The sequence below is a fragment of the Phacochoerus africanus genome, chromosome X (assembly GCF_016906955.1).
Source record: "Phacochoerus africanus isolate WHEZ1 chromosome X, ROS_Pafr_v1, whole genome shotgun sequence".
Lineage (NCBI taxonomy): Eukaryota > Metazoa > Chordata > Mammalia > Artiodactyla > Suidae > Phacochoerus > Phacochoerus africanus.
Window position 1 is genome coordinate 98,571,860 of NC_062560.1, and position 72,089 is coordinate 98,643,948.

General features: G+C 36.9%; 1 protein-coding gene across 1 annotated transcript; it reads right to left on the bottom strand.

Annotated features, from left to right (window-relative positions):
• Positions 1 to 22,876: 22,876 nt before the first annotated feature.
• Positions 22,877 to 58,393, bottom strand: IL13RA2 (interleukin 13 receptor subunit alpha 2). The gene is made up of 10 exons (XM_047765790.1): positions 58,196 to 58,393; positions 36,776 to 36,902; positions 34,942 to 35,093; positions 33,218 to 33,371; positions 32,570 to 32,690; positions 29,185 to 29,369; positions 28,111 to 28,256; positions 26,564 to 26,708; positions 23,690 to 23,805; positions 22,877 to 23,020 (listed from the first exon to the last, which is right to left on the bottom strand). Exons 2-10 carry the CDS (start codon positions 36,867 to 36,869, stop codon positions 22,970 to 22,972), a joined length of 1,164 nt encoding a protein of 387 aa, XP_047621746.1. The 5' UTR covers positions 36,870 to 36,902; positions 58,196 to 58,393; the 3' UTR covers positions 22,877 to 22,969.
• Between the last annotated feature and the right edge of the window lie 13,696 nt (positions 58,394 to 72,089).

Consider the following 72,089-nt stretch of genomic DNA (forward strand, 5'->3'; position numbering starts at 1 on the left):
AAGCACCAGCATATCTGGTGTCTGATAGGGCATGCTTCCTGATTTGCAGATGACCTTCTTTTTTTTTAATTACTCAATGAATTTTATTACATTTATAGTTGTACTATGATCATCACAACCCAATTTTATAGCATTTCCATCCCAAACCCACAGCACATCCCCCCACCCCCCAACCTGTCTCCTTTGGAAACCATAAGTTTTTCAAAGTCCGTGAGTCAGTATCTCTTCTGCAAAGAAGTTCATTGTGTCCTTTTTTTTAGACTCCACATGTAGATGATAGCATATGATGTTGGCGTCTTGTCTGACTGACTTTACTTAGCATAATTTCTAGGTCCATCCATGTTGCTGCAAATGCCATTATAAGAAATAAAAGGAATAAAATTTTCCTTTTAATGGCTGAGTAATATTCCATTATGTATAGGTACCACATCTTGATCCACTCCTCTGTTAATGGACATTTAGGTTGTTTCCATGTCTTGGCAATTGAAAATAGTGCTGCAATGAACATTGGAGTACATGTGTCTTTGTGCGTCATGGTTTTCTCTGGATAGATGCCCAGGAGTGGGATTGCTGGATCAAATGGTAATTCTATGTTTAGTTTTCTGAGGCATCTCCATACTGTTTTCCACAATGGTTGCTTCAAATTACATTCTCACCAACAGTGTGATAGGGTTCCCTTTTCTCTACAACCTCTCCAGCATTTATTGTTTATAGACTTTATGATGATGGCCATTCTTCCCAGTGTAAGGTGGTACCTCATAGTGGCTTTGATTTGCATTTCTCTAATAATTAATGATACAGATGACCTTCTTGTTGTTATAGTCTGGCATGGCAGAGAAAAGAGGCAAGCTCTCTCACATCTCTCTTTATAAGGGCACTAATCCCATCATGAGGGCTCCACCTTCATGATCTAAATATCTCCCAAAGGCCCCCACCTCCTAATACCATCACATTGTGGATTAGGGTTTCAATGTATGAATTTTGGGACGTAAACATTTTAGTCCGTAGCATTGGCCCATATAAAAATATGGCCTGTGCCTTTTGTCACAGGTGTAGCAACACAAGATCTGAGCTGCATCTGCAACCTACACTACAGCTCATGGCAACGCCGGATCCCTAACCCACTGAGTGAGGCCAAGGATAAAACCTGCATGCTCATGGGTCCTAGTCAGGTTCTTTAACTGCTGAGCCACCAAGGGAACTCCCATACCATGTTCTCAATAGCTGAACTAACCAACCTCAGACAGGATAACACATACCTTAGCAACATGCAATTTTCCAGTGACATTTTCTGTTTTTTAAACATTGAAGTTGCGTTAAGTAGTAGAACAATTCTTGCTCTGGAAAGTCACTTTTCAAACTGATAATGAAAATAGCTTGCAGACATCTTTTAATTTAGCACAAAAAAATACAAATATGTGCTTCAGCTCTTCTTTCTTAGCTAGTTTCATGTTTTAAGCAGCGTTTCACCTTAAATTTTTTTTTGACTTCATTATTTTGAAATTCTAATTGCATCCAGTAAAGTTGGGTTGCAGTTCAAGCTCCTTTGAAATTAGTAGCTCAAGAAATTGTTTAATATAAGACATTTTAAAAAAAACTATAAGAATTTTTTATATTCCTTAAATGATAGAAAATAGCATAAGCTAATTTTTTGCTTAGTGAAGAGAGGAAATGAGAAGACATTTCATTCATGCCACTATGTCTTCCTTTATAGACCAAGGTTTTTACTCTTTTTGGCCACTCCAAGAACATTTACTGAGTACCTATTCATTTACTCTAGGGTAGTATATTGGATATGGCTCTACATTTGAGCACTGGCTTCTATTCTCCTTCACAAGTGACTTACTAGGTAAACTTTCCAAATCATTTAACTTTGTTTTGTCCCAATTATTAATTGCTATGTTATCTAGAAGTTTCTAAGAAGAACTTCAATCATTCAGCCCACTCTCCTGACTCCCTCACATGTTTAACTCTGAAAATGAGTACTGGTTAAGATGGCCAAGGCCCAGAATATTTCAAAGCCTTCTACAAAAGATTGAAGCTATCTGTATGAAGAGGACATAACATTCAAATTATTCCATTCTGGAATGTTCTCCATACAACCAATACCTTGTTTGAAAGGAGACACAATTTGCTTAACCACCACCCAAAATATTAATTAAAAAAAATAATGAACCTCAACTAAACCTCACGTCTTAATCAAAAGTTAACTTAAAGTGTATCATAGATTTAAATGCAAAACTGTAAAACTTTTAGAAGGCAAAATAAGAGAAAATATTCAGCACTAAGAGTTTGGTAAGACATTCTGAGACATGATGCCACATGCACAATCCATAAAAGGAAAAATTGATAAATTGTATCTCATTAAAATTAAACCAAAATATTCTTCTCTGAGAAAGACCCTGTGAAGGAGATGAAAAGACAAGCTACAGGGAGTTCCCATCGTGGCGCAGTGGTTGGCGAATCCGACTAGGAACCATGAGGTTGCGGGTTTGATCCCTGGCCTTGCTCATTGGGTTAAGGATCTGGCGTTGCCGTGAGCTGTGCTGTAGGTCGCAGACGCGGCTCGGATCCTGCGTTGCTGTGGCTCTGGCGTAGGCCGGTGGCTGAAGCTCCGATTCGATCCCTAGCCTGGGAACCTCCCATGTGCCGCGGGAGCGGCCCAAGAAATAGCAAAAAGACAAAAAAAAAAAAAAGAAAAGAAAAGACAAGCTACAGACTGGGAGAAAATATTTGCAAACTCCACATCCAAAAAAAGTTATCATGTCTAGAATATACAGTTGATCCTTGAACAATGTGGAGGTTTGGGGCACCAAATCTCTGCCCAGTTGTAAATCTGCCCATAACTTATAGTTCACCCTCCATATCCATGGTTCCTCCATATCCACAGTTCTGTATCCACAGATTCAACCAAATACAAATGTATTTACTATTAAAAAAATCCATATATAAATGGATTTGCACAGTTCAAACTTGTGGTGTTCAAGGGTCAACTGTACAAAGAACTATCAAGACACAGCAGTAAGAAAACAACCAAGTTAGAAAATAGGCAAAAGACGTAAAGAGACATTCACCAAAGAGGTTATAAAGATGGCCGGTAAGCACATGAAAAAATGTTCAATGTCACTGTTATTAGGGAGATGTAAATTGAAACCACAGTGATATAGCACTACATACTTATCAAAATGGCTAAAATAAAAAATAGTGATAACACTAAATTCTGGAGAGGGTACAGAGAAACCATAATGCTCATACATTACTGGCAGGAGTGAAAAACAGTATGGGCACTCCAGAAAAGTTTGGTAGTTTATTATAAAACTAAACATGTACTTAGTGTATGATCCAGCAATTGCACTCTTGAACATTAATTACAGAAAAATGAAAACTTATGTTCATATAAAAAATTATATATGAATATTCATAGCATCTTTATTCATAATAACTAAAGACTGGAATTATCCCAAATACCCTTCAATGGGTAAGTCAATAAAACAACTGTAGGGAGTTCCCATTGTGGCTCAGCAGAAACCAATCTGACTAGTATCCATGAGGATGCAGGTTCGATCCCTGGCCTCACTCAATGGGTTAAGGATCCAGACTTGCCGCGAGCTGTGGTATAGGCTGGAGATGCGGCTCGGATCTGGCATTGCTGTGGCTGTGGCGTAAGCCAGCAGCTGCAATTCTGATTCAACCACCAGCCTGGGAACCTCCATATGTCTCAGGTGCAGCCCTAAAAAAAAAAAAAAAATCTGTAGTATATCTATACTATGGAATTCTACTCAGCAATAAAAAAAGAACAAATTACTTATATATATAGCCTGGATGATCTCAAAGAAATTATGCTGAGTGGAAAAAGACAATCCCAAAATGTTATATATGATGTGATTCTACTTATGTAACATTCTCAAAATGAGAATATTATGCAGATGGAGAATAGGTCAGTGGTTCACCAGCGTATGAGGATTTGAGGGGATGAACAGAGGAGAGAAGGATGTGGCTAAAAATGGATAACACAGTGGATTTTTGTGGTGATAAAACAGTTCTGAATGTTGATAAAATTGCATAGAACTACACGCATACATACACACACGCAAGTACATGTCAAACTGCTGAAATAAGCTATGTAGATTATACCAATATTGGCTTTCTGGTTTTATAATTGTACAATGGGTATACAGTATGTTACCACTGAAGGAAACTGGATGAAGAGTTCATGGGACCTCTTGACACATCATTTTGCAACTTTCCGTGAATCTATCACTATTTCAAAATGGCTGTTCTTTTTGTTTTTTTTCTTTTTACAGCCACACCTGTGGCACATGGAATTTCCCAGGCTAGGGCTCGAATCAGAGCTGCAGATGCCAGCCTACTCCACAGCCACTGGCAACACCTATCCTAGCCTCATCTGTGACCTATGCCACAGCTTGAAGCAAGACGGGATCCTTAACCCACTGAGCAAGGCCAGGGATCGAACCCACAGCCTCACAGAGACTACAATAGGAACTCCTCAAAATGGTTGTTCTTAGAAGAATGTCCAAACATATGAATGACATAGCAACAAGGTTGATGTCATTTTGGTTCCAAAATATCAGCATTTCCCTATTCCAGGTACTTTGTATTTGCTTTTTTTTTTTTTTTTAACTTTTAAACATATTTTTATTTTTTATGATTTTTATTTTTTCCATTTAATTGGTTTACAGTGTTCTGTCAATTTCTACTGTACAGCAAAGCGACCCAGTCATACACACACACACCATATATATATTTCTTTTTCTCACATTATCCTTCATCATGTTCCATCATAAGTGACTAGATATAATTCCCTGTGCTATACAGCAGGATCTCATTTCTTATCCACTCCAAATGCAATAGTTTGCATCCATTAACCCCAGACTCCCAGTCCATCTCATTCCTTCCCCCTCCCCCTTGGCAACCACAAGTCTGTTCTCCAAGTCCATGAGTTTCTTTTCTGTGGAAAGATTAATTTGTGCCGTATATTTGCTATTCTCACTGCTTAGTACCTTTTCCCTGCCATTCTTTCCATTGCTCACTCCTTTTCATTTTTCAAATTTCATCAGAGAGACCTTTCCTGAGCACTCTATCCAAAATACTACTAAACACAACGTTGTAAATCAACTATACTCCAATAAAATTAAATTTAAAAATTACTGCTGGGGTACCCGTCGTGGCGCAGTGGTTAACGAACCCGACTAGGAACCATGAGGTTGCAGGTTCAGTCCCTGCCCTTGCTCAGTGGGTTAACGATACGGCGTTGCCGTGAGCTGTGGTGTAGGTCACAGACGCAGCTCGGATCCCGCGTTGCTGTGGCTCTGGCGTAGGCTGGCGGCTACAGCTCCGATTAGACCCCTAGCCTGGGAACCTCCATATGCCGCAGGAACGGCCCAAAGAAATAGCAAAAAGACAAAAAAAAAAAAAAAAATTACTGCTAAACACAATCAACCACATACACAATTTCATAGCACACTGTTTCCTCCAAAATGCTCATCATAATCTACAACTTATTTCTTCAATTATTTAGGTTTCTCTCATTAGACTGCAAACTCCACTGAGTAAGGTCCTGGTTATTTTTGGTCACTTTGTATCCCCAGAAATTAACACATTGAAGGCACTAATTAAATGTTGTTGACAAAGGGAATGAATAAATTGTACCAGCCCAGCTTGGTGCTAGGGATGCACAAAGCCTAATTTACTAATATATAGCTCTCCTTCACACAAAGTGTCTTCTCTGCTCTCTCAAGGAGATACCATAGCACTGGTGTAGGGCTAACTAGTATTTGGGAATACAAAAATCCCAGCCAAGGTTTTAATTGTTTTTTGTGTGTTTTCATCTCATTATAATTAATCCTACATACCTTATAGGTTTGTTGTAAGAAAAAGTAGAGATATGTTTACAAACATAGAGTGAAATTCGTAAAAAGCCCCAACAGTGCCCAGCAGCACCACCATCATTGTTATCACAGGGTTGTTTTAGCAATACACAGAATAGCCTGATATAGTCAGTTTTATGGGGACTCTGAATCTTTATGCCAAATACACACAAACAGCAGTCAGTAGTTACATATTATAACAATGCCTGGTATCAGGGAACAACAACTTAGTGAACAAACAGACCTGGAATTTGCTTTATTATCTGAAGCAAATTTTATAATTGAACACTAAATCATGGAGAGAAACCACATTTCAAGGCCATAGCAAAGGAAGAATAACGTTAAGTATTTGCTTTTATTAGGCTTTTGAAGAGCCAGCCAAGTGCATTCTTATAGCAAGCCTAGATAGATAGGGTTATCCCAAGGATTGAGACTTGATTTGCAATTTATATGATCTTCCATTTCTCATTTTTATGTCCCCCTTACCTCCATCTATAACTCTCAGACACTCAGTGTCCTCACACTTCTTTCTGGCTGCCTATGATCCCAAGTAGTGTCGAATGGTGTCTCAAACTTTCTCTATCGTTCTGGAATAAATAAAAAGAGCTTGAAGTAATATAAAGAATAATGGAATAGGAATTCAGAAATCTGAGTCTAGTTCCTTTCTTTCCCTGACTAGGTGAACTTGGACTTATTTATTTATAATTCCAGAGTCTCAGCTTTCCCACCTGTAATATATAAGTATTGGGCTGGAACTGAATTGCTAAAAAGTCTTTAAACTCTCATACTTGTGCATGTGTGTGATTCTAAAAAAAATTTTGCTTTGTTTTATTCCAACATGACCCTTCTCTCTGCTATGTGATAATATCTAATACTAGGTAATTTATCAGATAAATTGATACCTATCAACATACTGCTGGCTATTGTGTTACTCCTTCCAGAGAACAGAATGTGTTAACACAATGAAAACACGTGTCTCTTTAATGAGGCTTTCATCTTGAAGAAAAGAAAAAAGGATAAGGATTTCACAGGTTTTGATGTTTTGGTAGGAAAGAGACGTTTGGCAAGATGGCCTTGCCTCTCATGAAGTAAACATGTATTTATGGATTAGAAGGGACAGCAATGGTCTAGATCTAATATGTGTAGCAACACCTCAAAATATCATGAGCATATAAAAACCAATAGTCCCTATTACTCTTATATAATACAAATGATTTAATTGCCCAGCTCATATTGTTATCATTGTAATATAAAAACAAGGATAGTTGCCTTATTTCTTGACACTCTGGTCCAAGGTTTCCATGGGGACAAGCAATCCCTGTGCCCTGCTGTGCAGCAGGTACCCTGCCTGAATACCTAGGAAGATTTATAGATTAGAACTACTGATTTCTACTTTTGTGTAGTTGGATGAAGCTGTTAGTGAAGTTATACTTTAAGCTACCATTAGTCACCAGTATCTTTATATTCATTAGTTTGTTAAGAAGTGAAGTATTTTTTTCAAAGTCACTCAGCAAACAAAATGTACAGTCAAGGTATACTAATTCCTCTTTATATCACTCCATTCACATGTATAAGATCTACACACTACCTCCTAAATATTCAGAAATACCCAATCTGGTGTCCCACCATAGCTTATACTTACCATCCAACAGTTGAATTTCCCTTTCTCTCAGTAAAAAACACTCAGCTAGGGAAAGAAGAAAATAAATCAATAATCAATGGTCTTGGATAGTCTCCTGGGGAGATAGGGGGCAGCAGTGGCTCTCTCTTGGGATATAAAAGCTGGTGGCAGACATATTGGGGAGTAATCATCAGCATAAACTGTCCTGAAGGCTGCCATTATGGGACCAAGGCCTATCCCCACCCAACAGGCTGTAGGCTGCAGTGAGGGGATGCCTCAAGCCAAACAAACAACAGGGAAGGAATACAGCCCCATCCATCAGGAGACAGATTCCCTAAAGACCTCCTGAACCCACAGCCACCTCTAGACATGCCTACTGACATGGTCCTGCCCACCAAAGGGCCAAGATCCAGCTCACCCACCAGTAGGAAGGCACCAGCCCCTCCTACCAGCAGGCCTGCACAAGCCCCTAGACCAGCCTCACCAATTAGGAAAAAGGCACCAGAAGTAAGAAAACTAAGATCCAACAGCCTGTGGAACTGAGTCCCCAAATGTAGGCCAGAACCTGCACTGGGACCAGATCATCCCTGGCCCCTGGACAACAAGTGCTACTGTGACACATAGGACATCCCCTCCAGAGGGCCACTTCTCCAAGTTGAGTTATGTTTCTCAACTTCTCCAAGGTTGAGAAACATAACTAACCTTCCACATACATAGAAATACAAATAGAAACTCAGATTAAATGAGATAACAGAGGAATATGTTCTGGACAAAGCAACAAGACAAAACCCCAGAAGAATAACTAAGTAACATGGAGATAGGCAGTCTACCCAAGAAAGAGTTTAGAGTAATGATCATAAAGATGATCCAGGAACTCGAGAAAAGAATGGATGCAGAGAGCAAGAAGCTACAAGAAGTTTTAACAAAGAGTTAGAAAATATAAATAACAACCAAACAGATTTAAAGAATACAATACTGGAAATAAAAATGCACTAGAAGGGGAGTTCCCATCGTGGCTAAGGGATAACGAACCTGGCTAGGATCCATGAGGATACAGGTTCAATCCCTGGCCTCAATCAGTGGGTTAAGGATCTGGTGTTGCTGTGAGCTATGGTGTAGGTCACAGAAGCGGCTTGGATCCCAAGTTGCTGTGGCTGTAGCATAGGTCAGCAGCTACAGCTCCGATTTGACCCCTAGCCTGGGAACTTCCACATGTTGAGGGTCCAGCCCTAAAAATACCAAACAAACAAACAAACAAACAAAAACCCCACAAAAACAAACACTAGAAGGAATTAATAGCAAATTAAATGAGGCAGAAGAACAGATAAGTGAGCTGGAATAAAGAATGGTGAAAATCACTGTCATGGAACAGAATAAAGAAAAAGGAATGAAAAGAAATGAGACAATGACAAATACATCAACATTCATATTATAGGGGTCTCAAAAGGATAAGAGGGACAGAAAAGGCTTGAGAAAATAGTTGAACAGATAATAAGTGAAAACTCCCCTAACATGGAAAAGGAAATAGTCACCCAGGTCTAGGAAGCACAAAGAGTCCTATAGATGATTAACCCAAGGAGGAACACACTGAGACACTATAATCAAATTGACAGAAATTAAAGATGAAAAGAAAATATTAAAGCAACAAGGGAAAATTAACAAATAACATACAACAGAATCTCCAAAATATTATCAGCTGATTTTTTCAGTAGAAACTCTGCAAGCCAGAAATGAGTGGCATGATATATTTAAGATGATGAAAGGGGAGTTCCTGATGTGGCTCAGCAGTAATGAACCCAAATCTGAATGGGAGCCTTGCTGGGTAGAGTATTTTGGTTGTAGGTTTTTTTTTTCTTTCATCAGTAATGAACCCAACTAGTATCCATGAGGATGTGGGTTCAATCCCTGTCATTGCTCAGTGCATTAAGGATCTGGCATTGCCATGAGATGTGGTGTAGGTCACAGACATGGCTCGGATCTGGCCTTGCTGTGACTGTGGTACAGCTCCAATTTGACCCCTGGCCTGGGAACATCCATATGCCATAGGTGCAACACTAAAAAGACCCCCCCCCAAAAAAAAAGATGATGAAAGAAAAAAACCTACAACCAAGAATACTCTACCCAGCAAGACTTCCATTCAGAGTTGAGGGCAAAATTAAAAGCTTTACATGACAAGCAAAACCTAAAAGAATTCAGCACCCCTAAACCAACTTTACAACAAACGCTCAAAGAACTCCAGGCAGAAAAGAAAAGGCCACAACTAGAAACAAGAAAATTATTAATTAGGAAAGCTCACTGATAAAGGCAAACGTACAATAAAGCTTTGAAATCATACATACAAAGAAAACGTCTAAACCAGTAATTGTGAAAGGAGGAAAGACAAATGCAGGATATTTGAAATGCATTTGAAATTAAGAGATTAGCAACTTAAAAAATATATATATATATATACACACACATACATACACACTGCTGTAACAAAATCTCATGGTAACCACAAAGTAACTTGAAATAACCATATATATATATGCATTGCTATATCAAAACCTCATGGTAACCACAAACCAAAAAATCTATCATAAATATACACACAAAAAAGAAAAAGGAAACCAAACACAACATTAAAGATTGTCATCAAATTACAAGAGAAAAGAAAGAAAAAGTACCTACAAAAAAAAATCCAAAACAATTAACAAAAGGGCAATAAAAACATGCATACTGATAATTACCTTAAATGTAGATAGATTAAGTACCCCACCCAAAAGACACAGGTTGGCTGAATAAATACAAAAACAAGACCATATGTATGCTGTCTACAAGAGGCTCAGTTTAGATCTAGGGACACATACAGATTGAAAGTGAGGGGGTGGAGAAAGGTATTCCATGAGAAGGAATATCAAAAAAAACTTGGAGTAGTAATACTCATATAAGACAAAATAGACTTTAAAATAAAGATTGTTACAAGAGACAAAGGACACTACATAATGATCAAGGGATCAATCCAAGAAGATAGAACCACTATAAATATATATGTACCCAACGTAGAAGCACCTCAATATAAAAGGCAAATGTTATCAGACACAAAAGGAGCAATTAACAGTAAAACAGGAGTTCCCATTGTGGCTCAGTGTTTAGTGAACCAGACTAGCATCCATGAGGATATGGGTTTGATCCCTGGCCTCGCTCAGTGGGTTAAGGATCTGGCGTTGTCATGAACTGTGGTGTAGGTCGCAGACAGGGCTTGGATCCTGCGTTGCTGAGGTTCTAGCATAGGCCGGTAGCTACAGCTATGATTGGACCCCTAGCCTGGGAACCTCCATATGCTGCGGGTACGGCCCTAAAACACACACACACACAAAACCCACAAACAAACAGTAAAACAATAATAGTGGGGGACTTTAACACCCCAGTTACATCAATGGACAGATCATCCAGACATAAAATCAATATGGAAAATGGGCCTTAAATGACATATTAAATCAGATTACTTAATCGATAATTCAAGAGCATTACATTCAGAAGCAACAGAATATACATGCTTTTCAAGTGTACATTGAATATTCTCTGGGATAGAACACATATTGTGCCACAAAGTAAGCTTCAGTAAATTTAAGAAAGCTGAAAGTATATCAAGCATTTTCTCTGACCCTAACACTATGAGGTTAGAAATAAACTAGAAAAAAAAAATGTGCAAAAAACACAAACGTATGGAGGCTAAACAGTATGATACTAAATAACTAATAGATCACTGAATAAATCAAAGAGGAAATAAAAAAATACTTAGAGATAAATGGCAATGAAAACACAATGATCCAAAACCTATGGGATGCAGCAAAAGCAGTTCTAAGAGGGAATTTCATAGCAATACAATCTTACCTCAAGAAATAAGAAAAATCTCTAATAAACAATCTAAATTTATATCTAAAGCAACTACAGAAAGGCGAACAAACAAAACCTGAAGTTAGCTGAAGGAAAGAAATCATAAACATCAGAGCAGAAATAAATGAAATAAAGAATAGATGCAAACTATAGACATTGGAATGGATAAGCAATGGGATCCTGCTGTATAGCACTGGGAACTATGTCTGGTCACTTGTGATAGAGCAAGATAATGTGAGAAAAAAGAATGTATACATGTATGTGTGACTGGGTCACCTTGCAGTGCAGCAGAAAATTCACAGAATACTGTAAATAAGCTATAATGGAAAAATAAAAATCATTATTACAAAAAAGAAAACAATAGAAAAGATCAATGAAACTAAAAGCTGGTTCTTTGAAAATTGATAAACCTTTAGCCAGACTCATTGAGAAAAAAGGGAGAGGACTCAAATAAGTAAAAATTAGAAATGAAAAAGAAGTCATTTCTGACAACATAGAAATACCAAAGACCATAACAGACTACTACAAGCAGCTATATGTCAATAAAATGGACAACCTAGAAAAAACTGACGTATTTATAGAAGGGTCCAATCTTCCAAGACTGAACCAGGAAGCAATAGAAAACATAAATATACGGAGTTCCTATCATGGCACAGTGGTTAACAAATCCGACTAGGAACCATGAGGTTATGGGTTCGATCCCTGGCCTCGCTCATTGGGTTGAGGATCCGGCGTTGCTGTGAGCTGTGGGGTAGGTTGCAGACAAGGCTTGGATCTAGTGTTGCTGTGGCTCTGGCGTAGGCTGGAGGCTAGAGCTCCGATTAAACCCCTAGCCTGGGAACCTCCATATGCCTCAGGAACAGCCCTAGAAAAGGCAAAAAGACAAAAAAAAAAAAAAAAGGAGAGAAAACATAAATATAAATGGACCAATAACCAGTACTGAAATTGAATCTGTGATTTGAAAACTCCCTCAAACAAAAGTTAAGGATCAGACGTCTTCAAAGGGAAAATCTAACAAATGTTTAGAGACGTTAACACTTATCCTTTTGAAACTCTTCCAAAATCCACGCAGCTATCATCAATTAATACATGGCAAAGGAGGCAAGAATATACAATGGAAAAAAGATAGTCTCTTCAATAAATGGTGCTGGGAAAACTGGAGAGCTACATGTAAAATAATGAAATTAGAACATTTTTAATACCATACACAAAAATAAACTCAAACTGCATTAAAGACATAAATGTAAGACTGGACACTATAAAACTCCCAGAGGAAAACATAGGCAGAACACAATTTGACATAAATCTCAGCAATACCTTTTTGAAACCATCTCCCAGAGTAACGGAAGTAAAAACAAAAATAAACAGGAGTCCCCGTAATGGCTCAGTGGAAATAAATCCGACTAGGAACCATGAGGTTGCAGGTTTGATCCCTGGCCTCGTTCAGTGGGTTATGGATCTGGCATTGCTGTGGCTCTGGTGTGGGCCGGCAGCTACAGCTCAGATTCAACCCCTAGCCTGGGAACCTCCACATGCCATGGATGCAGCCCTAGAAAAGACAAAAACAAAATAAAACAAACAAACAAAAAACACCAAAACGCCCCACAAATAACCCAATTAAAAAAATGAGAATAAGATCTAAATAGATATTTCTCCAAAGACATATTGATGGCCAAAAATCACATGAAAAGAAGCTCAACATCACTTATTATTAGAGAAACGCAAATCAAAACTACAATGAAGAAGCACCTCATCCAAGTCAGAATGGCCATCATCAAAAAGTCTACTAATAATAAATGCTGGGTGGGGAGGGAGTGGGATGGATGGGGTGCTTAGGGTTAATAGATGCAGACTATTGCCTTTGGAATGGATTAGCAATAAGATCCTGCTCCGTAGCACTGGGAACTATGTCTGGTCACTTATGATGGAGCATGATAATGTGAGAAAAAAAGAATGTATACAAGTATGTGTAACTGGGTCACCATGCTGTACAGTAGGAAATTGACAGAACACTGTAAACCAGCTATAATGGAAAAAAATAAAAATCACTATATAAAAAAATAATAAAATAAATGTTGTAGAGGGTGTGGAGAAAAAGGAAAACCCCTATACTGTTGGTGGGAATGTAAAGTGGTATAATCACTATGGAGAAAAGCATGGAGTTTCCTTAAAAAACTAAAATAGAACTACCATACGATCCAACAATCCTACTACTGGGCAATATACCAGGAGAAAACCATAATTCAAAAAGATACATGACCCCAGTATTCATAGCAGCACTATCACAACAGCCAAGATGTGGAAGCAACCCAAGTGTCCATCATCAGATGAATGGATAAAGAAGGTGTGCTATATTTATACAGTGGAATATTATTCAGCAATAAAAATGAATGAAATAATGCCATTTGCAGCAATGGTGGACCTAGAGATTATCACACTAAGTGAAGTAAGCCATATAAGAAAAGACAAATACATATGATATTATTTATAAATGGAATCTAAAAAGTATACAAATGAATTTATATACAAAACATAAATAGACCCACAGACATAGAAAACAAACCTACGGTTACCAAAGAGGAAAGAGGGGGAGGGATAAATTAGGGGTTTGGGATTAACACATACACATTACTATATCTAAAATAGATAACTACTTTGGCATTTGGAGTGGATGGGCAATGAGATCCTGCTGTATAGCACAGGGAACTATACATCTATTCGCTTGTGATGGAACACGATGGAGGATCATGTGAGAAAAAGAATGTATACATATATGTATGACTGGGTCACTTTGTACAGCAGAAATTGACAGAACATTGTAATCAATCATAATGAAAAATTAAAAAATAAAAAATGAAATAGCACAAAAAATAAATAAATAAAATAGATAATTAACAAGGACCTGCTATATAGCACAGGGAACTATATTCAAGATTTTGTAATAACCTATAAGGGAAAAGATTCTGAAAAAGATAGATATATACGTCTGTATAACAGAATCACTTTGCTATACTCCTGAAACTAATGCAACATTGTAAATGAACTATACTGCAATATAAAAAAAAAAGTCTGTAAGACTAAAAGAGCAAAATATAAAAGCACTATACTGTAGTTGATGATGTTCTTTCCTATGGGGGTACAGATCAACAATCCTGATACTGTTATACATGTATATTTGAATTGAAAAATTAAATATATGGCAGATGCTAGGAGAGTTTTCTCACTATTGGAGATAAGCAAAGCAATTCTTGTGGTAATGTACTATTGTTGGATACATCAGTATTAATTCATATTTATCTTTTATATGATATGGAAATATTTATAGATATCTTTATATGGACTATTATGAGTATGCTATGATTATGAGAGATGAGTATACACACAAATATTTCTTTGCTCTGCCAGCCAAAAGGGCCTACAAGAAATGACACTCAAGAGATCTTAAAGCAAACAGAAGTAGAAATAAGCACAGATCTTGGTTCCTAATACCATTTTCCATAAAAGGAACCAGATTCTTCAGAGAAATTACTCACTCAGAGAGGGAATACAGATTAGACAGGAGGATCTTATCAGTCAAAAAGTAAGGAAGTGCTAAAAATTTAAAAAGCCCCTCAATGATGGGCTCATGTCAAGGAAGACAGGAAAGAACTCCCAATGGTCAAAGCTATAATGATAGAAGCAGCATGATAAATAAAGTAATATTGGATTATACTGAAAGTATAAAATAAATATCTATGAGTCCATACTGACATAAGTTAATTATTGAGTAAATTTTTAAAATGTGAGAGAATAGACCAATTGCCGACGCAGAATTCCACATAATTTATGTAGTTATTTCTCCTCACAGGGAGGTGAAGTATAACTCCCTATTCCTTGAGAGTGAGCTACACATAGTGACTTCATTCCAAAAAAGTGTAATTTTCAGTGCAATAACCTGACAAACACTACTTTAGCTAGGCGGTCAAGGTCAACATTAACAAGGACAAGCCATGTTGATGGTACTCTTTTTTTTTTTTTTTTTTGTCTTTTCTAGGGCCGCACCTGCAGCATATGGAGGTTCCCAGGTTAGGGGTCAAATCAGAGCTGTAGCTGCCGGCCTACACCACAGCCACAGCAATGCCAGATCCGAGCCACATCTGTGACCTACACCACAGCTCACAGCAACACTGGATCCTTAACCCACTGAGCGAGCCCAGAGATTGAACCCGCAACCTCATGGTTCCTAGTCGGGTTCATTAACCACTGCGCCACGATGGGAACTCCTGATAGTACTCTTGATATTATGTGATGAAAAGGGCACTTTACCTCTGTGGTCAACCTCCTCAAAAATCCATAGTCTCAGGCTAATTTGAGAAAAATAATTAGGCAAATACCAGTTGAGGGACATTTTATAAAATGCCTGACTACTACTCAAAACTCTCAAGGTCATAAAAAATGAGGAAAATCTGAGAAATTGTCACAGCCAAGAAAATCCTAAGGAGACATGTCTACTAAATGTGGGATCTGGGATGGGTTCCTTGGATAGAAAAAGGACACTAGGTAAAAATTAAGGAAATCTTAATAGAAAAAAAAATCTTGGAAATAAAGTAGGGACTTTAGTTAATACGTGTGAAATATGGGAAATCTGTACCATCTTTCCTTTTTTTAGTAAATCTAAAACTGTTCTGAGATTTTTTTTTTAAGTTTGTTGTTAACAAGTAGAGTGATGGAGATAATATTAGCATTATTGCTGATGACATAATTGTATATCTGGAGACTCCAAGAGAAAATTATTATATACAGTGGGTCTTTCCTGTCCATGGACTTCACATCTGAGGAGTCAAGCAACTGTGGATTAAAAATATTTTTTAAAAAAGGAGTTCCTGTCTTGGCTCATTGGAAATGAACCTGACTAGCAACCATGAGGACACAGGTTTGATCCCTGGCCTCACTCAGTGGATTAAGGATCCAGCATTGCCATTGAGCTGTGGTATAGGTGGCAGACATGGCTCGGATCTGACGTTGCTGTGGCTGGGCTACAGCTTGGATTTGACCCCTTGCCTGGGAACCTCCATATGCCATGGGTGAACTTCACAATAAATGATAGTGATAGGTCATAATTCGTTGAATAAAATAAGAAACTATTAATCAGATATAAATTAATAATTATAAACTGTGGAGTTCCTGTCGTGGTGCAGTGGTTAACGAATCCAACTAGGAACTATGAGGTTGCGGGTTCGGTCCCTGCCCTTGCTCAGTGGGTTAACGATCCGGCATTGCCGTGAGCTATGGTGTAGGTTCCGGACAAGGCTCGGATCCCGCGTTGCTGTGGCTCTGGTGTAGGCCGGTGGCTACAGCTCCGATTTGACCGCTAGCCTGGGAACCTCCATATGCCGCAGGAGCGGCCCAAGAAATAGCAAAAAGACAATATATATATATATATATATATAAACTCTGATGAGGAATAAAATATTTTTATACTTTAAAATTTAAAAAATACTTATTAATTACAAGGTGGGGGAAGAGTAACTTTATACTGAAGAACCTTGATAGTAACCACTTTAATCAAGTGATGCAAGTGAAAATCATCAATAATGGTACATACCGAAATCATGTACCAACTGATGGAATGTAGTGGTATGAACACAGCATCATTTCTGAAATCTTCCTGTCACTGATGCATAACATGAAATTAATCATGAGGAAATATTGGGTGAGCCAAAATTGAGGAGAATTTTATAACTGGCCTCTAGTTTTGGCATCTGAGCAATACTGGTCTTGTAGAACAAGTTGGGAAATGTTCCTTCCCCTTCTACATTTAGAATGAATTTATGGAGAATTGGCATGAATTCTTATTTAAATATTTGAAAGAATTCACCAGTGAGGCTATGCGGGGCTAGATTTGGTTGTTGTTTTTTTTTTTTTTTTTTTTTGAGAGGGGTGAGGGAAGAAGTTTAAAAATTACTAATTCTATCTCTTTACTATTTATATTTTTTATTTCTCCTTGAGTCAAATTTGATCATTTGTGTCTTTCTGGAAATTTGTCCATTTCATCTAAATTTTCTGTTCTGTGGCATGGTATTTCTTTATAATTATTTTTATTTCTCCAAAGTTGGTAGTAATTTCTCTGTTTTCATTCCTAATTTTAGTAATTTGAGCCTTCTACCTCCTTTTGATCAATATAGCTAAAGTATCAATTTATTGTTCTTTTCAAATAACCAACTTTTAATTTGTTGATCATATGCTGTTTTTCTATTCCCTATTTCCTCTATTTTGATCTAATATTTATTGTTTACTAAGTCTGCTTATTTTGAGTTTAGTTTACTCTTCTTTTTCCAGTGTTTTAAGTATAAGGTTAGGGTATTAACCTTTTCCTTCTTTTTTAATATACCAATTTATAACTATAAATTTACTGTTAAGCACTGCTTTGGTTGCATCCCATAACTTCAGTATGGTATGTTTTTGTTTTCATTCTTCTCAAAGTACAGTTGACCTTTAAAAAGCATGAGTGTGAACTGTGCAGTTTCATGTAAGATTTTTTTCAATATTAAATACTACAGTACTGCACCATTTGCAGTTGGTTGAATTCACAGAGGCAGAACCACAAATGTGGAAGAACCATGTATGTAAAAGGCCAATTGTAAATTATACATGAATTTGCAACTGCAGGAAAGGTTGGTGCTCCTAACTACCACATTGTTCAAGGCTCAACTGCATTTTCTACCTTCTGTTATGATTCTTTCTTTGACCATTTGATTACTTAAGTGTATGCTGTATAAGTTCCACATATTTGTCTCTTTCTCAACTTTTTTTTTTTTTGGTTGTGCCTTTTTTTTTTAATTATGTTTGCTCACCAGCAAACTCTGCATTTTTTTTTTTTTACAGCACCCTTAGACTTGAATTTCTTCAGTCTCTATCCCAAATAGTCTGTCTTTTAGGGAGAGCTACAGAACTCTCTGTTCTTATGGCCTGACACTCACCCTATGAAGAACGTCTGTGCTACTGCTCCAAAGATGGGGGCAGGAATTTTTATTCTTGCAGGGCCACCCCTTTCAAGAAGGCCCTAGGCCGAGGAGAATGAGAGGATGGGGCATCACTGGTCTTCTCGGTTTGTCCTTCCCAGAATGGAAACTCTACCCTATAGGGAAGTTGGAGTGAAGATTATTGGAGCCTGGTATTCTCAGTTTACTATACCTGAGGTAGAGTTTCTGTCCCATGAATGGGAGCTGGGTAGAGGAAAGAAGCCTCAGATATCTCTTGCCTGGAAAAGAGCTGCAACGAAGCTGGGAAGGATAAAGAATGCTGGTAACCAACCCCTCCTGGAGAGAAATCATTGTCTTAAACTGAAATCTGGAAAAAGAGCAAGTCCCATGTTATTAGCTACACCCAACTGGAACAGAGTTTCCACTGCACTGAGCAGGGAAAGGTGGGAGTTGGGAAATAATTCATGGTTCAAATGCCACAGATTCTAGCTGATCTTACCAAAATTTACTAGATTTTCTTGAATAAATATTTCCCCTTTTGCTGCAGGCTTTAAGAGAAATTTCTAGATACTTTAAATACTTGGTTTTTTAAAAATAATTTTTCCAGTTATGGTTGTTCTGCTGATAAAGAGGATCCACAGAGTTCCTCATGCCACCATTCTAGAAGCGTTTTTTTCAAATAACATTTTTTAGAGTGAAAGAATCGAGCACTATTCTGAGTATGGGAATAATAATCAATTCCCATTCCAGCTTTAACACTTCAAATGTACTATGTAAACTGTTTTTCCTCATCTATAACATGGACACCTTATATAGCTCTCAGACTGTGGTGAGGATTGAAAGACTACTGAAACAGCGTTATATAAAGCACCTAGCATAGAAGTTGACTCAATAAATGTCACTTCTTTCTCCTTCAAATAAATGACTGTCTCAGCCTGGATAGCTATTTTAGTGACTATCACAGTGCCTAGAATATGGTATGTGTGCAATAAATTGAACTGGATTGAAGGATGGATATATGAATGGATACCTGGGTAGGTGGTAAATCATTTCTAAGGTTCTAATTATTGATTTATCAATATAAAAAGCCAGGGTGATATTCAGAATACTTTAATGGTACATCCCGAGCAGACTAATCAGAACTGATGCTGGTTATCAGAAGTGATCACATAATTAACAGAGCATAGTAAAGAATAAAATATGGGGCCCGTTCTTAAAAAATGATTAAGAATTTCAAGATGGTGATAGCTTATCATTAAATCATGTTTGAAGCCCTTCCAAGCATCCAAGAAAAAGGCCCTGTGTAATTGCAGAGAACATATACTCATGAAGCCATCCTCTTTCATTTTTGCCCTAGATTAGGTGGGATCCCAGGGAAGTCCTGCTGTGAAAGGTGTTATTCCTTAGCTTCTGGGAGGGTTTAAGGGAAGGGGCTCAAAGTAAGGGGCTAGAGCAGCCCTAGGTGACAGAAGATAGATTGATACAAGGGGGACCATGGCACCTACTCAAACTTCAAAGTTTCTGCACAGCAAAGGAAACCCTAAACAAAATGAAAAGACAACCCACAGAATGGGAGAAAATCTTTGCAAGTGAATCCACTGACAAGGGATTAATCTCCAAAATTTATAAACACCTTCTGCAGCTCCATACCAAAAAAAAAAACAAACAACCCCATCCAAAAATGGGCAGAAGATCTAAACAGACAGTTCTCCAAAGAAGACATATGGACGGCCAAAAAACACATGAAAAGATGTTCAACATCACTCATGATTAGAGAAATGCAAATCGAAACCACTCTGAGGTACCACCTTACACCAGCCAGAATGGCCATCACCAAAAAGTCTACAAACAATAAGTACTGGAGAGGGTGTAGAGAAAAAGGAACACTAGTACACTGTTGGTGGGATTGTAAATTGGTGCAACCACTGTGGAAAACAGTATGGAGATGCCTCAGAAAACTAAAAATAGAACTATCATTTGATCCAGCAATCCCACGCCTGGGCATCTATCCAGAGAAAACCACGACGCACAAAGACACACGTACTCCGATGTTCATTGCAGCACTATTTTCAATAGCCAAGACATGGAAACAACCTAAATGTCCATTGACAGAGGAGTGGATCCAGAAGATGTGGTACATATACACAATGGAATATTACTCAGCCATTAAAAGGAATGAAATACCGGCATTTTTAGCAACATGGATGGACCTAGAAATTATCATGCTACGTGAAGTCAGCCATACAATGAGACACCAACATCCAATGCTTTCACTGACATGTGGAATCTGAAAAAAGGACAGGCTGAACTTCTTTGCAGAACAGATGCTGACTCACAGACATTGAAAAACTTATGGTCTCTGGAGGAGACAGTTTGGGGGGTGGGGGGATGTGCTTGGGCTGTGGGATAGAAATCCTGTGAAATCAGATTGTTATGATCATTATACAACTACAGATGTGATAAATTCATTTGAGCAATAAAAAAAAAGAGGGGGACCATGGCTTAAGGCACTGTGTATGTACTAAGCACTTGGTAAATATTCAACACCATAAAACACTCATAATGCAAAAAAAAAAAAGATTTCAAAAAATTCAATTTCAGAAAACTTGGGAGTCATATTACTTAAAGGTTAGTAAACCTATATAGCTAGCAGACCAAGATTTCCAGGAGTTCTTTTGCAAGGTCCAACTCTGTCCAGATTTGGTGCCACATGGTTGTCAGAACCAGTTTACTGATTCTGATAAGGATTTCTAAGTTTATGGTAGAGATGGGGTTGCCTGCTATTTCCCTGCCTAGCCTTGAACTCTTCACTCCACATTCCTACTTCCTCCCCCAAACCCGCACTACACTAAGAACAATTTTAGCAAGCCTTGGCTTGAGAGCAGTTTGCCTAACATATGTCTTAATTCATATTATGGGGGTTTTAATGTTGAACAAGGATAGGTCTACTTAAGCAAATGGTGGTGCATCCTATTGTTGATTACAAGTGATAGCAGAGGATGGTATTGTGGTTTACATCTCAGTTTTAGCTCTTTTACCCATTTTAAAGATAGATGATCAGTGCCAATAATAGTCAAAGCTATAGTTACCCTGCCCATGGACATCCCTCGCCATTATATTATTCTAGTGTTTTTCATTCTAGAATACTGCAACATATCAGTGTTTTTTCTAATTGAATGTGCAAATGAATCACCTGGGGATGTTGTTAAAATGCAGATTGCTAACTGAGTAGGTCTGGGTTAGGGCCAGAGAGTCTACATTTCTTCTAATAAGCTACCAGGTAATCCCCATTCTATTGGCCTATAGACCACAGAGTAGAACCACTGTGAATAATATTAAATAGATATTTTTCCAAATTAAAACATAGCTCTTGATTATAATCTGTAGGTCATTATTCTCTAAATTTTAAGGTAATTGTCTATACCTAGCTTGCGAAGTCAACTCTAATTAGTCTGAAGATTGCGTGTACTTTTAGAAGGCTTCTTGCTGATTTCAGAGGCTTGTGCGTTTTGGTCTCTGAACTAATTTTTTTAAAAAATCACACCATCAGAAATTAGGAAATGCTACCTGCCAACAAATATAGGACACTCTCAAGCTTGTATTTAGTAGTTTGTGACATCTGAATATTTCAAATATGATGTCTGGTCATTTCATTATTTTCAGCCTTTTAAGCACTGCATTCTTCCCACCTTCTCTTGGAATGAGAAGCACATATTTAGACTATGAATGTATTTAAAACTTCTTGTTGCTTATTAATCCTCTCCCCACGTTATTTTTAAAGCCAAACAATCTTATTCATGGTGAATACTTTCATCCTGAATTCAATTTAAAAAAAAAAAACTAGAATCTCATCTTCCAAGATTTGATAATATTTCTATGGCTTAATGCAAGTTGCAAAATCACATTGTTTTATTAACATCACAGATTAGACTCTGCTCTACCCCTTGACTTATCTACATAATGCATTCTCATCACCGACTGAGGAATGTTAAAGAGAAAAACCACAAGCCCAAAATGACATAACTTTTGCTAAGCCCATGATGTCAAACCTAGGTTTAACAACTACCCTAATTGCAGTTTTGACCTTTACCGGAAATGCAATCTTAATCAATGGGTCTGAATTTTCTAGACAGCACCAGTGAGATCAACTGCCGCATGGGCCCTTTACATAACTTCCAGAGGAAGAAGAGGCAATCTGCATGATAAAATCCCTTGCCTTGCCTTTCCACCTCAAAAAAGAAGATGACTTGGCCTAAAAATAATCCTTTCTTTTTTTCTTTTAATAGGTCCTTGTTGCATCCTTCTTCCTATAAAAAACTTCTATTTCATACAACCTCTTGGAACACTCTTCTAGTTGCTAGATGGGATGCTGCCTGATTCATGAATTGCCTAATAAAACCAATTAGATCTTCACATTTAATTGGCTGAACTCTTTAACAAGAAAAAAAATCTGTTAATAAAATTCAGAAAATGTACTACTAGTTGAAGGTTTGAATAATCTAAAGCCTATTTAAATACAACAATGCTTTTAAAATAAGATTTATTCAACATTTAGAAAAAAATTCTGTTTGGTTAGAACTCATATTTGAGATTTGGCTGTAAGACTGGTATTTATTGAGTCAACAGAGTGTATCCTGATGAGAAAAGGCTTCTTTTTTTGTATGAAAAATCTGAAATTAAGAAAGAGCTCCATTATTAACAGTCATTAATAACACAAATTATTTCACTTAGATTAATAACTCAGAAATAGAACAAAAAAGCATTCAGCAGAGAAATAAAGCAAAACATTTCATATACATTCACATTTATCTTTATCTTTAAGACTTGACATTAAGATATTTTCCTCCAAGTCACACTTCTTCCTTAAAGCCCACCAACCCATAGTGATATGTCCATCTTCCAAAATTCTATAGCATTATCAGTACAACTCAAATAGCAACCAGCTAAAATCAGCAGGTTATATTTTTCATACAGATTCAATCTCCTCCTAGGCACCATGTTCTTAAATTTTTGTGATATTTTGCCTATGGTATGCTAGTAATATATTTCAGTCTATGTCTATGTTAAGTCACTCTTTCCTTTCCCCAGTTCTGCTTTTTCTCTGGTAATTCTCATATTTTTTCCTAATCTAGAGGTAGTGTTTCATGTTCTAAAAAATTATTCTTACATTTCATCAAAAGTAAATCCACCCCAAAATGTAGTATTTTAGGGTTAATTTTTTAAAGTACTGTACTTTCTGAAGACATCATCAATTGAAGACACAGTATATAGGCAAAATTATAAAATGTAGGTCCATCAGTTCTAAATGCAACTATCCACTGTAATACTCAATAACTTACCATTTTCAGCAATTTTTTTTGCTTATACAAAAGCAGACAAGTTATTAACAAAACAAGCAATGACACAAAAGCAAATGGTATCAAGAAAAATACTAAGGTTTCCTTCCATATGTCACCTAGGATTAAAAATCACAAAAAAAAAAGGGAAGGGTTAGATGTTTACAATTATTTTAAAAATGGAATTATTTTATAAATAAACTAGTAAATGGTGAAGAACTGAGTTAAACTGGCAACTTCTGCCATACTTGCCAGTACATAGATACCATAGCGATGTTTGAATGTAGTATCCCTTTCATTTGTGCACTTTTTTTGTAGAACAACTACTTTATTGAACTCTGACAGCTCTTCATTTTGCTTAGGAAAAAACTCCCTAAAACCCAATTCTTATTTTCTTACATGATTTTGTTTAAAACTTGACCCTGTGAATTTTTCATAATGATAAAATAAAATATTAGCCAAGTAATTAGATAAACATGCCATATGTATCTCTTAACTCTCAACAAGTCAAATGTTTATATCATACAATGCTATAGTGAGTGAAAGCTGGTCTTCAATAAAAGTTTCTGCACAAATAATGGAGCTAGTCTTTTTTTTTTTTTTTTTGTCTTTTGAGGGCCACACCCACAGCATATGGAGGTTCCCAGGCTAGGGGTCAAATCAGAGCTGTTGCCGCAGGCTTACGCCACAGCCATAGCAACACCAGATCCGAGTCGCATCTGCAACCTACACCACAACGGGAACTCTAAAGGATGTATTTTTTGAGAATGTGGCTAAAAACTCACCATATGTACTTTAAACCATGCATTGACTAATAAGAAGATGTAATTCAGGGCATGAATTTCTCAATGTCAGTTCCACAGAGTCTCTCTATACTTCTTATAGTAGTGATAAAAATGAAAAACGTAGAACAGTTAAGTGGTCTTTTTCATTCCATATATCTCTTGGTTAATTGAATTCACCCTCTCTCTGCCTATTTTTTCTCCATAGCCCTTAGTGATTATATGATATATTTGGCTTTTTTGTTTATTGCCTATCTTTACTTAACTTGGGAATAAAATATAAATTCCATGAGGACAAGGATTTTTTACTGCTGTATCTCCAATGCCTGAAAAGTCTGACACATCAAATAAATATTTGATGTATGAAAGAGAACAATGATACCAATATATTAATAGGGAGATAATAGAGATAATAGTCAAATAGGGATTCTGCTATGATGGAACAATACAAAAGGAGATGAATGATTGATAGAAATGTCATCATATGTCTATTTCTGTATGTGTATTTATATATCTTTTTGTGAAAGAGCAATGATGACTTAATTTCCTTTAATTTCAAACAATTACCAATAATTTCTATTGATAAAGTTAGTATACTGTGAAGTACAATATTTTTCCTCATTCTCAAGGTTTTTAGTGTATATTGGTATTTAATTTAAATATGCCTTATCATAAGTCACTTTAATCAGTGTTGAAAGTGAATGCAATGCCCATTTTACTAATGATGACATATTAATTAGAAAAATATTCATTAGGCACACCAGACACTCGAAAACAAGTGCATGATACCTATCCCTGCTTTAAGATTTCTGTTCTCTTCAAAATTGAAAGCATAGGGAAATATTGATTAAAATAGGCTTCCCTCCAAAAGAAAAAGCATATTCTCTTTACTGACAGAAAAACAAGAATGTTGATAATAGAACTAAAACAAGACTGTTAAACTAGTTAAAACTGAACATTAGATTTTTCATAAATCTATATTATACTGAGGTGCTTGCTAATTTATCTTCTCTGTTTATAGACTACATGCAAGAGCATTTTTACCTCCATAATTACACCACACTGAGAGAAAATTAATTTTGCAAATAGCTCCAGTTATTTAATTACTGTTCTTTTGTTGATATATTGTCTTCAATAACTATATCAACATATTTTATGATTGTTCCTTCTTTCTAACATTATATAAATGGATTATTTTATTCTTTTTCTCTTTTAACGGCTGCACCTGCAGCATATGAAAGTTACCCGGCTAGGGGTCGAATCGGAGCTACAGGTCCCAGCCTATGCCACAGCTGCGTTAACACCAGATATGAGCCACATCTCGCAGCTGCGACCTGTGCTACAGCTTGCAGTAACACTGGTTCCTTAAACCACTGAGCAAGGCCAGGGATCGAACCCACATCCTCACAGAGACAAAGTCAGGCCTTAACTTCCTGAGCCACAACAGGAACTCCTTTTTTTATTTGATTGCTTTAAATCTCAATGGGGAAGAGGCACAGACTATAAAAAATTTGAATAATGAGCACACAGCTTTTTAAAACTATATAAAGAATGCACATAATAAGGTCAAGGGTCTGATAAAACATACATATATGCTTGTAAGTAAAACTTCAGAGTAAATGTGTGACTACAATTGGAAATAATACAGATTTAGGTAGCATCTCATTAGTATATAAGCGTAAGAATAGTGGCACCATACTTGGGAGCAAAGACTATCATTAGAAGTAACCCACCAGTAAAAACAGGTAAGATTAGCTTGTCAAATGAAAGTAGGAAGAATCAAACAGAATCTATAAAATCTTGCAATGTGGAAAAGACACAGCCTAATTAATGTTATAGACATCTATAAAAAATAGGGAATATAGCCAATATTCTATAATAACTATAAATGGAGTATAAATTTTAAAATTGTGAATCACTATATTGTACACCTGTAACTTATATAATATTGTACATCGACTGTACTTTAATAAAAAAATAATGAAGAGTTGACCCAATGATCTTGATAAGCAGTGTCACTGAACTGTGGCATCTAGTTAAGCACTTTCTTCCTCAGTGCTAGATATATTCTAGTTACTATTCTTTCATCTCATACCTTTCCAGCATTGTTCATCACTCCATTCACTCCATATTCCATCATCTGAGCAATAAATATTCACTTTGCTTCTTACTGAAAAACATAATCGGTGGCTTTCATTTGATGTTCTTGTGATGTATATTTCGTTTTCATCTGTGGTAGTCTGAAAGCCAAGAAAAAAGTAAGATATTGTTATTTGATCTAAATGCAGCTAGCCAGATCCCATATGATGTATGGTTTTCAAAGTGGATTTTGTTACATGAAATATATGCATCAGATGACTAGAAAGGTATATACCAAAATTCTAAAAGCGATCATCTCTCTGCATGGTAGAGTTTTCATTTTTTTCTTCCTTCTCTATATTTAAAATTTTTTTTCTATAGTGAGAAATAGATCACTAGTAGTAGGTAAAGGGCCTGTGTGACAAGGCAAAATTTCTAGGTAGTTTTGGTGTTTATGACACCTAGTATTTGGATTAGTGTCAAATTTCTCAGATTCCATAAGCTGGAAAATCCTGTATATACTGAGTTGGAAAGAGGAATCATCATATGAAGTTGCTTCTATGGAAACTATAGAGTTCATACACACAAAGTTTCTTTCCTTTATTCTTGTTTTAGTTAACCATCATAAAACTAGTGTAATAGTGCTCATGGCTTGGCATGAAACTACCCCTTCTGATATGAAACTATACAAGGTTGGACAATCTCAGAAGAAAAAAAAATCACGGAAGTGATTACTTCAACTTTGCATTTCAAATTGCTGAATAGTGTTTGCAAATTAATGGCTTTTCTTTTGTTTTAACTTTTCTTTGGAACCAGCATAATGCAGTGTATGTTAAAGAGGACTGGGAATAAGATAAGGATTCTAGTTCTAGCTATGTTATTTGACTGTAAGTCTATTCACTTCCTTGGTACTTGTAAATCAATTCAACTTCCAGATTTCTCATCTGTATGTGAAATGAACTGATTAGAATTAATGGCTCACCTACTTGTCTCCACCACTCCCTATATTGGAAGCCAATGAATAAAAATCAACATATAACAGTGTGGGGCTAAAGGTATTACCACACTGTTGGTGCTGAGGGGTAATCAATCTTGCAACCATTGTTTACTTCCCCAGCTAGTCCCTCATTTCTGCTACAAGCAGTTCTCTAGCAGCCCTGCCAGACTCTACTCTGATTTTGACCTGGTGGTTGTTCCTCAAGAATTGCTTTTTATGTTCATTTGTGGTTTTTATTTTGTTTTCTTTTTACCTGAGGCCTCTTCACAATCCATGTTATGCATGTGCTTGACAACTTTAATTTTTTGACACAATACTGGAAATAAGTGACTAGATTATCTTTAAGGGCCTATGTAGTTTTCAAATTGGTATGATTAATTGCATATATTTTAGACTGAAAGCATCTTTCTTTCATCCACTAGATTATTTGGTTTTTTGGAAATTAAACTAAGGTACATGTCATAATCTATTCTTCATGTGGATAGCAATCATTTTGGCTCTTGTGTTTGCTATTTTGTTTAAAGGGCTATGTTTACAATTTTCCTAAATAAACACAATGTCTGTACCACCCAAGTAGTATCATCTTCTGTGAACTCAATTTCATAAATAAAACACTGTGATGGAATAGGTCCTCTGGGGATGCTCCATTTCAGGTTAACTTCCTCTGAATTCTTCACAGTAAGACTAAGGTAGTCTGGTGGCAAAGGTTTAACTGAAAAGCAAAAGGAAACAATTTCAACATGGAGATTACTGAAGTTTAGCAGTAGCCCTTATCAAAAGCTACAGACACCTACTAACAGAAGCCTCCAGGACAAATTAGGTGGCTCAAGACTATTGCCTGTAACATGAATTAAAATCAAAGCTGCTTGCCAGCCAAGGTTACTTTATTAAGAAACTTCGTTACTTTGGAAACTAAATTTTTGATAAGTTACATATTGAAAAATATTTAAATCCAAGAGAAAAGATAGATCCAAATCATAACAGTTGTTTTTCTATTTTATATAGCATTAGAAACAACTACCACAACAATTACTACTGCTACTTTTATTAATAGCTAATTCTTATTTAGAGCTTATGATGTGTCAGGCACTGAAACAGGAATGTTATAAACTCATTCATGTCTCACAATAAACCTATGAAGTAATTTTCCCATTATCTTCATTCTACTGATAAGGAAACTAAAACATGTTGAAAGTTAACTTGTGCAAAATCATACAGCTAGAAAGTGGTAAATTCAAGATTCAGACTCAGGTATGGCTGACTCTAGAATCTGTCACTCTCATAACTGTTAGAACTGAGAACACAGACTCAGACACTATCCAACCATTTGACTATTGAGGGAATAAGTGACTCCAAAATTTCTCCACCAGTAACACTAGACAAAAATATTTTATAGAAGACGAATTCTGAAGCCGGAAAACAAATTGTGGGTTGTAAGTGAAAATGATACTTAATCCTCATTCAATTCCTTATCTTCCATACATTTAGATTTAATCAGTGCTTCCTCATACTCTTTTGGCCCCCATTTTTCAGGCATTGCAATTCTGTAGTTATCACTTTATCTCTATTTCTTTTCTTCCACATAGTTGGTTACAAATGACCTAAACTAGAAATATTTTGAAGTTGTTTGTTTACCTCACCTATATTTTGAAGCTGAAAAATAAAATAGCTGGGTCGAATAGATTGGGATTCTGATGATCCATTAACACAGATGTAGAAATCTTTATAGTCTGATGACTCCAAGTAGGGAAATCTGCATCCAGTATTTTTTCCATTAGTCTTGATATAATCAGCACACTGTAATGCATGGTCCAAGCCCTCATACCTGTAAAAAGAAGTGTTAAAAGAATTGTGTTTACCAATATCTTCTAGTAACATGGTGCTCAATTTTCAATTATTTTAAGATAACAGGTAAATAGAACATCATTTGATAACATGCGATATTTATTGAACACCAACTGTGTGCCAGATCTTATGATAAATGCTATAGATACAACAGTAAGGAAAGCAGACATAGGCTGTGATGTCATAGGGCTTACAATCCCATGTGAGTCTTGACAAAATCTCAGATATAAAGCAAAAATTCTTACTCATATGCTTAGGTTACGTTGCCTCACCAACAGGATTTGTGAATCAAAAAATAAGCCTCTTATTAAGAAAACACAGGGTTTATATTGATAATCCTGAATGATACTGCTTTTTTTTTTATATTGTACTGGAGAAATTATTACAACAAAATAGATTTAAAAGTAGACTTATAAAATACTGTTATATTTAATAAAATGGAATGAAAATCCTCTGAGGATATAATACACATCAAGAGATAGACCTCAGAAAAGCAAACAGAGGCTCTAAAAGAAAAAGAGGAGCTCTTTAACAAGTAAATATCTAATTTCCCATTCTCCTAGACAAGAAATGTTGCCCTAACATCAAAAATTAACCTCTTTCCAGTAAAAAAAAAAAGCTAATGGGAATTAGGGGGGATTTCCCTACAGACTTCCAAAGGACCAAATGTGTGATTTGGTTTATTTTCCTGAAGAATAGCTTGCAATGCAAAATGAGACATTATCTCTACCAGCAGCCAAAATTCCTTTTGAAATGAGGCCAATCTAGCAGCTGATAAGGTGCTGGTACAAATATTTGGACTCTACTGAGCCAAGTATTTACTTTAGGCCAAGTTTGCAGAACTGTAGTCTCCGGTTTAGTTCACCTGATTAGAGTTTGAGAGACTCGCATTCTAGGCTTGACTTTACACAGATTTACTTTATGCCAGTGGAAAGCCTCACGTACCCTTATTTTCCAGTCTCTAAAATGTTAATATTTATCCCTCACTACTTTACTAAGGTGAGGATAAAGTTAATGTTAAACATGAGCTACAACGTATAAGAGGGCAAGGACTTTGTTTTATTCATCCTTTTATTCTTTTTATCTAGAACACTGCCTGGCATTTAATAATTGCTTAATATTTGTTGAATTAATCAACAAATAAGTTAGACCTTAGAATTGATTCATCCAATTCCAGATGAAGAAACTGACAGAGTTCCTGTTGTGGCTCAGTGGGTTAAGAACCCTACCAGTATTCATGAGGAAGTTCGACCCCTGGCCTTGCTCGGTGGGTAAGGGATCTGGGATTGCTGCAAGCTGTGGTATAGGTCACAGATGCGGTTCAGATTTGGCATTGCTGTCGCTGTGGTGTAGGCCAGCAGCTGCAGCTCTGATTCAACCTCTAGCCCAGGAACTTCTATATGCCGTGGGTGTAGCCCTAAAAAGAAAAAAAGAAAGAAAAAAAAAAAAAAAGAAACTGAGACCCCCAAACAGGAAATTGCTTACCCAAAACCACTAAATTAAGTAATCTCATAACATGAATTAGAACCCAGTACTCAGGATTGTTAATAGCTTATTCCTTATTGCTTATATATTATGATTTTCTAAAGAAAAACACCATAATTTGGGCCCGAGATTCACAATGAATAAGGCTTTGTCCTCTTTTGTTTTTTCTGTTATTTAAAAATGCATAAGTTCTGATACCTATCAACTTACAAATTCTACCATCACTTAGTTCATTCATATAATGAATATTTAGTTATAATCTACTATGGGCATAGCACAGCTGAGTTAGTCAAGAGAAGTATAAGAATAGTCTGTGCCCACCAACCTCTTAAAAGCTTAAGAGAGGAGACAAAGTATACATACGTATGACAAAAATTTAAGGGTCATCTGGACAAAAAGTAATTAAGAGCTATAATAAGTGATAGGTCAGAGGAAAAACTGAACAGAAGCTAATGTTATCAGTAAAGAGTTAATGAAGTTGAATACCAGATGGGTCTTGAAGCATAGATGAGAGTTAGTGTAAGAGAGAGCCAGATGGTATTCTAGATTTCAATGCACACAAAGGCATAAAAGATCATAACATGGATGAGAAAAAAATGCAGAGATGGGTCTAAATGAAACAGAACATTCACTTTGATGACAGTAAAATGAAATGTTGGAAAGGCAGTGAGACAGAGAATGGCAGTCTAGATTTTATCCTGGAGGCAATGAGTAGCCACTGGAGAGTTTTGTTTCATTTTTATTTATTTATTTATTTATTTGGTCTTTTTGCCTTTTCTAGGGCCGATCCCGCAGCATATGGAGGTTCCCAGGCTAGGGGTCGAATCGGAGCTGTAGCCACTGGCCTACGCCAGAGCCACAGCAATGCAGGATCCAAGCCGCGTCTGCAACCTACACCACAGCGCACGGCAACGCTGGATCGTTAACCCACTGAGCAAGGCCAGGGATCGAACCCACAACCTCATGGTTCCTAGTCGGATTCGTTAACCACTGTGCCATGACGGGAACTCCCACTAGAGGGTTTTGAACAAAAAAAAAAATGGCATAGTGAAACAACAAAATAAGAAGATAAATATGGCAAGAGTGTACAGAATGAATAGGAAGGGCAGAGACTAGAAGCAGAGGGACCATCATTTGGGAGGCTATGGAAATCATCCAGATGTAGAATGAGGTGAGCCCAAAGAAGAGTTCTTACAGTGGAAATGGGAAGTAAAGAATAGATGTGAGACCTTGCAATAGATGTGTGTCATTGTTGATTATGGTGATCAATGTTAGCATGAAAACAATTGAGGAATGAAGGAGACAGAAGATTCAAGATAGTTCTAAGATTAAAAGCCTCAGTGACAGTTAACAAAGATAGGGAAGTCAGAAAAAGGATCCAGTTTTAATAGCTACATGCTTTTTTAAAAGGCAAGAATATGAAATATGCCAAAACTTTTTAGGTTATAACTCCATCTATCTAAAAGATAGAAAATTCAATCCAGTACAGAAACAATTATTGCATTCCTTATATTACCCATAGAATGTCTTTTACTAGCTACAAGCTAGACCTACTTACTCCCTTTGAAAACCCTAAATAATTGTAAATAATCATCACAAATATAATGAATTTAACGAAAATATAGTTACTCCTACTGTGGATTAATTATGATAGATATCTTCCCAATATGGAATTCTTATTATAAAAATACTTACCAGTAAAACAAGTTGTAATTGGAATCAAAATGGACAGCCATGCCAGGTTTCCAAGAGCAGAATAAATACTGCCAGTTGTAATATACACAATCCATATCCTGAATTTTAGTTTCCAGATTTCCTAAGAAATGAACACATTGTGAATGCTTGAAAGACATGGTGATGAATCATTTGGGAAATCATTATGCAATTTTATTTCATTTCCTTTGACCTCTCCATTTCATTTAGCAATCAACATAATCAGGAATATTCCAAAAGGAAGTTGTTGGAAATCACTTCACTTTAAGTAGGACATGCAAAATCAAAAACTTTTGAGGGCTCATTTACTGGTACTAGTGTAAGCATATGCAAAAGTACTAAATTAATAATTCTAGGATGCTCTGAGCAGTTGCATAAATATTCACATGCATATTTGCTAATATGAGCCCCAAACTGGGAACTATATTAACCCAATAAGCTGTAGATTGTGGCAAATGCGTTTGCTGATTTAAAGAATTCAAAAAGGGCATTAACTCTCTTAAGAAGGATTCTATTTTGTATCACATTCTCAATTGACATACAATCAGGTGTGTAAGGGTCAAGGGACTTACTTCCCATATAGATTGTTCTGACAGTATTAAATATGAAAAGAGAGCTTTTTTTTTTAACCTTGTGGTAACGTCCAATAAGTAGTTTCTGACCATGAACTTTGAACTTCTGATCCATTAGTGCATTGCCCTGGCAGAAGTGTATGTATTTTTGCTTCAACACCTTTGTTAAGATCAAACCCATCTTTGTAATGTAGATTCTTAGTAATGATCGTCTGTTTGATAAAAAGAGACAAAGTCAAGCTTAGAAACAATGGCATCATGAGCCACATTAACAAGGCTAAGAAGTCATTAATACCCTAGAGAGTTCCCAACATCTAATAAATTCCTGACTTTTTTTTCTTTCTTTCAAAACTGTACCTGTGGCAATATGGAGGTTCGCTAGCAGGCTAGGGGCCAAATCAGAGCTGAAGGTGCCGGCCTACACCACAGCCATGTGGGATCTGAGCTGTGTCTGTGACCTACACCACAGCTCACAGGCAACACACTGGAGTCTTAACCCACTGAGCGAGGCCAGGGATTGAACCTGCATCCTCACAGATACTAATCGGGTTCATTACTGCTGAGCCACAATGGGAACTCCTGATAATTTTTTGATAAAATGTCTCAGAGATATTTCTGGCAGAGTTCACTTCTACATATTGTATCATTTGAAGAGATCATTTGAATCTTAACATCTCATTAAAAAAAAAAAAAATTTTTTTTCAAGACCAAAAAGGCTCTGTGGCAGGAACTTGAGCTATAACCAATTTGAAATCAAGAAATAACTTTCACATACCATATGCATATTACATGACAAATAATATATCACCTTTCAAACATATGAACTCTCCTGGATTCATAAAATCTTAGAGGTACCTGGAGAAAGCCAGACAAAGTATGACCTCTTGAAGGGCTAAAATCATGTATCATTTATCCTTCTATTCCTGATACCTAGCTAGCAGAGTGCCTGGCACAAAAAGTTGCTCAATGAATGTTTTATTTGAATTGTCCCTTGAAACCATGTAGCTGAATTAGGAAGGTAACAGCCTGCCTTGTACAATAGAAATCTTTGAATGAACATGCTTGTTGACTATGTAAACAGTTAATAATTCAAAAAACTTTCACTGAGCACTACAATATATACAAAGAACCATGGTCTGTAGGGAGAGTACAAAGATAAATAAGGCTTGACTCCTACAGAGAAAAAGCTCATATAGTCATTAGCATATATAACAGTTATATATAGAGGTATAGAGGTAACTTTAGAACATGATAAAATGTGTAAGTACTCTTCAAGTGCACATTCCATGGGACCAAGTTTTCTTTTCTTCTGTACTTTCAAAGGTATTCTTTTTTTTTTGTCTTTTTGCTATTTTGGGGGCTGCTCCCATGGCACATGGAGGTTCCCAGGCTAGGGGTCTAATAGGAGCTGTAGCCACCAGCCTCTGCCAGAGCCACAGCACCATGGGATCCGAGCCACGTCTGCAACCTACACCACAGTTCACAGCAACAGAGGATCCTTAACCCACTGAGCAAGGCCAGGGACCGAACCCGCGACCTCATGGTTCCTAGTCGGATTCATTCGTTAACCACTGCGCCACGACGGGAACTCCCAAAGGTATTCTTAATACTGGGTGCAGTGAAAACAGATGTAGCAGGATGCACAGGAGATAGCAGCAGGCATGCAGCCTGTTATACCTTAATAATTGCTATTGAGATATGGGAATAAAAGTGGATACTGACAGCAGGAATCACAAGAAAACTTACAATCACTCTAATATCTTAAGTGCATGCTTTACATACCTTCCAGCTTTCACTATCAATGTTTCGGTATTTTAATTCATACTCTACTGTGCATTCCTTAAAATTATCCAGAGACAGTGGAGGTTGCCACTGCAAATAGAGATAACCTAAATATCCAGGGTCCACTATTTCAAAATCTTGAGGAGGATTAACTGAAATAAAATCAATAAAATATTTTTACTTTTTTCCTGTATCTTATGACAAGGAGAGCTAAATCTAGATTACTTCCATATGCCCATCAACTGATGAATGGATAAATAAACTGTAATATATTCATACAATTGAATATTATCCAGCCATAAGAATGAAATATTGATACATACTACAACATGAATGAACCTTGAAAACATTAAGCTAAGTGAAAGAAGCTAGTCACAAAAGATCACATATTATATGATTCTATTTATATGAAATATCAAATGGGAGAATGTGATGTGACTGCTGAATGGATCTGAGGTTTCTTTTGTTGGTAATGTAAATATTCTGAAATTTGATAGTTGTGGCCATTACACAACTTTGTGAATACACTAAAAACCACTGAACAGTATACTTTAAAAGGGTAAGTTTTATGTTTTATAAATTATATCTCAATAAAGCTGTTTTTAAAAATCTAGATTACTGCTACACAGTTGCCCTTCTTTAAGAAATCGCATATGCAAAGTATAACTTAGTCTACTAGGTACTAAGTTTTCATGGAAATAAGAAACTCAACATGGAGTTATCTCAGTGATCATACCCACCAAAATTTGGTCTAGGATGGGAATACTTTTTACAGAAATATCTCTAATAGCACGAATCAGTCAGTATTAAGCCAGTGTTTTCCATATGAATATAATATCATGGCACACACAAAAATGGGTTAGAAAATATATAATATGACTACTGTGACTAAGTGCCTTAAGAATTACAAGAACAGGCAGATCTTTTGGTCCATTTAGGAAAACTGAATCCTTTAGTTAATTGAAGTTCAGAGTATAGCAAACTAGAGCCACTCTTTGGAAGCACTCAAGAAAAAGTGGTAGGCAGCTGAGTATAGCAACATCAGGACACAGCCAGTTTTATTCTGTGGAAAGGAGCAGTGGGAGGCAATGACTCCCTCATCTGGCAATTTAAAAAGCAACAAAAACAAATCATTCTATGAACTTTCTTATTAGCAAATCTAGTAGTATTATAGTACTGCCCTCATGTTGCCTTTCTGCTAATAATTTCTTCTCATTTATGCCCTGTTGTTCATTTTAAAAAACTTCACTTCGTATTACTTATTGAGGTGAGAAAAAGCATCTATAGAATGCAATGGTGGCACAATGATTTGAAATGGGACTCCCGTGAACTAATAAAGACGGTCTCTATTGAGGATGAAATAATAATTCTATTGTTTCAACTCTTATGATTAAAAATCTTTGTAAAATTCATTGTTCTAATTATTTTCTTCAATGAGAAAAGAACATTAGATATGATTTAATAATTCTGTAATATTTTTAAATTTTATTTTAAATCTCTGTATTTTAAAAATTTATCTAATTGTCTCAAAAGTTAAGGATAATAATTAAAAGTTTTCAGGTAGTTGGGTACCAGGTTTCAGATAATTAACCTCTTCATTAGAAAAGACTATATACAAAAAGGCATGGAAATTGTCTTTTAGTTCAACTTTTATCCCACAAAATATTTGCTATCATCAGTTACCTTATACATGAAGTTGACGAGTAAGAACATATCTTTTGTGTGTGGATTTCTTGAAATATTTTCAATAACAATCCATCAATAACAATGCATTTTCATAGAGCAGATTGAAAAGACAGTATCTAATTTTAAAACCACTCCATTGTTGGTTTACCTTTTATCTCGGCATTTGAAGACAAAGCAGAGCCAAATGCTGTGCAAATAAGAAGAGTATATAGACATCTGATAGTCACATGAATAAAAGCCATTTCTCTAAGATTTAATACCTTGAAGTTTCCACTCTAAGAAGGAAAAATATAACATTTTAACTTTGTCATACTTTTTCAAAAAGGACTAAATGTGATTAAAAATACATCAGGTATGCACACCATTGTATATGGAATGGATGGTCATCAGGGACCTGTTACATAGCACAGAAAACTCTGCTCAATATTCCTTGATAACTTATAAGGTAAAAAAAATCTGAAAAAGGATAGATATGTGTATACATATAACTAAATCACTTTGTGATACCGCAGAAATTAACACAACATTATAAATCAACTATACTTCAATAAAACTTTAAAAAAGGAAAAAAAAATACATTAGGGACTTCTCTGTGTGCTTTCTACCAAGAATTGGGAAAACTGCCCCTTTGCATCATTGAAACAGAAAAAAAAAATCAAGTTTGAAACCAAAATAATTGGAAGGCAGGATTTTAGTTTCATCCTTCTCATAAGAGCAAAACCAAACCAAACCAAAACAAACATATTCCTTCGCTCCTTACTGCCCTCCCCCACACACATACTCTTCTACCTATCACATGCTGTGGCCAGGATATGATGCCTTCAAATAGCCTTCAGCCTGAAGACTGAGCCAGACCCACCTGACTGTTCATATTGGGTCACAGGGGAATTATGATATCATTAATCTCCATAGCAATCCTCTCCCCTAGCAACACAGAAGACACACGAATACAGATACTCTTTTCTGAGATAAAAAGTGTATGGAAGTTATCTGAACTAAGAAAGCTCAGAATCTACATCAAAGCCTCAGATAACTCAGAACTTTTACTTTATAAATATTAAATCAACATCATCTACTCCCTTATCTGTTCTACTCTTCCCTGTATCTCCTATATCAGTAAATGGCACCATCATCTTCCCAGCTGCCCAAACCAGAAACTTGAGAGTCTTCTTCAACTCTTCCATCTTCCATTCAATGTCTCCATTATCACCACCCCTTCCTAAGTTGAGGACCTCATCATCAGGGATCTCCTTATCCAGTATTTCCTGTCTCTAAACCATTCTTCACACTACATATAATAAGAATGACCTTTTCAAAGAGCAAATCTGAATTTATCACTTCTTTTTTATTTTTATTATTATTATTTTTTTTGTCTTTTTTTTTTGCTATTTCTTGGGCCGCTCCCTCGGCATATGGAGGTTCCCAGGCTAGGGGTCGAATCGGAGCTGTAGCCACTGGCCTACGCCAGAGCCACAGCAACGCGGGATCCGAGCCACGTCTGCAACCTACACCACAGCTCACGGCAACGCCGGATCCCTAACCCACTGAGCAAGGGCAGGGACGGAACCCGCAACCTCATGGTTCCTAGTCAGATTCATTAAGCACTGCGCCACAACGGGAACTCCATCACTTCTTTTTTAAAACAGCATTTCACTGCCACAAAATATAATTTTATCAGCTTTTTTATTATTGAAAAATACTGGTTTTATGATAGAAACTAAAAGGATTCATGTTTCCACATAGCTATTAAATAAAAAAATACTTTCCTTTCAATGAAAAATCACTACTTCCAGTTCTGTAACTTCTCTTTGAGTTTATATTCCTAAAACCAACAATTTCACAGGAAGTTAAAGATTATAGTTCACTTATCCCAACATCAAGGACTACCTTTCTTTTCTCCTATATACGTTAATTAATCAAGACAGGTCCCCTCTACCTGCCCCACCCTCTTTATCTTACCTGGTCCATTTGTAATGTTCTCATGTTAGCAGGCTTCAATTATTACATAATAGAATCCTGGGATCAAACTGTTAGAATCAGCAAATATATTGAAGGCAGTTTACATATTGTGAAGTAAAACTCAGACTTAAGATAACACAGCAAGTTAGCAACAGAGCTGGAAGTAGGGCAGAGATATGATTCCCAGTCTAGTGCACTTCCACCTGACTATGCTGGATCCCACAGGTTTGACTCAGAAATATGAAAGTTTTTCCTCTGGGACTCCAGCATTTAAGTCTTCCTTCAATTAGCTAGCCAGGCTGAATCAACACTATCCTACTTCTTTTTCTATGTGACAATGAATCATTAAAGGGATACCATTTCTCTTACTGAGGTTCAGTGATTCTCTTTGCTCAATTCCTCCCTCCCCATCACCAGCCCATGCTGCCTTCTAAGGCATCTATAAATAGTATGTAGGTTTAGTCAACAGAAGGCCACATTTCTGCCATAGACCTGCTCTTATAGATTGAGTTGAACACACTGTTTACTTTTGGATCCAAGGCAATATTCTGACAAAGAGAAATCCTTTCATATTACCTATAAGGACTAAGACAACCAGGCTTCCCTTAATACTTTCTCAGAGAGATTTTAAACTTCTCCCTCCCCATCCATCTGTCCTTAGATATTTCATAGCCCTGCCTCATTCACAGTGCAAATGCTAAGAAAAGAGTTAAAAATACTTTGCTTCTCTTCTATTTATAGGCTACTGAAATTTGACCTAAGCTATCAAACAACACTTCCCGGACCAGCCAAACACATTTAAGAAAAGGTAGGAAATGGAATAGCTGTCTTCCTGAGTCATTTATCTGTAAATCCATGAAAAGAGTTCCTGGATTACAGAGTATCCCACTGAGACTTATCCAAATTAACATGAAGACAATTCTTTCTTTGGCTTTTGGGTTATAGATCATCACTTGTGCAATGAGGTGCTTTATAAACCATATGGTTACCAGAATGACAGAGTTTTTCACAAGAAGGAAGGGGACCTGAAGACAAAGGGAAGATAGGGGATGAAAATGCACAGACACAAATTTTGAAACAGTTTCTAATATACTCCCTTCCCACAGCTCACAGTTAACAACCACTCATCTGGCCTTAACTGCCTATTTTTAAAAATGAGGAAATACCCAGAGAGGAAAGTGAGTTGTCCTGGCTCATACAACTTATTGGTGGCAGAGCTAGGACTGAAAACCAGCTCTCTCCAGCCCTTTCCACTCTCTAGCAAAAAAACCTTATCAGATGGCTACCCTTGAACTTTCCTCAACCTACTGTCACCAAACAATCAACCCTACCACAGTTTTATCATTATGACATTTCTGGCAGAGTAGTAACTCCATAAACTTTCACTGCACACCTTTCTTTTTTTTTTTTTTGCCAAATACTGTTTCAGCTAAATTTTGTCTAAGATACAAGGTGTACGTGATGAATCATAATAGCTATAATAATGATAATACCTCCTACAATTTATTCAATACTTCCAGTATCCCAGGCACTGGCTTGTGCTAAGCGCTTTACATACCCAAAGTGCTAAGCACTTTGCATAATCTCATATAATACTCACAGTCAGCCTTAGAAGTATATACTATTTTTATTCCCATTTTAAAGACCAGAAACTGGAATAAGGAGAAATTAAACAACTTCTTGCAAGTCACCGCAGGCCATAAATGGTGAAGCTTGGATTTAAACCCAGACAATTCAGTACCAGAGCCCTTGATGATAACCACTACACAAGCATTTCCATGCCTAAAATCAATGTACAAAGTAGCTTCCTGTTTCTACCTACTCAGTTTCACATAACACTGTTGCTAGGACAGTTTCCCACAAAGAATCTCCTTTGGAATGGCAAGCCTAAAGCTATTTCCTGTTTTCAGCCTCACTTCCCCAACCCCTTCAAAGCCATGCTACATAATCCCTTCATTCTAAGAATTGGCTGGGATAATCCTTGCACTACTGGAGAAACTCCAGGTACTTACCAATAATATTGTTTCTCAAGAAATGGATTATCATAGGCAATTATCACAGCCCCTCTTTTTTCCTCCTCTCCAATTTAGAGACAGTAACTGAATCTCTAATACTTCCCTTCCTGTCTGATAATTAAGCACACTGAAAACATAAAGTATTCTGAAATAGCCAGTGAGCCAGGATACAGATTCAACAAGTCATGAGATAGGGGAGGCTATAGGTGGGGCTAAAAGTCACCTAAAGCAAATTTAGAATCACAGCACAGTGTTGTAAAAGCTGACTAATTAATCTTTGACTAAACCAATAGATATATAGCTGAGGAGCTTGTTATACTGCAGGCACAATAGTATAAATATCAACCTGGATTTCAGCCCTACTTCAACCACTAATGTGCTTGGAGGCAAATTATAACTCAATTTCCATCTATAAAAATGAAGATAATGGCCCAGCCAGGCAGTTTTGTGCTTAAGATTAAATGAGATAATGTATGTGAAAGTGAAAGAGAATAGTAAATTGCTCTATATACTTGAGAGGGGTTTGCTTCTGAGCGCCCTGTCATTAAGCAAAAACATGAAAACATCTAGCTCCAAACTACACATTTGCTCCTAGTAATTCAGAAAAATTGCCCTGTACGCAGTTGATAACTAGGCAGTTATTATTAACCTCTAACTTCCACCACCTTTGTTGACCCATTAACTGCCTTTACTGATTTTTGTTTTAGTAATAATAATTTATTGCATTTATTTAGCTTTTTATAGTTTACAGAGAATTCATTAAATCAACAAATCTTCAGATCTAAAAGGTTGGTACTTCATATTTACAATCAGTAAATATGAGAAATGATGTGACTTGCACAAGATCACACTGCTGGCAAAATCCAAACTGAAAGGAAAGGTAAAAGAAGTAAGGAACAGAAATATTTGTAAGGCTAATAATGCAGTCACTTATATAATATGATTTTGTAGAAAAGTTTCTTTTCTACCTTGACAAAGTAAACCAAAAGAATCTTCCAAAATATCTAAATGGCCATAAGCCCTTGTTTTGTTTGTAAAGGTAGTGACAAACTTGCAAAGAAATATAATTATCTATTAGAAAATGATGAATGGAGTTTTGCAATGTCACTAAAGTGGCTTCTAAAAACACCGCCTAGGGGAGTTCCCATCGTGGCTCAGTGGAAACAAATCTGACTAGCATTCATGAGGACGCAGGTTGGATCCCCACCCCCGCTCAGTGGGTTAAGGATGTGGTGTTGCCGTGAGCTGCGGTGTAGGTCACAGATTCGGCTCAGTTGCTGTGGCTGTGGTGTAGGTTAGCAGCTATAGCTCTGATTCAATCCCTAGGCTGGGAACCTCCACATGCCGTGGGTGCAGCCCTAAAAAGACCAAAAAAATAATAATAAAAAAATAAAAACACCACCTAAAAGAAGTATGGCCATGTTATTTCTGTTGCCATTGGATAGAGAAAACACCAGTGTTATAAAATTTGAGATTTTTCTCCCCATATTGTTTAAAATATCTAAAAATATCAGCCAAAGCAATTAGAATAGGGCTAAGAAAAAAAGAAAATGGGAAAGCAGAAGACAACTAATGCTTGAGAAGAGAGAAACAGAAAAGTAGATGCAAAGTCTTAAATGTTGTCTGTGGGTGAAATGATAAACATATGTGATTTTACATGAGAAAGCATGACTAGGAGATCTGGGCTCTAGTGCCAACTTTGGCAGAGCATTTAGAAAATAATAATAGGAGTTCCTGTCGTGTCTCAGTAGTCAACGAACCTGACTAGCATCCATGAGGACGCAGGTTCAAGCCCTGGCCTTGTTCAGTGGGTTAAGGATCTGGCATTGCCGTGAGCTGTGGTGTAAGTCACAGACGTGGCTCGGATCCCGTGTTGCTGTGGCTGTGGTGTAGGCTGGCGGCTAAGCTCCAACTGGACCCCTGGCCTGGGAAACTCCAGATGCCATGGGTGTGGCCCTAAAAAGACAAAAAAATAATAATAATAGGTACTACAGTTTGTAAGTTTTTACCAGGTGTCAAACTCTGTGCCTGATGTGTGATGTCGATTAGCTCACTTAAGTCTCACAAACATCGACAGTTTCTATCATTATCATCTCAATATTATAAATGATTTGTTTGAGACTCAGAATGGTTAAGTAAATTACTCAAGGTCACACAACTTAAGCAAAAAATATGTGTATATCTGATTCTAAAGCCTATCCTCCTTTTAACATATAATACTGTATTTCCATCTCAGTTTAGTTAAGCTCAATTTTCTTTCATGTAAATTATCCCTGGGATATCATTCTGTTTCATCCCTTAATCTACTGTGCATCCATCCATGGTTTCAGGATGTGACTCAAAAGCACCAGCTTCTTGAATAACTGATCTCTTTTCAAGGAAGCCATCCAACATGTACAAATGTCTATTCATAGCTCTAGAGTACAGCCACAACTCAGCCTGACAATTAGCACCTCTGGAACCTTCCAGATATTGAGGCCTGACAACATGCTGAGGTCAATACACAGCTCAATCATAGTACAATCAGTCTATGAACTGTTGGTGAGTCAAATCTAATTTAGATAATAAGTAGCAAATAACATTTCTTGCAGGAGTAGTTTATAAAGAATGCTAAAGATGACTTTGTGTACTTTCAAACATAAAAGGCTTTTGAATCAGATTCATCATGCTTGCCACTAGCTAAGAGTAAGTTATTTTCTATAAAAATACACAAAGAAGTTAGACACATGCTGAATGATGAAAATCAGTGTAGACAAACGAAGTACAGGTAGGATCTCTTTTTAACAAATACCACTTTAACATTGTTATATATAACATGATTATATTTGCATCCCTGCCAACAGGGAAATGTGCTCAATACATCTTGTAAAACCTAAGTAGTCATCTTATTCCGTAATTCTTTTTATAGACGGTTTCCTGTCGGACATCCTGAGTTCATCCAGCTAACAAGTTTCCCAAAGCATTGTCAAAGCTGCAGAACTCAGTTTTGAGCTACCATAGTAACTGACAGGTTTACAGTGTTAATTTATGAAGCAGTTTACACATTTCAGAATCTGTCCCTAATCTGGGCAAATCAGAGTTTTTAGTTTTATAATTCCACCCAATAAACCACCAAAAGGCTTTTACGACCCTTTAAAAAGGCCTCCAGGTGATCGATTTCTTAAAATAGGTCAAATTGCAATTATTAACTACACCTTACATTCTATTCAAATGAAGTCGCAGAGGAAGAGCAATGCAATATCCTGAAAGGCACCACTGCTCCGGAACTAGCAAAACAATCTTTGCTCAAAACTCCTCTCCTCACTCCCAGATGCTCCCAAATACTTGTTAGCAAGCAAGCAGTGTGTACCCAAAACATTCACTTCACATAACAACTTTTGAAGTAAATAACCGTGTGCCCCACCCCCTTTATGTTATGTAAAAACAGAATAGAAAATGTGCAATAGCAGATTTTATATTGCTTCAAGGTTATTCTGCCAGTATGCTCTTTCATGTTCATAAGGTATAAACTGTAAATACATGAAAATATGGTGTCATGTAATATACAGTGCCAGCAGTTATGGAAAAGGATGCTAACAAAAACAAATCAATGTTTCTATCATGTATTCATTATTCAACAAATATTTCTGTAATCTTACTACATGCCAGGCACTGTTCCAGCCACTGGAGAAACAGCAGTGGACAAGACAAAGAACCTGCTTTCCTGAAACTAATATTCTAGAGTGGGAAACAGACAAAAAACATCAGATAATTATAAACTTCATAAAGAAAAATAAAACAGGATAATACGAAACAGAGTAATGAGAGTTCATTTTAGATAGGTTTGTCAGGGAATGCCTCCCTGAAAAAGTAACATTAAGGATTTCAATGAAGTGATGAACCAGTGAAGACACAGGGAAAGAAACTTCCAGATAGAAGGAATAGCATATTCAAAGCCCTGGGGTGGGAATCCTCTTAGTTCTAGGAATAACAAGTCCAGTAGGATAGGAAACAGAAAAGGTTGGATGATCTCAGAAAGATAGACCAAAGATGGACAATGATACTGAATCTCACATCTATTTTTAGTAAAATGGGAAGGAATTGGATAGTTGTGAGTAGACTGACATGATGTAACTTACATTTGAAAAGGCTACTTACTCTATGTGGAAGGAAAAGGTCAAAGCAATAATACAGGCTAGAGCTGATGGTGACTTGGACCAAGTTGACAGCTGCGGCCATGCTGATAGGATATTTTACTGATGGATTGAGTGTGGAGTACTAGAGGATAATGACTGTTTTTGTCATGGGCAACTGAGTAATTGTTCATGAAACCTGGGGATGAACAAGAGTTCAGTTTTATCTTATTTTTTTTTGTCTTTTTGTCTTTTTAGGGCCACATGGATGGCACATGGAGGTTCCCAGGCCAGGGGTCTAATCAGAGCTGTAGCTGCCGACCTGTGCCAGAACCACAGCAACTCCAGATCCGAGCCTCGTCTGTGACCTACACCACAGCTCACGGCAACGCCAGATCCTTAACCCACTGAGCGAGGCCAGGAATCGAACCTGCAACCCCATGGTTCCTAGTCAGATTCATTTCCGCTGCGCCATGATGGGAGCTCCAAGAGTTCAGTTTTAGATGGTTCAGTTTGAATGGCCTAACTAAACATCTAAGGGGAGAAAATGAGTAGGCATTTGATACTTGACTCTGGAGATTAGGGGAAAGACTAGAGCTATAAATATATTTTTGAGAGTCATCAGTATATAGATAGTATTCAAAGTCATAGGATTAATTAAAATCACCTAGGATATAGTGTACATGAAATAAAGAAAAAAAGAACCAAAGATTGAGATCTAGGACCCTCCAATACACAGAGAACAAAGAGATGAGGCAGTACCAACAAAAAACACTAAGGAGAGGCCAAGGAAGTAAGAAGAAAACCCTGAGTCTGCTGTGTCTCAGAAACCAAGTAAGGAAAATGTCTCAAGGATAAAGTGATAGACAATGTCAAAAGCTGCTGATAGGCCAAGTAAGATGAGGCCTGAGAATGGTCTGATTAATTTGGCAAACTGAAGATAAGTAGTAACATTGATAAGGGAATAAGTGGAATGTCTGGAGAAAAAGTCAGATTAAAGTAGGTTCAGGAAAGATTGGAAGATAAAAATTGGAGACAATGAGTATGGACAATTCCTTTGAGAAGTTTCCAATAAAGGGACATAAGATGCTCTTGCTAGGAGGAAATCATTCATTTTTTTCCTTCTTGAAAACAGGAATGGAGAACATCTCATACAAAGGCTTGATCCTGTTGTTACTTAGATTTTTCTCATACCACCTTTGTAACAGTAAGTATTCTTATTTGAGGGATGCAGGCCAGAGTATTTTAGGATTATATTTATCAAAGGACACCATACCAAAGTAGAACATTTTTCTAAGACAATTAGAAACTATCAAAGTTTAGTATTACTGGTGATTACTTTAACAAATACTTCTCATCTGCTCAAATTGTTTTGCAGAGCTATCTCCACCTTTTCATATTTCCAATGAAATATTTTTTAAAACCGGCCATTTCTCAAGGCTATAGAACACTCTCCTTTCTATCTATGTACAATCTGAGATTTCATTTTTTTCTTCTAAATTTGTCTTCTGCAGCAAAAGTAATCAGAAACAACTTTATATTTTTATAAGACACATTAATGTGTCTATTGGTTTAGAAACATGATTGGAGATCTGAATCAAGGGATGCTAGAAATTCTGGTTCTAGTCTTAATTTCAGCATGCAGAATGGGAATACAAAGCCTTTATTGTATTTTGAAAACTTTGAAACTGAAGGATCAAACAACGTAACTACATACCTCCAGTGGCTTCCAATAAGTGCCTATCTTTAGGCAAGAGGATTTGTATTCTAGCTTAGATTGGCAGACTATTTGAGACTCAGACCATGGAGGGTCCTATTTCATCTTTCTGGCTTTTGCTGTTTGCTTCTTCTCCCTCATGCCCCTCTCTTTCCTGGTCTTCTCTTTTTCTTTTCTTCTATTTTTATTGTTCCATTTTCTCCTTCTTTTCCTCTTTCTTATTGATGTTTTCTCTTTTCCATTAAGTGGAAATAAATATATTTTTGGATCACTGGCTATCCTTATTTTAAAAACACTGGAGCATTCTCTCTTCTCAAAACATTTTCATTAGTTCTTTGTCTTCAGAATAATATTTTCCGTGCATCACTTGAAGATTATAACAATTGTGTAAACTTTAAAATTTATTTTTTAAAGTGCTTATGACCAAAAGAAGTTATTTTTTACTTATACGTAAGCAGAGTTTTATTTTCACTGGCCTGATTGCCTTTCATAAAAATGAGTTTCCTGCTTTAAGAAGACTGGTTCTTTATAATTCATTTACTTAAAAGCTCCAAATCCACTTCATAATTTTAAGTGCTAGTTCTTCCAAACCTCCTATTTTCTCACTGTCTTTGATAGCTGCCTTTGAGCCTGGGTTAGACAATGTTTCCTAAATGACTTTAAAGTCTTCTCATCAAATAGAACCTCAGGAGTTCCTGTCGTGGCTCAGCAGTTAACAAACCCGATTAGCATCCATGAGGACACAGGTTCCACCCCTGTCCTTGCTCAGAGGGTTAAGGATCCAGCGTTACCGTGAGCTGTGGTGTAGGTTGCAGACGCGGCTTGGATCCCATGTTGCTGTGGTTCTGGCGTAGGCCATTGACTACAGCTCCCATTCGACCCCTAGCCTGGGAACCTCCATATGCCATGGGTGCGGCCCTAAAGAGACAAAAAGACAAAAAAACAACAAAAAAAAGAACCTCAGAGTCTCTATTTCTATGGGTTGTGCCTTTGATTGCTGTATCGACACTAATGTGGTCATAGGCATCTCTCCAGATCTTCATTTCACAGACATTTCCTGAGCATTTTGTACTCAAGGCTATAGACATGAAAATAAGCAAGGCACAGAGTTCCCTGCCATCAAGTTTACTGAAGGAGAGCAAAACAAAACAAAATAGTTACTCACTACACACTTAATAGAATGTCCAAAATCCAAGACACTGACATCAAATGATGGCAAGGATATAGAACAATAGGAACTCTCATTCACTGCTGGTAGGAATGCAAAATGGTATAGCCGCTTTGGAAGGCAGTTTGACAGTTTCTTATAGAACTAAACACAGTCTTACCATATGATCCAATGACCATGCTCCTTGGTTATTTACCCAAAGAAGTTGAAAATTTATGCTCACACAAAAACCTGTATACAAATATTTGTAGCAGCATAATTCACATTGTAAAAACTTGAAAGCAACCAAGATGTCTCTCAGTAGATGAATGGATAAATAAACTGTAGTACATCTGGACAATAGAATATTACTTGGTACTAAAAGGAAATGAGCTATCAAGTCATAAAAAGACATGGAAGAACCTAAAGTGCTTATTACTAAATAAAAGAAGCCAATCTGAAAAGGCAATATACATTATCATTCTAATCATATGACCTTCTGGAAAAGGCAAAACCATGGAGAGAGTAAAAAGATCAGTGGTCGCCAGGGGTTGAAGTGAGGGGAAAGGAGGACTAGGCAGAGTGCAGAAGATTTTTTAGGGCAATGAATTCACTCTGTAAGACATTATAATCATGGATACATGTCATTATACATTTGCCCAAACCCATAGATTATACAATACCAAGAATGAACTCTAATGTAAACCATGGACTTTGGGTGATTATGATGTGTCAGTGTTGGCTCATCAGCTGTACTTCTCTGGTGGGGGATGTTGATAATGGGGGAGGCTATGCATGTGTGGGGACAGAAGGTATACGGGAAATCTCTGTACCTTTCTCTTAATTTTGATACAAACCTAAAACTGCTCTAAAAATAAAGGCTTTAAAATTAAATTATATAAATTTACAGTTAAGTTAATTATAATATAAGCAAAATTAATAAACAAAATAGTTTAAATAGTTACTATAAAGTGTGAGCCTTCTCTCAGGCTACTGGCAGAAATATGAATTGGTAGAGTCTTTTTTGGAGGAGATTTAGCTGAGATTACTAGCTGTCTTCTAATATTTATTCTCCTCTCCTTGAGTAGTAATGAAACCTCCATGTTTTAGCTGGGCACATGGCTATACAAAATGAAGGCTATTGTGACATGTGATTCAGTTCTTCCTAAGAGATATAAACAGATGTAAACCCAACCTCTGGGCCCTGCCTTTAAAGAGACTAGACCATTTCTCCCCTTCCCCTTTACCCCTTTCTACATCTTGCCTCTTAGAATGTGGTACTGGTAGTGAGCCACTTTGATCAAGCAGATGAGGGAAACACCCTAGACAAGGCAGAGCAAGTCTGGACCTCATGCAATAAAGCTGCATACTCTTCATGCGGCCCTGGATTAGCTACCTCCAGTTGTATGAGTAAAATTAACCACTTTCTTATTTAAGAAGAGCCTGCAACCTAATTAGAGGAGCATTTTGCATTGTGTATAAAGATCCTTTAAAAGTTTGTAATATTTTAAGCCCAAAATTTCAAGTAATCAAAATATGCACTTGTACAGTACAACTCCTCATTTTCTACATAGCCTTTGACTCAGTTCATTTCTGCAAAGGGCTACATTTAAGCTATGTAGCACTTTCCTTGGCTAAAGTCTCCAACAAGATACCTGGTGGGAAAAAATCATATGGAACCACTCCACTTGCAAATATTATAATAACAAAATGCTGAAATAGGAAATTTTCACAGTGACAAGATACAATGTGACAACACTTCAATGTCCCACTTTGAGGCCTTCAAAGTCCTAAGTAAGTGCTAGAGAACTCTCTCTGGCCATCTGGAGATTCTGCTAATATGAGCTGCTTTCAGCTACCAGCATTTTTTCCACCATCATGAGATGCTGCCACAGTTTTCTAAATGATGTTCTGATGGTGCACTCACATATTTTTAATTCTATGCTGCTTCATTTTTTCCAGATATTGACAGCTCATCTCACATGCTTTGGTTATGATCAAAATGCCCTGGAGTTCATTTCCTCTCAACGAATCAGTACTAATTCTACCAATAATGTACACTGTTCTTCCTGCAAAACTGCTAGCTAAAGGAGATGGCTGATTCCATAGTTAGAGAGTAATCACTTCTGGATGAGCTAAGTCAAACATGCCTAGAGAAAAGAGAATTACTTGTAGTAGAATCACACCTATAGAAGCATGGCTTTGTCTTTCTCTGACTGAGCATCCATGGGAGAGTTAGAATGACTAACATTTCCTACCCTCTAACCCTGCTTCATTCCTTAGAAGTGACCAGTCTGTTCTTTAGGAACTCCTAGGCCCTCCTGATACTCTTGATACTTACTACCAAAAGACAATGAGATAAATGTATAAATTTAAACACACAAGACACACTTGGCTTCTATCATCTATCACCATGGCTTATATTACAGATGAGAAAACAGGCCAGAGAAGTTAAGTGATTTTTCCATAATCTCCTTTCATTCTAGTTTATGTTTTTAAGTACTGCTGCTGTGATCCTTTTTCACTTTTGCAAAGACTTGACTTTTTCCCAAATCCATCTGGCAAATTTTGCCTTCTTCCTTTCTTTATTCAATCCAGATTGGCTTACACACCCCTAAACTAAAATTGCCCCTATGCATTTTTATCATAAATTCCTAACAAAACCCAAATGCTAAATGAATCCAACTATCAGATTTTCTCTGTGCCTCTATCTGAGCAGTTGAGCTCTGAAGGAAGTCCTACAACAGATTAGTTCCACGATAAAGTTATAATGTTCAATTCCATTCTTGACAAAATTCCCAACTTCTTTCAGTGTCTTCACTCCTCTCATCCCCTCTCCCCTGATCTCAGCACATGACTTTGCCTCTTTAACAACAAAATTGAAATTTCAAGATGGAAATTCCCTCATCTTCTTGATTCTACATTTTCCCACATCCTCTCTTCCATCTCTACTTCTATAATAAAGGAACATCTTTCCTACTAAGGTAAAATTTCTCATGTGTGTTGTGGATTCCAACCCTGATCACATTATCAGGAATTTAGTTTTTTTCTTCTCTCTTATATATCTTCAACATACATGAGATACTGAAATATATGTATGATATATAAATTTTTAGTTGGATATATCCATTAGCATTCAAACATGCTCACTTCTCCCAAAACTTAAAAAAGGATATCTTGCCCATATATTTGTCGCCAAATACTACCCCAATACCCATCTTTTTTATAGCCAAAGAGGTGTCTATATTTGCTATCTTCACACACCCTCACTCACTCTTCATCACTATATTCTCTTCTGGCTTCTTCCTTCATCCCACCACCAATCCAGGACTCTTCTAAAACTGGTCCCATTGGGATAACTAATGGTCTCCATGTTACTGAATCCAATCAATATTTTTTATCACAATCTTAGTGGCATTAACCTTTTTACCTTCTTAAAACACTGTTCCTTTGGCTTTTCTCACACGGGTTTCCCAGTTTTCCTTCTACCTCTCTGGCCATATTTTTCACTTCATTTTTAGGCTCATCCTTTATTAATCATAATATTAAACGAAGTTCTTTGAAGCCCTCATCTCTTTTGACTTTGTGTTCTCCATAGGTAATTTTAATTTACTCCCAAAGCTTCCATTACCATCTATATGCCAGTGACTTTCAAACATATTTCTCATTTGAGCTCCTGTTCTGAGCTCCAGACCTGTATGTCTAATTGTTTCTCAAAGTTTTCATTTGGAAGCCTCAAACACACCTCAAATGCAAAAATATCAAAGACAAAAATCATGATTTTTCATCTGAAAATGGGTCCTCTTGCCAGAGGGGTAATAGTTTCAAGGTATAGTAGTCCCATCTCACTGATTGGCAGTGGTGTCCATTCAACACTACCAGTCAGAAACCAAAGAATTACCCTAGACACAATCCATTTTTCAGACATCGCTTGAAACTACTTACATGTGTCTCCTTCCCATGCTAGTCCAAATCACCACCATCATTTGCCTGGACTATTACAATAGCTTCTTAATACATGCCCCTGAATTTACTCTGGCCCAACTGAATTTCCATAGTGCAGGCAGAGTGCCTTTCCTCTGTTTTCCAATGGCAATTATGATTATGCACCTTCCTCACTGAAAATTCTTCAAGGCTTCTTTTTTTATCATGGGATAAAGATAAAAATGTTTGTCTTGTTTCTCAAGGTCCCAAGTACTGTGGCACCAGACTACTTATACACATGCTTTTTGTACATTCTATTTTGTGTTCTACGCTCTTCTTGGAATATTCGTATCTTTTCCCATCCCCCTTGGACGAGGTAACTTCTACTCTTATTATTTTCTTCATTTTATACAAGAAACTGAGACACAGAAATGTTAAATAACTGACTCAAGACTACACAGATAGTAGGAAGAAGCAGTATCCAGACCAATCAGTCTGATCACAGAATCTGTGCTTTCAACTCATAATCTACTGCCACTGGAAACTTTCCTTCAAAGTAGTTAGAATTTAAAATTATACACTTATTATTGTTATTATTTGAATAATATTCATTAATTCTGGTTAATCGTAAGGTCCATGAGAATAGAAACTGCTTCTGCTTTTGTATTAGTATAAGGCCTGTCACATTGTCACTTAGGCAATAAACACCTGCCGATGAATGAATGCACTGATATGACTTTAAGACCGTGAACTAGTTATTTCCAGAGATCCTCCTATTTTGAAAAGCTGAGACTTCTGATTCAAAACAAAGTTACTAGTGCTCTATCGTGGTACCCTGATACTTCCACAATATTAGTCACCAATAATATCTTTAAGCTATGCAAATAACAAGCCTGTACTTATTAAAGAAAGTCATGGAGAAGAAAGTATATCTTCCTTAGAAGAGTGATAAATTCCATTTACGCGGATTTTGTTAGAACACCCACATAATCCTTTAATACATGATTTCAAAACACAGATGATGAAATTCAGTTTTCTCTGTTTCAAAGAACATGAATACACATGGGGATTATAAATATTCAAAACATCAATGCAACTTATGATCATCTTCCTTTCTTCTATTTCCAGTACCAAATGGGAGCATGACTTCCAAAGCAGTGTCCTAAAACAGAAACATAGGAATCGTCCTAGATTCCTTTCTCTCATTTATCTTCAACCATCATTTCATAGCCACACAGATCATAGATTCCCTTCTCTAAATACCTTTGTGATCCATCCATATCACTCCTTCTTCACTGCCATGACCCTGATCTTAAATATCACTGTCTCTTGACTGATGAACAGCAATAACCTCCTGATGCATTCTCCACCTTATCATAAATCAGATTCAGGCCATTTTCAATGCTATAGCCAGTGTGATCTTTTCGAAGCACAAATATGTCCATTAAATCTTACTCTCAGTATCATCTCCTAACATCTTAAAACGTAGGGTCTTATATTTTTAAGTTGTTGGTTATGCAGTTCCCCCAATACCAATCCTGCTCTACCTAGCCTAATCATTGATTACCCCTAGTCACTGAGAGCTCAGGTAGCGCACTTCCTTCTATAAGCTTTCTGTACTCCCTCTCCCAGACTGGATTTTGCTAGTTTTCTCTGTACTTTCTATTAAGATATTAGGGAATGAAATTCTGCAGTATGTTAAAAGGCATTCACAATTTAGTGAAGGGAGAGTCTCATAAATAGACAAGTATGTGTCAACATATTTTGAGATAATTATTTGTGTTTTGGTCTAAGTTTTGTTTTTCTTTTTTTATGTATTGTATTGTATTTTTTGTCTTTTGTCTTTTTAGGGCAGCCTCTGTGGTATATGGAGTTTCCCAGGCTATGGGTCTAATCGGAGCTGTAGCTGCCGGCCTATGCCACAGCCACAGCAACACCAGATCCGAGCCGCATCTGCAATCAGCACCACAGCTCACGGCAACACCGGATCCTTAACACACTGAGTGAGGTCAGGGATCGAACCCACAACCTCATGGTTCCTAGTCGGATTCGTTTCTGCTGTGCCGCAATGGGAACTCCTGGTTTAAGTTTTTCAATTCTCCCTCTCATTTCAAGAAGATTGTTAGACCTTTTTATTTTTCCTTACCTCACCAAAGGGAATTCCTCCTCCCTTGCTGCCAGGACTGAAAGTTTAAGTTGTCTACACAGACTTACCTTCTTGGCTTCTATATTTTCCAAACGCAAGCTCACGGGTGAGATTATGCTTGGGAGCACCAATGCAGGTCTCAAGAGGACAGATGAAATTCCTTTTAGGGTATTCAGGAGAGAATGGGACATATACTTTAGATGAGAAGAAGTCAGGGGTCTGGTAGAGGTTAGAGGTGGCAAGGACAACAGTTTAACATTTGATGGAAGCAGCCAAGGAAGGGCAAAAGTTCAGAGAAATTTTAATGAGTGTGCTGAGCCCTAGACACAGGCCACTCAATCTCAGCAATGATCCAGTCCCCCAAGTATGACACAGAAGCAGCAGCAGCAAACTTGAAAGGACCATCCCTGATTGAGACAAAATGGTATATCTGAGACTATATCATGGCATTGACAAAAAATTAATGATCAATGACCAAAAGGGCTTTCCCAGTATTTTGGTGTTTCCTAAGGCTCAGCATATTTGCTTAAGCCATTAGGAGGATCAAATATTGACTGAAATTGCATATCTTACATTTCTGGTAGAATGCTGAATACAAGGTAGCTTAAAGAACATTTTAAAATGTGAAATATTGGAGTTGCCGTCGTGGCACAGTGGTTAACGAATCCGACTAGGAACCATGAGGTTGCGGGTTCGATTCCTGGCCTTGCTCAGTGGGTTAAGGATCCGGCATGGCCGTGAGCTGTGGTGTAGGTTGCAGACGTGGCTTGGATCCTGCATTGCTGTGGCTCTGGCGTAGGCCAGCGGCTGTAGCTCTGATTCAACCCCTAGCCTGGGAACCTCCATATGCCACGGGAGTGGCCCTCAAAAAGGCAAAAAGACAAAAATTAATTAATTAATTAATTAAATAAAATGTGAAATATCTTACATATCCATGTTTGTGGTCTATTTCATGTGAACTTCATTTATAATAAGGTGTGGTAAGTTTCAAGAGAGAAGCAAGCACTTAGAAGCACAGAGAACAGGTACCTAATCTAGTCTTGGGAGAGGGAGAGTCAAATAAGAGTCCTTAGAGGAAGAAGCACCTAAACTTTCTCATAAATAAGGAGTAGGTGTTTGCCAAAGGGAATGTGGGAGAAGAATTTCTCCTCAATGATAACTGATTAAGCAAAAGCAGGTAAGTGAGAAAGCTTAATGAATTTAGGGATCTACAAGCAGTTTACTTTGGTTGCAGTGTAAGTGGTACATAGGCATGCCTTCTGAGCCATGTTAAAATTTGGACTTAATCCTGAGGGTTATAAACAGTACTGACAGGAAGAAGTGATATCATGGGAACTACCGAAGCAGAAGATTTCAAGGAAAAAGTCTTCAAAAGCCAAGTGCCTCACATGCCAATGAAGGGAAAGCATTGGAGGGAAGTAAGACAAGAACTAAAATGTGTCTGCTGTAGTTGGAAATAAAAAGTAATTAGTGACCCTGTTAAAAGCAGATATATGTGTGGACTCACTTTTTATGGAAGCTTGGTTGTACTAGGAAGGGTCAAGAAAAGTTTTTTTCTTTCCTTTGCTGAGAAAAGAATTCACAGAGAGGAAGAGGTTAAAAATAGAAGCGAGAAAAGGGACAATTATGCAAAAAGATCCCTGTAGAAGCAAGAGGAAAGCATGGAATCTAAAACAAAGGTGGAGAGATTGAACTTGGACTGACAGAGGGCTAGCTTTTCCTCTGAGATAAGACAAAAGCATGGGTGAAGATGCAAATCAATGTATGTACAAAAGATGGTGAGGTGGGTGGATAAGAAGTTCAGACACAACTGAACTCTTATTGTCTATGTAAAACAGGAGGCAAACTCACCTCCTGAGAACAAATGTGTAGTAGTTGAGTAAGAGACTTAAAAAGACAGGAGAAAGTTTGCAACAGCCAACAAAGAGGGTATAAAAGAGCAGAAGGAAATCCAGAAGAATCTGAATAAGGATATGTAGAAGGATGACCTGGTTAGCACCTCTTCATTTTTCAGATCTCAGCTCAGATGTCATTTGCTCAGTGAAGCTGAAGTGAAGCCTCTGTTACCTGCTTTTAGAGCACTGGCTTCCTTTCTTTTAAACACTTGTAATTGTTTTAATCTTATATTAATTTGTGGGATTATCTGATTAATTTCAACTCCATTAGACTACAAACTCAGTGAGGTCAGGAATCATGCTTATTTTGCTCACCATTGTATTATCTAAATCTTAGTTTCCCATCTCTAAAATGTGAAGAACATTGATCCCTCTCTACATGACCAGGATATGAATATAATTAGGTTAGCACCAAGCTAGACTTTAAGATATAATAAAGCAGGAACTTCAAATTCTTCACTGTTGATTCATCAGTGCCTAATATAGTAGATGACGCATAGTGGATACTCAATAAACATGTATGTAGACAAATGAAACCAATATGGCAGGACACCAAGTCTCCTGACTTCCATTCCAGTGCTCTTCCCACTTTACCACAACTACCCATATCAGATGTTTAATATAGTATAATTATTAGACATAATAATAATGGCCTATGCATATGCATTATTATGTTTTACTCAAGAAGAAAGTGAAGTTCCGAGAGATTAATTATCATGTATACGTTAAAGAGCAGGGATATGGTAGAATTAGAATTCAAGTCCAGGTCTGCCTGGCTCTTAAATCTGAGCTCTTTCTCCAATTCCACACTGCTTGCTGGTGTATTAAATGGTGAAAGATGTAATATATGAACTCTCCTAGAATGTGTACATTTGAAAGTCCTCCCAACCTCCTCACTGGCGAAGAAAAACAAAACAAGTGAAGTAATAATTTTAGTGGTGAAATCTTAGGCAAGGTGACTATGACAAGCCAATGAAGATGATATTTGTCAGCAGGCACCAATCAACTGCTTTCCAAATCATATCATGTAGGCACCTGCCTACCCACTCTGTAACTCCGTATGTTATCCATCTCCCCAGTATAAGCCTAGATCCCACAGGAAGAATGGAAGTCATAATTCTAAATCTTCTCAGTATTGCCTCCACAAGACCCTAGAAGCAGTATGGAATAATGGAGAAAGCACAAACATTGCAGCCACACAAATCTGGGCAAGACACTTCAGCTCTCTGTACCTCAATTTTCTTATCTATACATTGAAGACAGTAATACTTGGGGTTTAGGAAATGATTAAATGAGATAGCGCATATTAAATGTATGCAGCATAGTGGGCATAATAACCCAACTGTCATTAGCTACCATCAGCTTCTCCCATATCGAGGAGCCATCTCCTACTAACTCTTTGAGGACACTCTGAAAAATACATCAAAAGGAACAAGCAACCTATCTCACCCCCCACTGCTCCAAGTTCTAACAAAATACAGATGATGTTTCTCCAATTTTCAAAAAATGCCCTAAAAGCGGATTTTCATTTACAGGTAAGATCTTAGCATTGAAAAAACATAAAAAGAATCTAATAGTTGTTCTTTCTTTCCTTTGTTTAATCCTACAGTTTAAACAATCATTTTTAACATTTCTATTGCTTTTCACAACATCAGGCAGAGTCAGGACATCTGGCTTATTTTACAGATGAAGAAATTAAGATGGAGAGGGGGAAGGCTCCCCATTGCAAAGTCACAGGGCTATATGGGGAAGATCTAGAATTGAAAAACAGACCTCCTAGTCCTTAATTTATATAATAATAATAAATCCATTCAATTAAGTCTTGAACTCTCTAAAATTTCTATATTTTAATAAGATTTTAATAGAAAACAGATGATAAATACTCTGTATTCAATGCCCTGGTTTTATATATCTTTTTTAAATATTAGAAAAGGAAAACTAATCTGGAAGCATCCAAAATGAGTACAATGTATAAAAGCTATAGTCAGATTTAAGTGTTAACTGTGTATTCTTTCAAAGGAAAACAAGTATCAAATGTATAAAATTCACTCATTCATTTCAGAGCACATACAGTGAAAATTGGAATTTTTATTGTAATAAGCCTAATACATATGTAACCATAATATTCAAATAAACGAATCACCATATATAGAGATATGCATGTTCCATAAATTAAATGAAAATATCATATAAAAATAAATTAAATCATTAATTTTAGAGGAGCTCTATGGTTATTTCTAAGCTTAAGAGAAAAAAGTTACTACAAAGTGGAAGATTCTCATTTATAGAAAAAAAGTCACTTGGGAAATAATTTCAGAAAACTTCTTAACTCTAAAATACAACTATCCTTGCCATTTCTAAAAGACCAGATTTACTTATAAAAGGTATGGTTTTTATAGAAAATAAAGGTAAATAAAAAACAAAAATTAAAATCAATTGTTGTTTATACTGATTATTCAGTACTTATTAGTTTCATGCAAAAACTGCAGTATTTCCCCAAATTAATATTATGTCAAGTCAAACAATTTTTTGCCACAAAAGAGATTTGTAAGCCCATTTTAAAAGAGGTGAAGAAAGTGAAAGAAATAATTATTCCAAACAACTTATCTCTAATACCCACACTCCCTCCCCCAAATTTAAGTTCCATACTTACTGTAAGTGAGTAATGTGTCCAGTTACAATCAAATTCTTCTGCACTATCACTGAAATCTCTCTCAATGAACAGCTTCTTAGCTTAATGAATTTCAAATGACCTTAGAACTGAAGTCTTTATGTAGGAGGAGCTCTGCTTTATTCACCAAATGTACTGTCATGAGAAAATTTGCATTCAAAGCAGGTCAGCATTCAAGGTTATGTCTGTCAAAAGATTCAGAGGAAATCACAAAGTTCATCTGAGTGATTTTCTTTCCTTTTTTATTAGTTCCTGATATGGCATTTCAGCATGCCAATGTTATTTTACTATGTGACTCACCACACAGGGAATTAAAAGAAAATCCAAAGGTAAGTATGTGATTGCTAGGACCACATTGTTTCCTCAGAGTGCACTATTTAAAGTACTTCACTGTCTTGAGTTTCGAATATCTTTAAGTATAAAAAGCCATAAATGGAGAAGGATTTCAGAAACCTGGATTTTACTTTAGGCTCTCCTTCCCATAATCATCTGGGTGACCTTGAGCAATATCCTCAACTTCTTTAGGCTTCAGTTTCAAACAATTTATTGAATGGAACCTCAGAAGTCATCTAGTCTAACTTGCAGTGTCAAGCAAAAATTGCTTCTGCATTTTCCCTAAGAAATGGTCAGTTTTTCATTTGCAAAATTAGCAGTTAGAACTAGACGATGTCTAAGATTTCTTTGATTTCTAAAATCCTTGGCATTGTAATTAAAATTCAGTGCCAGCTACATTTTTCCCATTTAAAATTTATCAAGTAGTTCTCTACATAACCAAACAAGATTTTATTTCAGCCCAGATAAAATTTAAAAAAGAAACTCAGAGGTGGTTTAACTACCTGTTGGAATTTCCTGGTGCTCAGCAGTATAAGGACCTATGGCTCGGATTTGATCCCTGGCCCTGGAACTTCCACATGCCATGGCACAACCAAAAAAAAAGAGGGGGGGGGAATCAGATCACCATCAAATTTTCCCTCATCTTTCAAGTTGCTCCAGAGTTTTTTAATCCACCTCTGATTTAATCTGCATGACCAGGAATTATGCAAAGCTGTAAGAAGCCAGCCAGTATACTTTTGATCCTTTTCTAAAGTAGATGAAGTGATGTCAGTGATTTATTTCAAAATAGAAGTAAATTGAGACTGAATCCAGTCTATATACCATCTAATATTCCAATGGATAAAAAGTGTCTCCCTTGCTTTGGAACACAGGTTCAGACTTGATAACTTCTCTCAGATACCAAAGATATATTTTACGCTAAATATACGAATAAACAAATAAACAGCAAATAGTCTGAAGGAAGAGGGGGATCATGGATTATGGTCTTCTCTCCATTACTAACTTTATGTTCTACCTAAGATATTTTTTCCTTCTTTATTCATTTGCAGAGTTAATACTGCCCCCTAAATTGAAGTTGGAAGGTGGGAAGAAACTAAGAATTGTTTAGGGAATTTAGTATCTACTTTTCAGATTATCAGCCGATGTGTCTTCTTTCACAATCATTTTTATGGGAAATTATTTATCAGGCCTACATGAGGAATTTTATAATCAGAATTTGCTGACATGATGGTAAGAAAAAGGACACTTAGATTCAAAATCTTCTCTCCTTTTCCTGTGATTACAATTCCAATTAACTCATTTATCTTCTATTTTTTTTTAAAAATCTCTCCAGGAAGTTTCCTTCAGGCTTCCTGTTTCTCCCAAATCTTCTGGCCCTTGAAAATATTTTATTATACTATACTTTATAGTAGAACAGAGAGGTACAATTCAAAGAAATAGAAGTATATATCTTGGAATAATACAGCACATTTATATGTAGACATGCAAACAATAAATTAAATACAGTCGTTTCTTGGTACCCATGAGGGATTAGATTCAGGATTCCCCCATGGATACCAAAATCCATGGATGATCAAGTCCCTTATATAAAATGATGTAATAATACAGTTGGCCCTCCTTATCTGTGGATGCAGAACTTGCAGACATGGAGGGCTGACTATATTGTTAATAAAATGCAGTCAGAAACAATAATGCACCATGCCTCAGATGTTAAAGTTGATTAGATGTGAGCTTCAACTTTGATTTGATAGCTTAATCATTGAAAGCACAGGTTTAGTTTTGCTCCTTGGTGTGAAGAGAAAGACACTGAACAGACAACTCATTTTCATATACTAAAAGTCCTATTTGATGGCTTTCTAGTAACATCAATAGAAGTTGCCAGTGATATGTGTGACTGTACCTTAGCACTCATTACTCTGCCCCAGCTACAAGGCATATTGCAACTTCTAAGAAAAAGAGAATTTGGGAGTAAGCCTGATTGGTGTACAGAAAGGAGGCTGGATAAGAGTAGCTTTAATAGTCCCCTCCCTAGAAGAAGCTGGTCTATACCAAAACCAAGAAAGGATATAAATCCACATTTGATGGAGGCTAGGGCCAGTATCACTCAAGAGATGTGAAATGAAGAGGTATACCAAAGCCCCAGGGTGGGGAAGTTTCTAAGGACAGTTGAGATCAAGTTAGTCTTCTGACAGAACTGGGCAAGTGATACAAATGATTCTGCAAGCAGTCAACCATCAGTCCCTGGAGGAGGCCAGCAGAACTAGGCAAAAGATTTAGGCCTGGGCCCCAATTTCAACAGAGACACAGAGAAAAAACTGAGCTTCCAGATTGGTACCAAAGTCCAATTAAACAGTCAGTAGCAGATGGTTACAAAGTTTCCCAGGGGTCCAGATCAATTCCAGAGGCATACAGCATACAGTAGGCTATTTCCAGACTTCTACCTGCTAAAAGAAAATGGTTTTCACTGGGTCAGGGCTATGTCAGAACTGAGATTTCTTAGGCTGACACCATAAGTGAAGTTAGGATGGGCCTAGGGTGGGCAAGTACTTACTATCCATGACCTCTTCAGCAGGAAGATACATATTACTTTATTTTATCCATTATCCCCCTAAAGTAGCTAAGTAGATAATATTTTAGTTTTAAAAATGAGTATCACTCAAGTTTCAGTAGGTTAAATTACTTTCTAGAACTCAAAACCTCAAGAGAAATAAAATCTAGGTTGGCCTGACACCTAGCCAGTGCTCTTTCTGCAGAGTCACATTACTTCTGGGATTCTTCCCAATACCTCAGCAGCTAAAATAGCTGACTGGTAGGGATCAGGTTATCTCTTTCACTGTGTCAAGCTCTGTAACTCCCATTCTGTTGATAAAAACAGGAAATGGGTATTCCTGAACTGCTGTTCAAGTGAGGCAATCAGCAAAGGCATTAATTAATGCCCCAAAGTGTTATTTACTTGTAATGCTAAAAGATATTAAATATGCACAAACAATACAAATATTTAAAAAATAACCACTGACTATTTAGTTTATATGTACACACACAGTTCTTAAAAAATTCTCTGAATTTGAAAACAGTCTTTAAATTTTCATACAAATGAGTCATTAAGACTTCCTGAATTTATAGCTGGTTGGTCAGAAGAACTGGGACTTTCAACTGGCATCTGAAGTGGGGGCAGTCTTGATGGACTGAGCCCTTAACCTGTGGGGTCTTTGCTAACTACAGACAGTGTCAGAATTGAACTGAATGGTAGGATACCCAGTTGGTGTCAGAGAATCTGAGACTGAATAATTGGTTGATGTCAGAAAACACCCCAGACAAGTCAACCTTCTTTTTAATCATTTCTTTATGTCATATAGTCCACCTATTTGGAAAGGCCTAGGTCTTTCTATAAGCTTATCAAGATAAAGCTGTCTAATAAACAGTGGTAGAGACTCTACTGTGGTAGAGACTCTAAAAGAGGAAATTCTATTCTTCCTTTTAGTAACAGAACCTTATGAGCGCTAGCTGTGTACATGGCCTCTAAGCCAGAGACAGTATTTTCCAGACTCCTTTGCAGTTAGGTATGAAAATATGACAGAAATTTAGACAATGAGAAGTTCTCCTTATGGCACAGCGGAAATGAATCCGACTAGTATCCCATGAGGATGCGGGTACAATCTCTGGCCTCGCTCAGTGGGACAGGAATCCAGCATTGCTGTGGCTGTGGCTCCGATTCAACCCCTAGCCTGGGAACTTCCATATGCTGTGGGTGTGGCCCTAAAAAAGACGGAAAGAAGGAAGGAAGGAAGGAAGGAAGGAAGGAAGGAAGGAAGGAAGGAAGGAAGGAAGGAAGGAAAGAAAGAAAGAAAGAAAGAAAGAAAGAAAGAAAGAAAGAAAGAAAGAAAGAAAGAAAGAAAGAAATTTAGACAATGGTATGCAAGTAGCAGTGATGTGTATGAAGTCTGTATCATGTTTTGACAAAAAAAATCTCCTGTCCTCTTTTTTCTCTCCCTTCATTCAACTGGCAGGCTATAGCACAGACATGATAATAGGAGCCAATGTGACCACATACACAAAGTCACCATACTAGGAGACAGCAAAACAATAAGGTAGAAGGACCCTGAGCCTTGGATGACCTCCTGCAGCAGTGCAGCCTGCCCCACTTTGGTCTGTTGCTTGAACTATAATAATTTTTTTTTTTTTTTTTTGCTTTTTAGGCTGCACTCACAGCATATGGAGGTTCCCAGGCTGGGGTTCAAATCAGAGCTGTAGCCATTGGCCTATACCACCACCACAGCAGTGCGGGATCTGAGCCACGTCTGCGACCTACGCCACAGCTCACAGCAACGCCCCATCCTTAACCCACAGAGCGAGGCCAGGGATTAAACCTGCAACCTTATGGTTACTCGTCAGATTCGTTTCCACTGTATCTCAGTTCCTCCTGAACTATAACATTTTGAGGTCTCTTGATTAGCAACTTACCTTGTGCCCTGAATAACATAAAAGTAAATCTTCATTAAAGTGCAATTGAGTTCATAGCAGCACTATCTACAATAGCCAAGAAGTGGAAGCAACCCAAGTGCTCATCAACAGATGATTGGCTTAAGATGTGGCATAGATAAATATAATGGAATATTTCACAGCTATAAAAAGAATGAATTTATTGCCATTTGCTGAAACATGGATGGACTTGAAGAATATTATGCTTAGTGAGATAATTCAGACAAACACAAATACCATATGAAATCATTTACATGCAGAATCTAAAAAATAATACAGATGAATGTATATACAAAACAGAAACAGACTCACAGACAGAAAACAAACTTAAGGTTACCAAAGGGGAAAGAGATGGCAGGGAGGGATAAATTAGGAGTGTGGGATTAACAGATACACACTACTATATATAAAATAGATAAGCAACAAGGAATTGCTATATAGCACAGGAAATTATACATGATATCTTATAATAACCTATAATGGAATATAATTTGCAAAAGTAACCCAAATCACTATGCTGTAGACTCGAACCTAAGACCATATCGTAAATCAACCATGCTTAAATTTTTTTAAAAGTACAGTTGATATTTCTTAATGTGTTACTCTTCCCAAAGGCATTTGCAAATATAGTCCGAATATCAAAGAATTCATAAACTCCAAAGAAAAATATGCTAATGGTACTTCAGAGGTAGTTATAGGTCAGAGGTTCCTGATTTTGGTTGTATTTTGGTTTTAGCTCCCTTTAAAATCGTGGTATGCCAACAACTGCCTCGTCTGTCACTCTTTTAAATTCAGCCTTGACTCTAAGCTTTCACATGTCAGTTTTCCCCCTTACTATGTGATTTCCTTAAGAGCAGGAAGTGTGCCTTACTTGCCTCTATAAATCCAGTTCCTAAAGTCTAGCAGATATCCAATAAATGTGTATTGAATGATTCTAGTGAAGGTAATCAAAACAGCCATATTTCCTCCCTTTTTAAAAAAATTCTCCAGATATAACTTTATTCTAATAATGCAAATAACTAAGTGACAAAAATAATAATGACAGAATAGGCTGATGATGTTGGTTTAAACTGCCTATTGGGCAGGTATGTTTAGTGATTACCCATGTTCTTTAGTCCTCACAATAAATCCATGATGTAGATACTACTCTTGACATTCCCATTTTATAGAAAAGATAACTGAGTCTCAGAGTAGTTAAAAAAAAAAACTTTCCCAAGGTCTCACATTTAGGAAATGATCGAAATAGGGATTTGAACATAGAATCGCTCAACTTCAAAAGCACATTTTTAGCTACAGTGTAGCCTGCCAGATTATCTTCCAGAAAGGACCTGGCAATGTGTAGGGGAAAAATCAGCCTGGATTTAAGAGCGAGGTACAAATAATTAAGCCAATCTAAAGTTCACGCCGTGAGTTGCCAAATCAATATAAATTATAACATACTTGTAAGAAACTTTTGCTAGTTTTCTGATCAACAAATAGCTTTACCTTGAAAATCTGTAAGTGGGGATTTTATTCTGGTTTGAACTTTGGCATAATTCCCTAAAAATTGAAGAAAACTGCCCTGGAATGATCATAAGGGAGACTGCTGTTTTATATAAGTGTTTCAGAGGACACTAGAAGAAAACAGCATAGTCATAAAATAGACTTTACAAGATCAGTTTGAATATGGTATACTATCTGCTAGCAAGCACTTTATTCATCACCTATATTTCTAAAATTGCTGTTAAGAATATTCATACATAAATGCAGAAATAGAACAATGAAATTAGATGTACCCATTATCTAGATTCAACTATTAAGATAAAATTTGTATTAATCATATCATGAGAACTGATACTCCTACTCTCAAAGATAAGAAAGTATCATGTTCACCCTCTTTTTACAGCCAAGTAAACAAAGGCCCTGAATGCAGAGATGATCTAAAATTAAGGTAGGTTAGTTAGTTAGTTAGTTAGTAACAGCCTATATAAGGATCAGTTTCCACTATATCACCTTGCTATTCAGTATTAAATATTCTTTAATTTATTTGAATCCTTTGAAAATAATTGATGAAACATGATAGAAGCATTTTTTGTCATAAATTCATTAAAACAGATTAGGCTATTCTCCGAATGAGTCTTTTCTACCTATTTTTTTTTCCTAAGAATATGTTTCCAAACAACTCTCCCATTTATCCCCTTTAACATTTAAATGTTATTATAAAATAAACAATTCTTCAATGAAAAGAGTTCAGAGAAACAATCATATAGAATTTTACCGTAACATCATGATCTTTCTGGATTTGTCTCTTGATAATGCTGAGACAGGAACAAACACATAACAAACTTGTTAATGAGCTATTAACAGGAAACCAGAGTATACACATGTGTGTCCTTGGATTGAGCCTTAATAAAATTAGGAAGTTAAGTCCCAGCTGGAGACCGGACAACCAGCAGAAAATTCCCAACAGCCAGGGTATAGCATAATTTTAGGAAAAATAAAGATCAACAACACATTAATTTTCTCAAACTGCCATTCTATTAATGGCATAGGGGTTTTAAAATGCTTAAACAGTTACTAAACCAAGTTTCAAACCATCTCATCTATTAATCATTGCATTTAATTTAGAAGAAAACCAGAGATTTTATGGATTGTGTTTACTGCATATTATCATTCGACTTCAAAGTGGCTGCATCGCCTGAAAGAACAGCTGGATATTTTACACTAATATTGAGATGATCTTGTGAACTATATTTTAGATTGGCAGCATATCTTTGAAGAAATGTTTTATTTCTTTCCTCGACTATGACCTAATTTCTCCCTAGGTTACTGCCATTTAGTGATTCGTTCTTTCAGTCATTTATTCAACAAATACTGAGTTCTAGGTAATTGGGATACAGCAATGAATGAACAAATTCCTGCCTTTGCTGAACTTACATTCCAGTAGTGGAGATAGACCATAGACAAACAAGCAAAAATGTTAGGTAATGATAAATGCCATAAACAACAAGGCAAGGTAAGATGCTAAATAGTGATGGCTGGAGTGAGGGAACAAGGCTATTTTAGAAAGGATGACCAGGAAGGCCTCTCTAAAGAAGGATCTGAATAAAAGGATGGAGTGAGTGATGAGGATAATTGAGTAAAGAGTGTTTCAGGCAGATGGAATAGAAAGTTCAACAGCCCTGAAGAAGAACTGCGTTTGGTGGGTTGTGACAAGGAAGCCTCTGTTGCTTGTGCAGAGTAAGCAAAGAAGAAAGTAGGAGGAGGAAAGGTCAGAGTCATAGAGGGGGCAGTGTGTGTGGTGCCTCATAGGCCATTTTAGACTTCGGCTTTTGTTTTGAGTAAGATAGGGAGGCATTGGAAAGTTTTGATCAGGGAATATATGAAATTAGTTATGTTTTAAAGATAACTCCAGCTGTTGAGTAGACAATAAACTAGACAGGTATGAAAAGGAAACAATTTTCTAGCCAAGAAATTTCCACAATTTTCAAGCCAAGAGATGATGGCGGCTTGCACCATGATAGTGGGAAGTGCCATATTCTAAATATATTTTGAAGGTAGGGCTGGTGTGATTTTCTTAAGGATTAGATATGGCGTATGTGAGAAAGAGGGTTATCAAAAATGACACCAAGGATTCTAATCTAAGCAACTAGGTAAATAGTCATGCCGCTTATTGAATGAAGGCACACTAAGGGAGAAGCAGGCTTAGTGCGGGAATAAAGAATTCAATTTTGGATATGGTAAGTTTGAACTGCTCAGTAAACTTCTAAGTGGAGATACAGAGTAGACATTTGGATACACGAGTCTGGAGCATAAGGGAGAGTTCAGTACTAGATATAACATTTGAGAGTTAATAGTATATACATGGTCCTTAAAGCTCTAAGACTGAGAATGAGATTGGTGATCACTTGTCCGGATGGTGTAGCAGGTTGAAGCATGGGTCATCCTAAAACTAGAGAATTACAACACCGTTAAAAAAAGATGAACATCTGCCGACTGGAATAATTATCAAATATCACTAGATAAATTAAATATGTTCATTGGTTTTAATCTTTCTGTCCTTAATTCTCAATTTAAAAATTATATAATCCTATATGGTAACCTATCAGAACTAAATCAGTCCTCTTTCTTTTAACTTACTCTATTCTAAATAGTTGAAGCTTCAGCAACATTAACACTTCATTGCTAGTCACTAAGCTTCTAATAAAAGCTTATTATAGCCTTTTATTCAGTTTACAAGACTTGTTCTTACAAAGCTCTTTTCTAGAATTTTTTCCTTGCATGGCTGGTGGCATAATCACATTAAAATATGAAACTTTCTTACATTTAGAAACCTTATTTCCTCTCTTCTCTATTCAAATTTGATGACCAGTTAAAAACTTTTGGGGAGTTCCTGGCATGGTGCAGAGGAAACGAATCCGATTAGGAACCATGAGGTTGCCGGTTCTATCCCTGGCCTCGCTCAGTGGGTTAAGGATCTGGCGTTGCCATGAGCTGTGGTTACAGATGCGGCTCGGATCTGGCATTGCTGTAGACCCCTAGCCAGGGAACCTCCATATGCTGTGGGTGCAGCCCTAAAAAGGACAAAAAGACCAAAAAATAAAAATAAAAAATAAATAAAAAAATAAAAACTTTCGTGCTCATGTGACAACTAGAGGGCAATAAATGAAAATTTCCCTGAAGAGAAAGTTGTTCAAAAACTCATAATTTCAGGGCTCAGAGACACCTTAGAAAAAATCTTCCAAACTCATCAAATTATACATATTAACTACATATAGTTCTTTGCAAATCAATTATAGCTCACTAATCTGTTAAAAATAATTTTTTAAAAAATCTTCCTTCATTCTTGTGTCACCAAATTTTTGCACTGCTTTTCTTTAACTACTAATTTCAACTGATTTTTTTTTGGTAGATTCCCCATTAATCCTTGTGTGCTGTGTTTAAATGTTGAAAGCGGGAGTTCCTGTTGTGGCTCAGTGGGTTAAGTATCCGACATTGTCTCTGTGAGGTTGCAGGTTCGATCCCTGGCCTCACTCAGTGGGTTAAGGATCAGGTGTTGCCACAAGCTGTGGCAAAGGTAGCAGATGCAGCTCAGATCTGGTGTTGCTCTGGCTGTGGCTTAAGCCCCAGCTGCAGCTTCAATTTGACCCCTGGCATGGGAACTTCCATATACCATAGGTGTGGCTGTAAAAAGAAAAAAAATGTTGAGAGCAAAGCAAACTATTTTCCTTGGTTCTGAGCTGCTCTCTAACCTATACATACAACATGCATTTAAAAGAAGACAAGAATAGCTAAGAGAAATACAGATATACATACTAAATTAATCATAATACTTTCAGATCATAGTATAGTGAACATTAAGTATTATGAACATTAAATCTGGAGTCACATTACCTGGGTTTGAATCTCAGCACCATTATTTACTAGTTGTGTGACCCTAGAGAATGTACTAAACATGTTCATGCCTCCCTTTCTGCATCTTTAAAATAAGGATAGGGCTTACTTCACAGGATTGTAGTGAGACTTAAATGAATATGTGTAAAGCACCTACTAAGTGCCTGACACACAGTAAGCCTATGTGTGAATTAGATGATAGAAGATTTTGATCAGAAGGGTTGGCAGAGTTTGAATAAAATAAAGCTCCAGCTGTCCATTTACTCCTCAAGATTTACACCTTGCCAATCAATGGGGTTACAAGTCCCAATTTGACATCACTCCTTTGTGGTGAGCTCCCCAAGCAGGAATTATTTTCTCTAAAAATCACCCATTGATAATCACATAAAGTACTCAAGAAGTCTGCATGGGAAAGAAGCAGGTATGTGTTAATCTTTCACATTTGCACAGTATGACTAAATCTTAGCTTGAGTATTTTGCAAAGTACAGAGACTAGGACTGGTACATTTTAGTGATGTGTAAGCAAAGAAGGAAAGATGGATGCACCCATGAAGAAGTAGAAAATCCTAGAAGAGAGAGGACAAACATAATGAAAAAATATCAGAAGAGAGGGAGATGGGAGAGCAAGAATTGCTAAGCCATCATAGACTTCATTCCCACCGTTGGCAACTGTGCCTAAGCCTCCTGCATCTTTTTTTTTTTTAAGTAAGAGAAGCACTTCTGTAAATGCTTAATGGAAATCCTTCAAGTTCCACTATTAATAAAAGGTGGCCCCTCCTTTGGAGAAAAGCAGAGAATGAATGTCTCAGGATACAATATACACAGATAATTATAAGTCCCCAAACATCAAAGAATAATGACCAGATTCCTTCCCTAGTTTATCAATTCCACATGCCAGAGTGTTTGGCAGAATTTCAGGGATCCGACCCAGAAGACGGAATAAAGGAGTATAAGAAAGTGTAGAAAAGCAGTTATCATTTACACTTCATCCTAAAAGTTGGAAAACATAAATTAGGGGAAAGGTATAAAAATATATTTCTTTCCCTTAAGAAGCTCACAGTCCAGTCCAGGGAAGTAAAGAGGTGAAGAGACAATTAAGATGCAGTCTACTAAATACTATGGTAGAGGGAAATATTTTTTCCATACAGGTCTATAGAAATCCAGGCTATAGGTTTCAGCAAGTAGATGATGTCTGAGTGGAGATTTAAATGATAAATAGGATAAATGATAATAAATAAATACATAGATGATAAATACAAGATCTCGTTATCTTCTCCTTGGTTTACTGAAAGTATTCTCTATCTTCCTTCTGACCCACCTTCTCTGGCCCCACAAGAAAAATGAGGGAGGACTTGAGTTTTCTAGGGAGAAAGAACTTGAGATGAGTCCAGCAAACACAGTTATTTATTTAGGACAAGGTAGCTTGATTATGTGTAAATCTGGGCTATCTGCTTTTTCGCTTTTTTGTCTTTTTGCTATTCTTGGGCCGCTCCCGCGGCATATGGAGGTTCCCAGGCTAGGGGTTGAATCGGAGCTGTAGCCACTGGCCTACACCAGAGCCACAGCAACGCGGGATCCGAGCCGCGTCTGCAACCTACACCACAGCCCACGGCCATGCCAGATCCTTAACCCACTGAGCAAGGGCAGGGACCGAACCCGCAACCTCATGGTTCCTAGTCGGATTCGTTAACCACTGCGCCACGACGGGAACTCCTGCTTTTTCTTTTATTTAATGTATCAGTGATACTGGCCTTCCATATTACCACTAGTTTTTTAGAATGCCACACTTCTTGACAATTCTCATTTGCTATGTCATCCAAATACTTAATGACACAGACAGACTCTAATTCCAAGCTACACATATGATGCTTACCATGGTCACCTTGGCAAAAAATTCAGAAGCCGTGAACATTCTTTATCATAAGGTTTAATGGGATTTGTTGTGACCAAAATATGCCACATTTAATTTCTTAACTCTTGTCTATGATATTTAATATGAGGCAAATTCCCATGATGTCAAGCTTTTTTTGGCATTTCTATTCAGGGTAAATTGGTATCTCTCCCTTTTCCTCCACATGTCTTATTCTAGAAGGGTGCCAAAATAAGAAAGTCATCTCTAAAGTCATAAGAAATATCTTCTGTGAGTCTCCCTCTGCCATGGTACCCTTTCTATGTCCCTTGATTTTAGAGAATATGCTCTTCTTGATCTAAATAGACATTTATCCAAAGAAGATATACAGATGGCCAAGAGGCACATAAAAAGATGCTCAACATTGTTAATTATTTGAGAAATGCAAGTCAAAACTACAATGAGTTATCACCTCACACCAGTCAGAATGGCCATCATTAACAAGTCTACAAATAGCAAATGCTAGAGAGGGTTTGGAGAAAAGGGAACCCTCTTACACTATCAGTGGGAATGTAAATTGGTACAGCCACTATGGAAAACAGTATGGAGGTTTCTAAAAAAACTAAAATTAGAACTACCCTATGAACCAGCAATCCTACTCCTGGGCATATATCCAGAGAAAATCATAATTCAAAATGCACCCCAATATTCACTGCAGCACTTTTTATAATAGCCAAGACATGGAAGCAACCTAAATTTCCCTCGACAGAGGAATGGATAAAGAAGATGTGGTACAGGACTTCCCATTGTGGCTCAGTGGGTTAAGGATCCAATGTTGTCTATGTGAGGATGCAGGTTTGATTTCTGGCCTTAATCTGTGGGTTAAGGATCCAGTGTTGCCACAAGCTGTGGCGTAGGTCACAGATGCAGCTTGGATCCAGTGTTGCCGTGGCTGTGGCATAGGCCTCAGCTGCAGCTCTGATTCTACCCCCAGCCCGGAGAACTTCCACATGGTACAGGTACAGCTGTAAAAAGAAAAAAAAAAAAAAGATGTGGTACATCTTTGGAATGGAATATTTCTCAGGCATAAAAAAGAATGAAATAATGCCATTTGCAGCAAGATGGATGTAAATAGAGATTATCATACTAAGTGAAGTAGATTAGAGAAATACAGATATCATATGCTATCACTTCTATATGGAATCTAAAATATCCAATTGCTTGTAATGAAACACGAGGGAAGATATTATGAGAAAAAGAATGTGTGTGTGTATATATGTGTGTGTGTGTATATAAAACTGGGTCACTTCTCTGTATAGCAGAAATTGACAGAACATGGTAAATCAACTATAATAAAATTAAAAAAAATAAAGTGGGTATACAATTTAAAAAATAAAATAAAGTATGACACAAATGAACCTATCTATGAAACAGAAACTTACAGACATAGAGAGCAGACTTTTGGTTGCCAAGGGGGAAGGAGGTGGAGCAGGGATGGATTGGGGGTTTAGGATTAGCCTGTGCACACTACTGTATATGGAATGGATGGTCAACAGGTACCTGCTGTATAGCACAGGGAACTCTATCCAACAGTCTGTAATAACCTATATGGGAAAATAATCTGAAAATAAAACAGATATATGTATATATATGACTGAATCACTTTGTTGTACAGTGGAAATTATCACAACATTGTAAATCAACTATAATTCAATAAAACAAAAAAAGAACAAGCTCTTCTGAATTATTTCTCTCATATGTCTGTTACACTTCTATGAACCAACAGATTCTTAGCCCTCACAGATATACACATATTCATGGCACCTCACCAGACAAATAACC

Excerpts from the sequence above, each read along its gene's own strand:
- IL13RA2 (XM_047765790.1), bottom strand. The coding sequence starts at position 36,869 with ATGGCTTTTATTCATGTGACTATCAGATGTCTATATACTCTTCTTATT. Across the intron at positions 28,257-29,184 it reads TTTTCAGCTTCAAAATATAG|TTAAACCTTTGCCACCAGAC; the intron begins GTGAGGTAAACA and ends TTTGCTTTTCAG. Across the intron at positions 23,021-23,689 it reads AAAAAAAATTGCTGAAAATG|ATTTTTCATACAAAAAAAGA; the intron begins GTAAGTTATTGA and ends TCTTAATTTCAG.